Genomic DNA, 72,089 nt, shown 5'->3' with positions numbered 1-72,089 from the left:
TTTTTCATTAAATAACACAACATCTCTGTTTCGATGATCATATGTAAAAAAAAAAAAACTGAATCATCAAATGATTCACATCTCTAATCAATAAACCATCTGATATTTTAAAAAAATTATATTGAATAACATCACATCTCTGTTTCGATGATCATATGTAAAAAAAACAAATTAGTATCATCACATGATTTACATCTCTGAAGCCTGATCTATAACCATCTCATATCTCATATTACAAAAAAAAGTTTAAAATCGAATAACATCACATCTGTGATCTGTTTCGATGATCATATGTAATAAAAATAAAAAACAAATTAGTATCATCACATGATTCACGTCTCTGATCTATAACCATCTCATATTTAAAAAAAAAAATTACATTAGCATCACATCTGCTTCGATCGATGATCATATATAACAAAAAAAAAAATATAAATTTAACATCACAAATGATTCACATCTATAAATACATCTAATATAAGGCAGAGATTTGGTTTACTAACCATTTTGCTTTAAAGAAGCTGAGAAGGAGGCGTTTCCTTCGAAATGATCCAATATCAAAACGTGATGTTGATCCTTCTATTTTAGGTCTAAAACAACATAGTTTAAGTTTTAGGTTTTAATCTTTTAGGTTTTATTCTTTTAGGTTTTAGTCTTTTAGGTTTGAGGAAGATGGGGGGGCAGTGAAATCTGTGAGGGTGAGGCCGTGAGGGAGATGAGGGAGTGATGAGTCATGAAAATGTCTCATCTGAGTCTCATAACTCGGGCTAGTTAGTCTAATTCGAGCCTTTACTCTGATAATTTGCTTGTTTCTCTTTCCAGGTCTCATTTACGGAGTTCGATGCGAAAACATAGTGATAAAGACATACTTGAGGGGCATTTTGGTCATTTTAATGACAAGGGTATTCTAGTCAATATTAGTGCCCATGTGAAAGTAGAGGCCAATACGAATCCATCGGCGAAAGCGGAAGTGGAATCGGAGTCCGGACAAGAAAGATAGAGCGAGTCAAAGTTGAGTCGGAATTAGTTGACTAAAGGTCAACATGGATCTCTCGAAAGGCACATGGCGACAGATGGACGGCAGAGTGTGCGAGAGGGATGATTTCGGGATTAGTGGGACGTCGCTTGGGTTTTTTTTTTTTTTCTTCTTTGAAACAAATCTGGTACTGGGGCGCAACCAAGCTACGGTACTCCCTTGCATATCCGACAGACGTTGGGACTCCCTTGAAGATCAGACGGTTCTGGATGCTCTTCTCAGTAGGTCGCGTAACACCCTAGCTTCCATTTTAATGGATAGAGCCGACAGCTATAAAACCCATAAGGTCTGACGTCTCTTTCTATCTTCTCTCTTATTTCTCCAAATTAGATTTTAGAAAGTGATGGAGATAAAAAGGAAAGATATATTCATAGATTTCTATAGAGAGAAACATGGCTGGAAACGGAGAGAGGATTGAGTATTTTTAGAGAGACATGGAAGGAGCTCGGCTGGAGAGGATTTTTTTTAGAAATGGAAAGAAGGAGGGGTGGACGGTTTTGATTCTCGGCTATAACAACAGGGATCACTCCACGGTTATAATCTCATCTCGGTTTGGGGGTCAAGAACATCACCATCTCTAAGCTCAACCTATAGAGAAAATCAGAGAGAGAGAGAGAGAGAAACACCATTATCATCCACTTCTTTTCTTCTTCTTGTTCTGTAATTCTTTTAGTGAGAGAAAGAAACAGAGAGAGAGAGGGAAATATTTGTAGTGAGAGAAAGGAGTAATTTGTAGAGAGAGAGAGCTAAATAATCAATTGCTTTTATTTCTTCTTCATTTTTGTTTCTCTGGAGGTTTCTTTATTCATGGTTGTATAAGAGAGAGGTACTGGAAGAAGTTTAAAACAGTGGAGAGAGAGAGAGAGAGAAAACAGTGAAGAAGACGAGAAAAGAGATTGGAAAATACTTTTCCCACAGGGAAAATATTTCCGAGAAGATGAGAAAATCATTTTCCCTTAAGGCGCGTTTGGCTGCAACAGGAAACAATTTCCAGCGAGAAAAAGTTTAGTTTTCTTCCATTCTCTCTTATTCTTCATATTAATTTAATTTAATCTTATACGCCATGATTAGCTAACCATCCATCTAGGGTTTTAGGATGAAACCCATACTTGAACCTTTAGAGACATATTTTTATTTTGTTAATTCTCTTGATTGTGATTTAAAGTTGAAATTGTTTAAATTTGTAGAATTGATTTTCTTTTCATTGTTTATACTTTTAAATTTGATATATCATGCTTAGATTAGATTCTTTGATGATATATGCTTATTTGATTGATAAACAATAGTTTAGAGATTTGTTTTTCGAAATAAACAATTACATTGTTATAGATTATTGGTTTTAAACGAAAACATCTTCCGGAATTAAGATAGTTCATTATCTGAAATTCCGAGTTATAAAAAGAAAGAGAATTGATTATTTAACTATTTGTTCTAAAGATGATTTTATGTGGTAGATTCCGAAACCCCTAGACTTCTCCCCCCATTTGAGTTCATCTTTTTATTTGTTTTAATATTTTATATATTTTAATTTATTACCAAAACCTTATAAAAATCAAAAACCGAGTTACTTCCAAGTCTTAGAATAGATTTCACTAAGTCTCTGAGGAACGAACCGGACTTACCGGAATTATCACTTGACGCCCGTGCACTTGCGGGTGGTGACCTATTTAGGAAACTTTCTAGGCCCATCAGGGAGGCAGTGACTGAAGTCGGTGAGGAGAGGAGGCAGTTCTTAGGTTTAGTTTAAAGAATTGAGAGGTATTTATTGAAGGATACGATGCCTAAAGTCTGAAGGAATGGTATCCTTCCGAAGGAGTGTCCTTCGACCAAGGATGCAATGCGTGCAATTTGGCTATTAGGATCATAATGACCTTATTCGGAAGATCATTAGTCCGGTCCAATTAGGGGTCGTAATGCTTAGCTAGAAGCCAACTACGATCGTCGAATCAAGAGTTGATTCGAGGCTAACATAGACCGGATCCTACAAGGGTTACACAACAGAATAATGATTTGAACGGAGAGAATTGACTAGATGGGTAATGGCAAATAAGTGGATTGGATCCGTTATTGGTAAGTCCAGAAAGATTCGGAGAACTCCGAAAGAGATAAACATGTCCGGGCCCAAAAGGGAGGCCCGGAATGGCTTTAGGGAAGCCGGCCATGTGCTGGCCGGCCAAGGCAATAGGGCCGGCCATGTGATGGCCGGCTAGGCCCTAAGTGGGCCGGCCAAGGAAGCCCATAAAGGGCTATGTTGGCCGGCCACACTAAAGAGTCCCAATGGAGGGTATTTTGGGTGTTGCCTAATAATTAGGTTTATGGAATCATAGTTTGGGTCTAAAACCTCTTCTAGGGATTTCTATATATATCTAATTATACAACCTAAAGAGAGAGGCAATTTCAGAGGAGAAATTCCCAAGAGTCTGAGGGTTAACTGAAAGAGTTTCAGAATATACATCTCAGAGAGAGAGAGAAAAGGAGTTTTCTCAAGTATCTAGTCAAGAAGAAGGAGTTCTTCATCTCAACCTTCAAGAAGGTCCTAGCTGACTGAAAGGAGGGAGTTCAAGTCATTATTCGGTGTCTCAAGTAGAGGAGCTACACTTGGAGCTCTTATCTTCCGAATACTGATCGGAATTTAGTTCGTGGGAAAGCGATTAAGAGGTAATCTTCTTTCCAATCTAGTTCATTGGTATGTTCATGTATAGATCCTGGATATAGTGTTTAAACATATGATGTTTGAGATTCCGCTACCAACACTATTCAATTAGGTGTATGAGATACACTAGGTTATTCCCCTACAGTGGCATCACGAGCCGTTTGCATGAACTATCTTTGACTAGATGAATTAGATTCATACTTGAACAACTAGATATTAGTGTTTTAATGTTTGAATAGAGATTTAAACATAAGTTTGATGAGATCAAATTAGGGTTTTGGATGAGATTCATGACCTAGAAACACTAGAAACAAAGTTTTATGAAAAGAGTTTTCATAAACAAGTGTTAGGGTTTTGGAATTTTGATAAAAATCATCAAAACCATGAAGATTGGTTGATGAATTGATCAAAAACAGTACCTAACAGCAGCTGGAACAAAGAAAAAGAAAAGAAAAATTAGTTAGAACGACAGGATTTCCAAAAAGTTTGGAAACCCTAATGGCCGGACCGGCCAGGACGCGTCCGGGCCGGACCAGCACGTCTCGGACAGACAGTCCGAGACAGACAGGGACACGGACTGGAAATCCCAGTCCGTGAAGGACCGGGAATCCTAGTCCGAGCTGGACTAGGAGTCCGAGACTCTCGGGTCTCGGACATCCCAGAGCGTCTCGGACGCGTCTGGGAATCCCAGTCCAACACGGACTAGGAGTCCGAGACTCTCGGGTCTCGGACGTCCCAGCGCGAGGGACGCGTCTGGGACATCCCAGTCCGAGACGGAATAGGATTCCGAGACAGGAGCGTCTCGGATATCCCTGACGCGTCTGGGACGCGCTCGAGGGAACCTATTTAGCGTCTCGATCTAGGACCGAGACACTGGACGGGCGTCCGGATGCATCCAGGATGCGTCTGGAGCAACCAGAAGCATCTCGGATGCGACTGGAAGCTCCCGGACGCAACTCGGATGCGACCGGAGCATCCAGAAGCGTCTAGGACGCGTCTGGACGCGTCCAGAAGGCATCCCAGATAGGATGGCCTCTCCGTCTGTGCACAGAAGCGTCTGGGACGCGACTGTGAAGCACGGGTGCATCTCGGACCGAACATCCGAGATAGCACATGTGCTGTCCCGAGACCAGACACGTCTGGGACGCGTCTGGGACGCGACCAGGACGCATCCTAGACATCTCACCCGAGATGTCTATGGTCTGTCCTAGGACAGAAGCGTCTAGCTGGGCTAGGACGCGTCTGCCCGAGAGACATAGCACGGCAGGAAGGTGCTGTCTCTAGGACCGGACCTTGACCAGGCTGTGTCAAGAGTTGACCAGAGACCAGTCAAGGGACTTTGACCAGGGTTGACTCAGATCTTTTTGAGTGAGACTCAAGGGTTTTTTGGGCCATGATCTGAAAGGGAGTTTTTCAGACTTTTCTCCCGGTTCCGAGCATAATTTTTCCGACTTAGACCCGGGTTAGAGGAGTACCCGAACGGAGTTTTTCCTTATTTTGATTTTGGAAACAATTAAGGAAGAAACATAATGTTCTAGTTTGAGTATTGAGAATACGAAACTTTAGAAACATTAGACATAAAGATGTCACAAATTCCCACGAATAGCTATGCGATAGCAAAACCTAGAAACGAATCTAGGATACATACTTTATTTATTATGATTGTCATATTTTTGTATGTATGGATATATGTGATTGCGTAGAATAGTATACCTTTAGATAAGATTATCGTTTCTTGTTCAAAGCGCAAGGAGTTGTGCCCGAATAATACTTAGAGTATAGGGTCTTAGAATCTATTGACGAACTGAATGATGAGATCATGGTTCAAGTGGGAGTAGTCAATAGAGGTTCTTGGATAAGAATCCAATCGAACCATAGGCGAACAAGAAATAAACTTAAAAGATGGGATCTTTTAAGGGGTAATACTAAGATTTAACAAATCATTACGCAAACCCACATAAACTTTTACGTAATAAATCATGAATGGTTATGCAAGAGTTCACAGTAACGCAACTTGATAAATTACGTAATAAGTCCCAAAAGAAATTTTGAGTAAAGCCTACCCAGATTAAGACACCTGTTGAGCCCTTGTTCATCGATGGTGGGTCATGCCAAAGCAGGGTGCCATCTTTTACCTCGGGACAATACGGGTAGATCTATGAAGAAGTCTACATGTCTAAATGGTTATTCTCAAACGAGTCAGCAAAAGGGTTTTGGACTTCGAGGCTAAAGGACGATTTAATGTTTAAATCGTTAACCAAGAGTCATATGAGATATGATCAGTAAGGAGTTACTCACCCAGGAGGGTGAAGTTAAGGGCAGTGCCAAAGTACGCTTAGCTTCACAGGAATGGGATCTTGGAATTATATTATTCTAAGGGGACGACAAAAGTAGAATAATATAGGCAAATTAAGAAAATTGTCAGGATAACAAGTTTAATCACTTTCGCATTTCTTACATGTAGTTTAATTATGACAACAAACATCTTCAACCTCTACACCATACTTGAGAAATTGAACGATACCAACTTCGTTCAATGGGAGAGGAACCTGAGAAAGGTTCTAGGAAAAAGCGCAGAAATATTGGACATTCCGATCCCCGTGCTTTCAGAAACTTCTTCTGATGAAGAACGTAAGCAAGTAGACGATATTCGAAGGAAGTCAGCGCCAGTAACCGGCTTAATGCTAATGGCCATGGAAAGAAAATATATAGATATTTTCATTGAGATGGAGGCATACACCATTATTCGACGGCTAAGAGAAGTGTTTGGAACACAATGTCGAATAGAAAGATTTAGAATCACAATGGTGATACTGGGAATGCGACTGGAGAAAGGGAAACCCGTTCGTTATCATGTTTTGGAGATGATTGATCACTTCAAAGACATGGAATGGATGGGGTCTCCTATGCCAGTCGAACTGGCGGTTGACATCATCCTGAATTCATTGGATGAAAGGTTTAAGGATGTAGTAGCAAACTTTGAAGATAAGTTTGGACGGGTATCCTTCGAAAGTCTACTGGCGATTCTGGAAGTTGCTGAAAGTAGTTTCAGCACCCCTGAAACTCTAGAAGAGATTCTAGGAATTCAGGAGACTGTAAATACGGGAACGGAAGACGTTAGGAGAAGGAAGCCGTCTGGCAGGAGAATGGGCAAGAAAGCACCAAGACCCAGAACTATCCTTCCTAACAAAAGATGTCTTGTGTGCGGTAGTACATCTCATATTCGATTAAGAGATTGCCCGCGATTCTTGGAAGAACAAAACGACGGAGCTGGGAGTTCCGGTCAAGGTAAAAATTATTAAAAGTTATTCAATTAAATACACATTCCTCAAGGTATGCGATACCTAAAAGACTCTTATCATTGTGAATGACAGGAGCAAGAGGGAGCTGAGTATTTATTGAAGAGGAGATGAACCTGTCGAAAGCTGAGAAGGCAAGAGTTGCTGGAATAGCTCAAGAAGGATTATAGACTCGATAGGCGATACTTTAAAGTAGTTTTAGTATTTCTTTTTCTTTTTAGAACATTGACTCTGTAATGAGATTATGGGAGTGAATAAAATATGAGATATTTTATGATGTTCTCAAAAGAACCTATCTAACTTTTAAGTAATTTTAACGAACGATCCGACTTAGTCATTCTAAATCTTGTAAGAGTATAAGAGTTCAGTTAATCGTAGAAAACAATGTTGGACATGAAAGTCTGCGATTAGTGTGATTAGAATGGACGTAAGACTTGATTGTGGAGAAGTTTTAGAAACAAATCCAAAATCGAGAAGTGGGTCTGGATGACTAAAGAATATGATGAGATCATGAGTTCGATAGTCATCGGTCTTCCAAAACACAAAGTCTAATACGTATCTGCCAAACCACTAAAAACCTAATAGCTATAGTGAATAATTGAGTCCATCTGGATATGGATATTATTTTAGAAGGAGTTCTAAAATTATCAATTATTCTAATGTCTAAAGCGTGTTAGACATAAGTTCTTCAAGAAGAAGAACGGGGTATTCTCGCCAAACATCGGAACACAATGGGATTGTTGCTCTCGATGGTGTCTTCATTAAAAGGAGGGTCCTTCTAAGAAGACAAGTGGGAGGAAAAATCGAATGGGATTCGATAAAGAGCAACAAGAGGAAGTAAGGAGTTACTTGCCTTAAAACAAAAGAGAGTAAGAGTTACTCGGCTTTAAAACGGAAGAGAGTAAGAGTTACTCGGCTTACGTGGAAAAAGGGATGTCGACTTGAATGGTTCAAAGAGACGATCGCCTGGAAACTTCTTAAGGAGTTAAGAAGGTTGCTCAAAACCCCAAAGAATCTTTAGAAGATTCAAAAGAACTATAGCAGAAACCACTCTGAAATTGGATCGAAAATCCAAAGAGATAAGAGTAAGAATGGTTAAATCTTGTGAGACAAGAAGGTAAGTGGGAGTGAAACAAGAGTTGTTTCAGGTCCTGTATGTAGGAGACATACAAGAAAGGACAAGAAGACGAGGGTGAATTAACCATGGGCATCAAAAGTCTATGGAGATAGACCGGAGGATGATAAAGACTCGTTCAAAAGGAGTTTTGAAGAGATCTGAACAAGAAGTTCTCTTGGAGAGAAATTCTACCCAACTCCCGTGATAAACACAGGAGAGACACTTATGTTAGAAAACATAAGAACGATCATGAGATGATTGTTGTTTACCCGTACATCTAAAAAGTACTTGGAGTACGAAAAGATGTCGTCGCCCATACAAGTCAGAAGATTGAAGAAAGTCATAAAAGTAATCTTCCGAAAATAAAGATAGGAATCTTTTAGGAAGGGCTAACAGATGGGAAAGAGTTTTCCATGCTGGGAGTCGTTGCTTAACTCTACTAGATAAGAAAGTAAAATTAGAACTTGGGAAGTGCTAATTTCAGTGAGAGAAAACTGATATTATCATAACAGCTTACGAAGAGTTCGAAAGCAAGATAATAACAAAGCGAAGTGAAAAGGAAACTAAACTGTCACCTTAGAACGATCATGAGATGCTCGGGTCTAAGGAATTAGGATCCGGGAGGAGAATCCTAAGAAGACTTGTAAAATTGAGAACGTGAAGGAGTTCACGTGGGTGCTCAAATTTTACAAACTCTTGTTATCCGAAATAAACTGGGTTTATTTCGTCATCTAAATTGTGGTTTAGAATTTAGACGACAGTCCAAAAGGATGGAGTGTTCCAGTAGGTTTATTAGATACGTGATCTAATGAAAGAAACCCTACTAAGTGAACATGGAAGCACATCATCCTACTATCCCTAGTCCTGGTCATTAGTTGGACAATAATGACTTATGAAAACTAGCATGAGTGATTGACAAGATAGCGCTGTTTCTTGGGCTATGGGAATAGGAGTATTCAAAGGTCAACTTCATGGGTGTATAGTTGATACACTGGAAACCCGCCGAATGAGAGTACTTCAAGAGTTGAAGTTATAAGATGTCATAACTCTCATTTAAGCAAATTGGAGAGATTCCTCAAAACATGAGTACTCACTCAGTTTATGGAAGGAATGTCGAACTTTGGTACCGTCAAACGCCATCCGTAAAAAGTGGTTATAAAAGCGGCATACTGGGGGAGACAGGATAGACATGAAATTGAGTGGGAGTACAAGAATGGATTATGTTTTCCTGAGTAAAATCAGGATAAAGTATCTCAGGGCCACTTGATGAGAAACAACTGAAAAATGCATGGCCGTGCTCAAACGGATTAAGAGTTAATCGTTTGGATTAGAAGTTGTTCTCGGGATCAAGAGAGTCTGATAAATATGACATATCAGATGAGATACGAAAAAACATGGGAATCGATCATTGCACTTGTTCTAAGTACAAGTGGGAGACTGAAGGATATGATGCCTAAAGTCTGAAGGAATGGTATCCTTCCGAAGGAGTGTCCTTCGACCAAGGATGCAATGCGTGCAATTTGGCTATTAGGATCATAATGACCTTATTCGGAAGATCATTAGTCCGGTCCAATTAGGGGTCGTAATGCTTAGCTAGAAGCCAACTACGATCGTCGAATCAAGAGTTGATTCGAGGCTAACATAGACCGGATCCTACAAGGGTTACACAACAGAATAATGATTTGAACGGAGAGAATTGACTAGATGGGTAATGGCAAATAAGTGGATTGGATCCGTTATTGGTAAGTCCAGAAAGATTCGGAGAAGTCCGAAAGAGATAAACATGTCCGGGCCCAAAAGGGAGGCCCGGAATGGCTTTAGGGAAGCCGGCCATGTGATGGCCGGCTAGGCCCTAAGTGGGCCGGCCAAGGAAGCCCATAAAGGGCTATGTTGGCCGACCACACTAAAGAGACCCAATGGAGGGTATTTTGGGTGTTGCCTAATAATTAGGTTTATGGAATCATAGTTTGGGTCTAAAACCTCTTCTAGGGATTTCTATATATACCTAATTATACAACCTAAAGAGAGAGGCAATTTCAGAGGAGAAATTCCCAAGAGTCTGAGGGTTAACTGAAAGAGTTTCAGAATATACATCTCAGAGAGAGAGAGAAAAGGAGTTTTCTCAAGTATCTAGTCAAGAAGAAGGAGTTCTTCATCTCAACCTTCAAGAAGGTCCTAGCTGACTGAAAGGAGGGAGTTCAAGTCATTATTCGGTGTCTCAAGTAGAGGAGCTACACTTGGAGCTCTTATCTTCCGAATACTGATCTGAATTTAGTTCGTGGGAAAGCGATTAAGAGGTAATCTTCTTTCCAATCTAGTTCATTGGTATGTTCATGTATAGATCCTGGATATAGTGTTTAAACATATGATGTTTGAGATTCCGCTACCAACACTATTCAATTAGGTGTATGAGATACACTAGGTTATTCCCCTACATTTATAGGCAAGATATTATGATCCAATGGTTGTTGATGCTTAGCCGTTGAATCATAAAGTGATTAGACATTAGACGATTGGGTCGCAGGTACCGAATGGGTCACGGGTAACGGGTTGCGGGTACCGGGATGGGTTGCGGGTAACGGGTACCGGGATGGGTCGCGGGTATAGTTTGGGTACGAGCGGGATTCGGGCATGATTCGGTCGGGCGGGTTTCAGACATGATTCGGTCGGTGCGGGTCGGGGTTGAATTTCGGGTGGTCTTTATGGGTCGGTACTCGGGTAAGCCCCCCTACCCGTGCCGAGTACACCCTTGTCGGATCTAGTTCGGTCTTCGGGTTGCCTCGGATCGGGCGGTTAGGGCCGGATTTCGGATTTTCAGACCGTTTTCCCGGCCCTAGATTCATCGCTATGAAGTTTTCGAACCCTAACAGATAAATCAGAATAAGGAGACATGTAATTTAGAAACCATTTTTGTGTTTGATGAACAAAGTAGGAAAAATCAAAGCAAGTTGAAATTATGAAGAACAAGCTGCAATTGGTAACTAGATTAGTTTCATGGTTGAAGATGAGTAAGAGATTTGTATGAGTTTTAGAGAGAGAAAAGGATGCATTAAATCGATGTATTTTATTGGTTTTCTAATCTTTAGGAATGAAATCTGATTCTTTATCTCTGTAATTCTTGCATCATTGGTTGTTCATCTATTGTTAATTGTTGTTATTTCTTTGATGACAAAGAGATAGTGAGGAACTGAGAGAGAGACAGGAGGAGAGAGGTAGGAAAGGGAGGAGAGAGAGCGCGCAAAAATGTGAGAGGGTGAGAAAACCAATTTCTCATGTTTTAGATGGTAAAATATTTCAATAGATTTTCACACTTTATTTTACCTGAGAAATCAACTTTCTAACGATTTTGGTCAAACCAAACAGCGGAAATGGACTTTCTCACGAAAATAGACTTTCTCAACCTATTTTCCCACGTATCAAACAAACCCTAATTAGTGTTTGACTTTCAAAAATTACATTATTTTTCCATTGTACCCTCATTAACTTTTTTTTACGTTACAATAAAAAAGTTTAACTTACTTTTAAGTAAAGTTGTCATTAAATTTAGAGTAATGGGTATTATTGTAAAGAGCAAAAAGTTATATTCTTTATTTTTAGAAATGGGAAGCTAAAATTGGACAACCCAAAAAAAAAATTAGGTCATTCATTTTCGGATGGAAGGAGTAACTCATATAAAGGGGTAGAAGATGAAGAAACTGCATTATAATTAAGCGAGAGATGAACTGTACTTTGTCTTGTATCGATAGAGAACTCGCTTCTTCTTACATGATCCATTCTCAATTGTGACAATTCATTATTTGCAGACAGAGTTCGAACTGGTTCTCTATTATAACTCATTTTCTTTCATTATTTAACTATCTTGGTGTAAGATAATTTCACCATTTGGTACAAATTCTTCCTTGTAGATTACATCCCAACCCAACACAGTCAACTCCTAAAGAAATGTGCTTCCAACCTATAGTACTCATCATAAGAAGCAAAAAAAAAAAAAAATCGATAAGCAAAAAAGAGTAGAACTATCGTCACGACGAACTTAGAACAATTACGCGACGTACTTCAGTTTTACAGTCCTTGTTTCTTCTAGGATGTTTTACAAGTAATAGAAATAATAAATAAAATTGCTAGAGAAAACCAGGTTCTCGAAAATAAAATGTTGTAAATTTTTTTTTCATATCAATAGTTTTTTTTGGCATTTTCAGGCCTTACTAAAAGTCAAGCCTGTCAACGATTGGGTGCTCTGGAGCAGGATTTTCGATGATTGGGTGCTCTGGAGCAGGATTTTCGATGGTTTTAGTTGAACTAGACTAGACGGCAAGCTTTAGATGGTTTCAGACTTATCAGTTGAACTAGACTTGAAGGTAAGTCCAGGTACAACAACAATCTCTCTGTAGGGGAATTGTATATCATTATCCTTTTTCATTCCACCATATGAAATTGGGATGTGTTCGGCTAGGTAATGCTTCAAATTAGTTTACAAAGCACTGCCCTAACAACTCTCCCCTTTTGAACACATCACTAGGAAAAGTGACTGGTCCCTTTAGACTTCACAAAAAACTACTTTCGAAAGCTGGTGATTTTTCAAGAGTCTCATTTATACAGATAAATTTAGGTTTCTAGTTTAAACAAATAGTTTCAGAACAAATTAACAAGATTATAAAGGAAAATAATACAAGAAATCACAGCAGAAAAAACAATATTTCATCATGTTTGCAGTTTAAATTAAGAATACTAAACAAGACTAGTATATAATAAGAATCGCTTGTATGATTAATCAGTTCAGAAACGGAGTTAGGAGAGGAGAAAGGTTTGTCACTTGATGAGGCAAGGCATATTAGGTTGAACTTTGGCTTTACTCCGTGGTCGTCGAGGCATATCAGTTGTTAATGCATACATTTTCACCCCAAACAATTCTTCAGGAAACCCTTTCTGGTCCTGATAATTTTCATACAAAAAAGATGTTAAAATACTTCGACCAACTCTAGGTAACAAAAAACAGGATACCTAAGTTTAAGTAACCAAAGACTTGTCTTCGAAAAAGGGTTTTGCTAATCCTTCATGATATATATTTAACACTTGGAAAGATCTAATTTACGACAAAAGTGCAAAAGCTTTTTGTATACAGCTCATATTTCTCATCACCCCTTAGTCAATAGGTGTAACGCCCCAAGCCTTAGCAGTTGCCGATATTGTCCCCGCTTTAACCACCTCACACAGGTACGGGGTTTTGTTCTTGGCGAAGGCACCACAAGCCTACCCAAAAGGCCTCGGTACTTACTAAGCTTGAGCTTACACATATAGCCCAGTCTCTGGACACTCTTGTGAGCAATGTGGGACTATTACAATAGGATCCAAAACTTCATAACACTTGTTACTAATAGTTAAGACTACATTACAGAATGAACTGTGCGATCGAGAAAGACAAGTAATGGAGCAAGTCCAACTATAAGAAGGTCGAACCTTAGACTTCAAGAGATACAGTCCACAACTCCTGAATAGCTCCTTAAAGTATAAATCTGACCTAGTAACGCTTTTATCCTCTTTGTCCAATACAAAACCTACACATAAACGGCAGATTAATGTCCATTTCATTGTTGACTTGAAACTACTAAATGAATTTAAACGCTAGATAGAATCGCTTATGGTGAAGATGAACCAAAGAATGAAATTTCGGTTTCGATGTAAATTTCGGTCGACGTGGAATGGAAATATTTCGGTAGACGAGGAATGGAAATATTTCGGTCATTTCGACCGTAAAATTTCGAAATTTAATTCCTTGAACCAAGGAATGAAATTTCGGTTTCGATGTAAATTTCGGTCTAGGTGGAATGGAAATATTTCGGTAGACGAGGAATGGAAATATTTCGGTCATTTCGACCGTAAAATTTCGAAATTTAATTCCTTGACAAGGCATTGTTGAGAGAAACTTAGTTAAATTTCGGTAGGCATGGAAATGGAAATATTTCGATCATTTCGACCGAAATATTTCGAAATTTAATTCCTTGAGATAAACACGGAGAACACGTTCAGAATGATTAATTTCTCCCTATGTGGGCCCAATGAAAAGTATAAAAGATCGTATAAGCGAAAAAAAGTTGTACACAACATCATATATACATGAAGAGATGGAGATATATACACTGATTTAATTTCTCTCTATGTGGGCGCAAGAAAAAGTATAAAAGATCGTATAGGTCAAAAGAAAATTGTACACAATGTCATATATACATGAAGAGATGGAGATATACATACCCGATTTCGCAATGTTCTCCTTCAGGACAAAAAATCCATTCGGTTTGAGACCCGCCTACAGAGAGAAACATTCAGATTAGGAGAGAAGTCTATAAAAATACTAACCTCTAAATCTTCATCTCCAATGGTTAAACTCATTATCTGAAATTCATCAACTCCATTCAGAAACTTTAATTACTATCGTCGAGTTCATTTTGTAAGAGTTCAAGTACAATGAGATCTCATTTACCTTCGCGCGCTTGAAGAACGATACAAAATCATCATCTGTGAGATGCCCAATGCACCACTGTACCCATATAACATCATATCTTCCTTCTTCTGGAGTAAATTCCTATAAGTTCGCACACAAGGTTGCAGTTAAAAAAAACAAGACGCTGTACACATTGATGCTAGTAACGGGAATGGGAAAGAAAACCAATGACTTCCTTCTAGCCCTTTATTTTTTGTTCCTGACTATCTATATCTGAGTGAGTATTGGGATTGGTTTCAAATTTCAAGTAAAAAAACGTGTTATTGGTGGTCTCATCAGACAGCTGGTTAATATCTATATGTAACTGTGATGTATGGAGTATGGACAGCATATAAAGAAACGATTTTCATCTTCATAACTTGTATATGAGCTTGTGCTAGTGGCAGTCTTCATGGTGGTTGGTTGATTTTGTGAGTTTGTAAATATCGAGTCCTGATAAAGGAGAGCTTTGATACCTGGAGTGGCACGCAGTAAAAATTGACAGCCTTGTGATTATCTGAGACTGTACCATTCTCTGGAGACAAATTTTCACGAGCAGCTTCAAGGAAATGTGATACAGGTTCTACTAGATCAACCTAAGTTAACAGTAAATATCATATTAGACTTGCAGCAGACAGAAAAGATATAAACCAAATTCCATTACTAAATGATAAATGAGAAATAAATCATGATTGACATGATGTTGTGACCTTCTAAAGAAATAGTATATAGCATAGACTCATGGAAAACCATGGTATAACTGCATGGTGTCATATAAGATCTGAAAAGTTAGCATCTTTTCTAGATAGTTTAGGTGTCTCTTCCGGAACTACAAGTCTGAGTAATTGATTTGAAATATGTGGACCTTGGCTTGCAGAGACTCATTCAAGCATGAAAAATATATACATTTGTTATGTGCCAAACTATAGATGAATAAATCTCCACAACGTTAAACACTATAATTTAATACAAACACACGTAGCAACTCAAACGAATTGAATTGTGTCATTGCGTAAAGGGTAAAAACGCACGGAGAGTGACATAAAAGACCAGAAAAGGTTTTAATCTTCTCTTAGATATGGATTAATGATATAACTCACTATATTGATTTCAAAACGCTCCTAACCCAAGTGCTGCTCCCTTCTTGCTCCTAATCTATCATGATATAGTTCGAGCGTGGGAAACTAAATCACGAAATGTTTAATTACGTTGTAAAATATTTCAAGGTCAGAAACAGCTCCAAAATTTGAGCAATATGGCCTCAAATGTATCTGCCCAAAAAGTGATGTGATTTACTTAAGAAATGCCCGAGATGATAAAACATAAGAAAACTGACAGAACTTCCAAGCATCTTATTTCTTTCATTTTACTCTAAAAAAGTAAAAAAGATACTGTATTTCCTGTCCTCTGTCCTCAATCAGAAGTTTCAAATGGTTGTAAATTGTCTCAAGTCTTTACTATATTTTGCTTGAAATAACTAATTTGCTTGCTTTCCCAATCACTAGGAAGATAATGGACGGTCCAAAAACTTTTGCAGTATGAATTATTTGTTATTGAGAAAGGAGCAAGAGACCATCAAGGCATCAAGAACAAAGCGACAGTTTCTCTCTTCTTGTAGTTGGACAAGCCATAAAGTGCTATTCCCTTGAGAAGATTGGATTCAAGTTGAGCCCTTCCGGCCTTGCCCGGTGAAGCATTTACTCACGCACCTAATTTTATCTCTACTATTATTCTATAGATGGCTTATCAGCTAATGTTGCGCAATTTTTGTTTGTTTTACCACATGATCAAAGTTGTAATCTCGAGACACCCTACTACTTACCACCCACTCAATTCTTCCTGTTCTACCACAAACACCCTGACACGTGACCAGACAAGTAAGTGTTCACGCTTTATCGTATTCTCTAATATCAACTAAGATGAATCCGACCGCCTACAAAGGAGTAAAGCTGCAACAGTTTAAAACAACTAAAAGTAACTCAAACGAATAATCTTAAAACATAACATTAACATATATGGATATAATAAGTATAGAGAGAAAGAAACTAATCAATAGAACATAGTCCACTGGCATTTTTATTTTTATCTCTGACATGCTGTTGCACATAAATACTTCAACTGACTTCTGAAAGCTTACCTCATTAAAATGTCGAAGAAGAAGATTCTTAGTTATCCTTCCAATGCCAGAACCACAATCTACAACAGTCGAACTATTCAATAAGATTGGGTAAGGCAAATAAGGGAGAAGCGCAACCGCGGTCACATCGGCCCCCTCAAACGTAAGAGGAACAAAGCGAGAAATATGTGTTTTTGCTCTATGCTTGGACAAAGAATGCTTCGAATTGGAGAGGTAGCATTTCAAAAAGAGTCTTTAGCTATGTTAATATTACACCATTATTAAGTTATGACATTATAATTTCAGCTGTTTATCGCTAGAATCCGATATTTCTAACCCTTTCGTATAACCATCTAATTGGTCATAAAACCCTAAAATATGATCACAGTAAGAGATAGAGAGAGAGTACCTAGAGCTACAAGATGACGACTTGTAGAATCATTAATGGAGAAGCGATCAGAGAAAAGGGTTAACAGAAAAGCATCACTAGCTTTGATATCAGCATCATTAACATGCCCATATCCACCCAAAACCCCATCTACAGATGCCTCAACTCCCTGTTTTTCCATAATAACAATAAAAAACAGTTAAGTACAGAAACATAATTACATCTTTGATTTAAGTGTTTTCATTAGGGTTTTAGGGTTTATAGAAAAGACTGACTTCCCAGTATCCGACTCCTTTCTGGTACCATTCAGTCTTCTTCTGGTGATCTCCTTCTACACCGAATTCTTCTCTCCACATCTCTTCTGCGTTCTTGAACTCTCGCCCATCGGAATCTAACCCGCATACCTCCATTCTTCTCTCCTCTTTCTTCTCTCAGTTAACTCCACTTCTATGGGGGAAATTCCTTCTGTTGAGTTAGTGGTTGTTTTTCTAAGTCAGATATAAGATCTGAGTCAAACTCTGAATCGATTCATCTGAATGATTATTTTTAGGTGGATTTTAGGCGCGGGCTGAAATTAACTTCGGCTAATGAGCAAAAGACAAAACACTTTGTTTGGGCAAGTCCAATGTAGGGCTTCGGACTCTCAATTTTGGAAGCCCTTGAATTTTAGGAGCTCCTAATCTTTTCCAACTTCAACGTCAGGTTCTTAACAGAGACTCTCAAATATAAATCGTGTACGTGTGTGATGTATGTGTGCGGCTAGAGAAAGAATTGAAAAAAAATATTTCAAACAATTAAAATTCTAACACAAAATAATGATTAGAAAAGAATTTAAAAAAAATTAAATGGAGTGTGGGTTCGATTGGAAACAGAAATGGACCAACCTGGATGACCCAACTCAACGATAATATTGGGGTTGGTAGCCCGGGGAGTGGAGCTCCCAGCCCCACGACTCCTGGGTTGGAGGGTCGGGGGGGTTGGGGATCCCAAATTCAAATTTGGGAGTCCCAACTCATACGTTGGAATCACTCTTAAGAGTACCCATAGGATCTAGCTGCTGGCTAGGCACTCTTGGGTAGTACGAGCAAGTTCAATCATGAAAGGCTTAGGCCTAAAATCAACTCATTTTTATTATAATTAAAGGAAATGGTTCACTTAAAAATTTCAAAACCAAACATGAGAGTCTCAGGCCTAAGATATTTGTGCATGTGCAAGACACACATGTGGTATTTTGTGCGTGTCTGAAAACTTGTTGATCTTGTACATGTACGAAATACGTGTGTAAACGATTTTCATATTTTCATTTTGAAAAAATTAGATTTCAATTTTAATTCAAATTTTTAATGTTGAAATTCTCACTTTTTTCTAAAATAATGAGAAAAGTATAAGAGAATGAAAGAAAATGGAATAAGTGAGTGTATTATAAAAATTAGACCGTTGGATTTGGCCCAACGGTCCAATTTGACCGTTGGACTTGATTCATCGGTCAAGTTCAAATCTGCCCAGCTGAGTTGGATTTGGTCCAACTCAAATGAGACCCAAAATATGACCGTTGGAACTTTCAATGGTAATATTTGGAGGAACTCAAAAATTTCAGTCGACCCTAAACATAGTCGACTGAACTTTTTCTTTGGGTCTGAGCTTAAGCTCATCTCAGATAAAAGTGGGTTGGAGTATGGGGCTTGGGCTGAAAATTCAACCCCAAGCTAGCCCTCAGTCGACTCTTAAAGAAGAATCGACTGAGGGCTACTCCCCCATAACCGTTGGATTTGCTCCAAAGACCAAAATTGGGTTGGTAAACAGGGACCCAACCTATAATTTTCAAAAAAAAAAAAAAATTTGAATTTAAAAGAAAAAATATAGTATTGAATTTAAAAAAAAAAACTAAAAATAGCTCAGACACGTGTTTCGCACATAAACAATATCACATACGTTTTTCGTACACTCACAAAAAGCCACACACGTATTTCACGCATGCACAATCACCCACATATTCATTGTATGATCAGTGTATGTGAAACCAATAGGACTTGATTTCTCTCCCTTCTTATAACAAATTCTGAGATCAGCCATACCTTGCAAATATTGTATAATTCTCTTTGCAGCAGAGAGATGTAGCTATGTTGGACTCCCCATAAACCTGCTAATAAGACTTGCGACAAACATTACGTCCGACCTTGTCGTTGTCAAGTACATTAACCTCCCAACTATTTGCTTGTACATTATGTTGTTTATCTTTTCTCCTTCCTAAGTATTTGGTTAGTTTCATCCCTGGTTCAGTTGGAGTGCTTACCGGGTTGCAGTTTTTCATTCCAAATCATTCCATTACATCCTTGACATACTTCTTCTGTGATGCAAAAACTCTTGTTGATGATTGTTCTACTTCAATACCAAAGAAGTAGCGCATTGGGACAAAGTCTGACATATCAAATTCAATCATCATAGAGTTTTAAATTCATTATTCATAGTTATATCACTTCTCGTATAAAAGTCAGATCGTCTACATACAAACATACGATCAACATTTTTTTCCTTTCTTTTCCAGTTTTCGTACATAATGTATGTCATATGGACATTTTTAAATCATTGCTTGCTAAGATAAACAGTTATGCGACTGTACCAAGCTCGAGGTGCTTGTTTTAGTCCATATAATGCCTTTGTATACCTTCACTTCATTACCTTGTTGCACATATCCAGGTGGTTGATTAACAAACACTTTCTCTTGCAAATCTCACTGATGGTTTGTGCCCACTTCAAGCTTCTTCAGAGATCATATTATTTTTTGATAAAGTTGTGCATCTATTTAATATATTAACAGTGCTATTTACTGCTTCAAGTAAGTACTTCATTGAAACACAACAACTTGCAAACATACTTCGAACAATGCTTAAAAATGTGCCAGTTTTCTTTTCAGAAACACAATTTTGTTGAGGGGTGTAGGTTGTTGTAAGCTGCCTTTTAATTCCGTTCAACTCACAAAAGTTGAAAAATTCTTGCGAGTTGAATTCTCCGCCTCGATCCGTTCGAAGAACCAATATTTCTTTCAACTTCTTTTTCCGCAAGAGTCTTGAAGCTTTTGAAAACTGAATTTTTTTTTGATTTTTCATGTAAGAAATAAACCCATGTCTTCCTACTATAATTGTTAGTTAAAGTAAGAAAAAAAATATTGTTCTGATGGGCCTAGAAAGTTTCCTAAATAGGTCTACACCCGCAAGTGCACGGGTGTCAAGTTGTAAAATTCCGGTAAGACCGGTTCGTTCCTCAGACACTAAGTCAAATTTCAATTCTAATCTTAAAACTATTATGTCTTCAAAATAATGGTTTGATTGGTAATATTTTTTTTCAAATAATAAAAAGATAAATAGCAATTAAAAATTAAATAATACTAAAGTTGATATTCAGATAAAGGGAACCTAGGGTTTTCGAATCCGTTCTTATAATAATTCTAACAATGATTCATTATGATTTAATTAACAAGTTCGTTATATAACTCAGATTTTTGGTCCATGAATGGTCTAAAAATCCGAGAGATTTCATCATGAAAAACAAGAAAAATTATTGACAAATCATATTGATAAAATTATTTATGAAGAAGTTCATCTAAGACCCTAGATAGATAAGATCAGTTAATCATGATGAAAGATTTAAAGGTTAACTATATAAAATATGGGAGAAAAATAGAAAAAATTGAATTTCTTACTGATTTTCCAGCCAAACAGAGCCTTAGGGAAAATTATTTTCTCGTCTTCCCGGAAACGATTTCCTGGTGAGAAAATAATTTTCCTTCTCTGGTTTTTCTCTTCCTTTACTGTTTTCTCTTTCTTTCTCTTTCTAAACTTCCTTTTTCTCTCTCTAAACAAACTATGAACACTCTCTTTCTATTTATAACCGAATCAATGAAGAAAGAAGAAGAAGAAGATGATAATGGAGTTTTATAACTTTGATTAAATCTCTTTCTCTCTCTACAATTCAAGAGCTTCTCTCTCACTAACTCTTTCAATATCTCCTTCTCTCTCTCACAAAGAGAAGAATCAAAGGAAAAAGCAACAAAAACAGAAAACTCTCAAACTTTCTTTCTTTCTCTCTAGCTCGGTTATAAGCTTTAATGGCCGAGTGATGATAAAAAAATGATGGAGAAGCTAAGCTTTTCTTCTTTTGATAATGGTGTACTGTTTTTTTTGTTTTATGTCCCCAGCCGAGAGATGATCTTATAACCGTGGCGTCCTCTGTTTATATAGAGCAATTGCAATTCGAAATCTCCTCTCTCTCTAACTTTCATCTTCAGCCGAATCTTCTCTTACCATCTCTATCAATTCCAGCTCCCACTCAATCTCTTGTTTCCATATCTCACAAAGAAATTTCTTTCCAAATATCCAACTTTCTTTCTTTACAATTTTGTTTCTAAAGAATACCTCTCTACTGTATATAATTCCAAAAGCAATTTGAAGGTACCAATTTGAAGAGATAAGAAAAAATAATTGGTCCACCACACATGATTAGTACCATGCCAATATGAGTAGATTGGATAAGCTGCTACAGGGACTACCGAGAGTAGGTGTATTAGCCTTTAGATTGAATTGAATGACACGTGTGTATACCAGAGATCGTAGGATCATGCGTGGAGCACCATAATACCTTGTAGTGCATGACATTGAATCAAGAATAGAACCGGGTCCCGAAAGTGTACCATGTGCGCCCAACACTATCCCACTGACGCCCATATTGCCTCGCGTACTCCCGTCAGATCTGGACCACGTGTCATCTAGTTGACTAGGATCTTTGACTCCGAACTTTGACTTGGACTAACTCTCTCCTCCGGACTCCGGTTCAACTTCCGCTTTCGCCGATGGATTCGTATTGGATTCTACTTTCACATGAGCACTAATATTGACCAGAATACCCTTGTCATTAAAATGACCAAAATGCCCCTCAAGTATGTCTTTATCACGATGTTTTCGCATCGAACTCCGTAAATGAGACCTGAGGAAGAAAATCAAACAAATAATCAGAGTAACCGCTCGAACTGGACTAACTAACCCGAGTTAAGAGGTTCAAATGAGACATTTTCATGTCCCATCATGTTCCCATTAGACAATGGACGTATAAGTCCACAAATCTCTGAATGCATCAGCTCCAATGGTTTTTGAGTTATCCAAGCTTTTTTCTTCAGAAAGATTTCTCTGTGTTGTTTTCCCACATCACACACCTCACAGATTTGTAATGAGCAAATGATTTCTGGAAGCCATGTAACCACACTCCGTTGATATAGGGTCTTCAAATAGTTGAAGTTCAAATTACCACAACGAAAATGCTAAAGCCATGAATGGATTTTTCTTTGCATTTGCATCATATAAACTATTTGCTTTAATGGATTGACAAGCTGCATCATCTGAGTCATTTGGATCATTTAAGTTGCTTATTTCAGTAGTGTGGCATGCTTGAGCTCCTCTTTTAATGGTTTTGAAGCATAACATAAACAACCTGTTTGTAGAAATTTCAACATGAGCAATCATATTCTTGTTTACATCATATATTTGGCACACTCTATCTGGAATGGATATTTGATATCCTTTTTCTTGTAGCTGACCAATACTTAGTAACTCACTTTTCAACTCAGGAGCATAAAACAAATTAGATATACTTTCAACGTTATCAATATTTGTTCAGATTTGCATAGTACCTTTTCCCGTAACAACAACTTCTGAGTTGTCTCCAAAGATTACGATGGTGAAAATCTTCATCCAAATCAAAGAATGAAGATTTACATCCTCTGATATGATTGCTAGATTCTTCTCCTTTTTCTTTATTTCTTGGCAGCTTTTTATAACATTTTAAACGATCATTTCCAAAACTATGAGGGGTGAACATCGGTTGGATAACCGATTTTTTGGGGGGTTATCCATAGACCGAACCGCAGGTTTCGGTTATTGCAAAATTTTGTATATATAGCCGAACCACATGCTGTATTTATATATATAATTTTGTATTTTCGACTTATAAACCTGCTGCAATTATATATTTGGAACAGACTGAAAACTTGTTTTAGTCACAAACCATTAAGTCTAAAATCTAACGTAGGTTCTTAACATTCGAGGAAGATAAAGAAATGATAAACTAGAGTCAAATTAACAAAAAAAATTCAAAACGTAGATTTTTCACTTCCTCAAAGTCCTTTCCTTCTTCGTACTACGAACGTTCCTTCCATTCTCCACGTCATTTACGTCCTCTTCCACATGCATTAAATTACAATATAAACAAACACAAAAGACATTAAATTCCAATTCAAATATGACAAGTGAAAATTAAAGCTCAAATACGAAAATAAAGGACGAGATTGCAATATTAATATGACTAAGTACCAAAAAAACACAAATTCGTAAAACAAATGAGAAGATTATGAAGTTGTCTGATTATATTGACATCAATTCATAGCTCATCATCAAAATCCAAATCAACCATATTACCCAAGACACCTGCAACCCAAATAATATCAACAATTTAGAGGATAACGTAGCTAAAAGAAAGACAATTACAAACACAAATAACTATTATAATATCAAATATCACATTACCAAACTCAAAGCTCCTCAATCTTATCCATGAAAGCATGAATATCAATCCCTGAACCAACTCGTATCCAATTCTGTGTGCAAATCAATGTTTTTACTGTTCTAGGTGACAAACCAGTTTGAAATGGATCGAGGATTCTTCCACCCGTGGTAAACGCTTATTCAGAAGTAACGGTAGAGACCGAAATAGCTAAAACATCTCTTACAATACATGGTAAAAGTTTAAATTTTGTATAATTGATCTTCCACCAAGCTAAGATATCAAATCGATACTCAGATCGACTCTCACATCTTTCCATCAAATACTTCTCAATTTCAGTTTTGTATTCTACACTATCACTTTTCTTAACACGCTTCTCAAATCTAACTACAAGTGTGTTTCAATATCAACCTCTTTACCATCATTTTATTTTCAACTTGATGTATCGTTTCACTCATACCCTCATTGGTAGCAAGGTAAAGTACCTTATATTGATCATACAATTCTTCTAAAGTTCTCTTTACCTTTGATGTTAAAGCACTACTTTTCTCATCACCACAGAGCACTTCCAAATGATATTGTAGACCTGTTTCCTTTTGTCGTGGATCAAGTAATGTGGCAAGAAAAAAAACCAGGTTAATCTTACCATATTCACCCCAGTATTTGTTATACTTCTCTCTCATATTCTTTGCCACTGACCTAAAAAATTGATCTTTATGTTCTGACCACAATATTAGTTGAGTATGAATCATGCATGATTGCCAAACAAATAAATCAGATTTCACATATAAAGATCTAGAAAATTTCAAAGTTGCATGATAAAAAACTTTCAAGAATTAAAATAAAAGCACGAGATATTTCCCAATCCTCTACTGTAGGAATCACTTTCTTCTCACATTCACCGAACTCACAGAAAAACATGTTATCTTGACTCTATAGTCACTTAAAAGCTCTCTAAAATGGGTCTGCACTCTCCAACATTAAATAAGTAGAGTTCCATCTAGTAGCAACATCTAAACACACGTTTTTCTTTGCAGTTATTTTCTTTCTTTCAACCTATGTTGTCAAAGGCGCGCTTAAGCGCGCCTGAGACGACCAAGGCGCAAGGTATTTGAAGCCATCGACTCGCTTCAAATACTCTTCCCCTGGTTTCCCCTAGTATTTACTAAGCGCGTTTAGTCGATCGACTAGGGGAGTATTTAAGTCGATTGGAGGCGACCTGGCTGCCTTCAGATTTTTTTTTTATTGGGTTGAAGCCCAAAAATTAGGCCCAAACCCAACTTCCTATTGCCTGGTCGACCAAAATAGGAAAATCTAGGGTTCTGAAGTTCAAACCAGTTTGAACATTGAACTGTCGAAGACGACTCTCTCTCTCTATCCACCATTATTGAAGACGATTTTCTCTCTCTCTATGCACCATTATTGAAGACGATTTTGGAAGTAAAGCACAAAAAGGTGCCATCTCTCACTCTTCTATTTGTTTTTTTCTTTTTCTTCTTCATTATAACGACTGCAGCAATGCTCTTTCTCTGTTTTCTTCTTCTTCAGTTCTACTTCAACGATTTTCTCTCACTAATTTTTCTATTTTCTTCTTCTTCTTCTTCTAAGATTTTCTCGCTCTAAAGCTTCTTCTTCAACTAAAGCTTCTCGTATTATAACTCTATTTTTTCTGATTTATAACTTTGTTTTCTCTCTCTCTAATAGTAACTATAACTCTGTCTTCTCTCTCTAACAATAAATTTTCTGTTTTTATGCTATTGAATTGATGTTATTAGAATATAAAATTTATGTTACTATTTTTTTATCAACTTCAACTAAAGCTTCTTGTATTATAACTATGTTTTCTCTCTTTAACAGTAACTACAACTCTGTTTTCTCTCTCTAACAGTAACTACAACTCTGTTTTATCTCTCTATCTGTAAAGTTTATGTTTTGATGTTATTGGATTGATGGTAATAGAAAATTTATGTAGCTGTTTTTTATTAGCTTCAACTAAAGCTTCTTGTATTTTAACTTTGTTTTAAGCTAATGTCGTCCACTTCTTCGACTCCTCGAGTGAAACCGTCGAGTGATTCGGGTTGGGATTACGGGCAACCTGTGAATGGAGATAAAAATAAGGTAAAATGTGACTTATATGGTGTGGTTTCTAATGGTGGAATTAATAGACAAAAACAACATTTAACCGGTGGGTATAGAGATGTTAGAGTATGTGCGAAGCTTCCTAAAGACGTACAAGATTTGATAAAAAATTATATAGCCGAATCAAAGAAAAAGAGAGAGGAAAAGAGTCTTATGAGAAAAACTTCAATTCAAGGGATTAATATATTTAGTCCATCTTGTAATCAAGGGTTTGAAGATGTGGAATTCATGGGAAGTGGAAGTGGCACACCAACATCCCGAATGCCACTTGGAGAGAAGGTAAAGGGACGGATAGATACCGCATTCCCACCTGACTTCTCAATGTTGGTACAACAACAAATTGATGCGAAAGATCCTCATAGGAAGATAGCGCAAGATAATGTTCATGATTATATAGTTAGCTTCTTTTATGATAATGGGATTGCTTTTAATGTGATAAAAAACACTAGTTTTGCCATGATGCTTGTAGCTGTTGGACAATATAGACCGAAGTTGAAGATTCCTACATATCATCAGTTGAGGGTTCCGTTGTTGGTTAGAGCAGTCAAATCTACTAAGAGATGGATAGATTCATTCAAAGATGAGTGGGTTAAGTTTGGGTGTTCTATCATGACAGATTGGTGGACATATGGAAGGGGTCGAACACTCATTAACTTTCTTGTGAATTGTCCAAAAGGAACTATTTTTCTGAGGAGTCTTGATGGTTCCGAACATGTCAAGGATGCAAAACTAATCTTCAAATTATTGAAAGAAGTCATTAAAGAAGTAGGCCCTAAGCATGTTGTTCAAGTAAGAACCTTACTTGATTAATTTTCAATTATTATCATTTTGCAAATCCTTCTTCCTTATGTTTTCTTTTTTGTCGTACTTGATTTTGTAGGTTTGCACTGATAATGCATCAAATTACAAGCTTGCAGGTAGATGGTTAATGGAAGATGAGAACTACAACTTCTATTGGACTCCATGTGCAGCACACTGTGTGAATCTTATGTGCCAAGATATTTCCAACATTCCAAGGGTGAGTGGATCGTGAGAGATGGCAAGACTATTGTTGTATACATGTATAACCACGGTCAGGTGTTGCACATGATGAGAAAGTTTTGTAATAATCGGGATTTGGTGAGGCCTACAATTATTAGATTTGCTACTAGTTACTTGTCGATGGAAAGTATTTTCAATCAAACATCAGGGTTTAGAACGATGATGATTTCCGAAGCTTGGACAAATAGCAAATGGGTCAAATCAGTTGATGGAAAGAAAGTTACAAAGATTTTGAAACGGTCAGGCTTTTGGAACAACTTGCATTTTTGTTTACATATCATTGGACCATTTGTGGATGTGATTAGGTTAGTTGATAAGGAGGAAAAACCTTACATGTGCTACATCTATCTTGCAATGAATCAATGCAAGAAGAAGTTGAATGCTCATTATCTCGAGAAAAAGGATGAGTTGATCACTTAAGTGATTAAGATTTTTGAGAATAGGTGGGCTGATCAACTCCACCAACCTTTACATGCAGCAGGCTTTTACCTCAATCCTCGCATTTACTATGATCCATCACTGAAAAAACCCATGGAAAGAAATGGAGAAATAAAAAGAGGGTTGATGAATTGTATTGATACTATTATAGCGGATGATGCTATTCGTTCTCTCGTTATTGATCAACTTGCAGATTACCGGAACGAAACTGGATTAATAAGCTCGCCTGCAGCAAAAGTGAGGAGAAACACACAGTCACCAGGTATATTTAACTTTGTTGCAGTTGGAATTTATAGTTAAATTGGTTTCAATTGGAATTTATAGTTAACTTGATTTCAATTTATTCTTCTACAAATTCAGTTCAGTGGTAGCTCCAATGGGATTCTAATACTTTCGAGCTTCAAAATGTTGGCACGAGAGCGCTTGGTTTGACTTTTTCCGCGTCTCCATGCAAAAGGAACTGGAGTGCATTTAACAATGTAAGTGAAATTCGATTGTAAATTTATAACTTCAAATTTATAACTAGTCAGTCACAATGTTTTCTTTTATGTGTAATAGTTGCATACAAAGAAACGTTCCAAGTTAGATCATCAAAAGTTGAATGATCTTGTGTTAGTCCAGTACAACAACGAATTGAAAGATCGATACTTAGATCGTACTTGCCTTTCTGGAAGAGATGAAGACCCAATCATTTTGAAAAGTGCCCAGCTCGATGAGTGGATTGCTCATTTTGATGCGATTGATGATCGTGTAAGTCATACCGACCTAACATATGGTCTTGTTGATGAGGTTGAAGGAGATGATGATGATCATTTTGGTCCAAGTACAGGCACGAGGACTTAGAAGAGAAGAAGGGCACAAAGCTAAACCCACAGTTGGAGGAGTGGATCGAAGCTTCGACTTGTTGATGAGGATTCTGAAACAGATGAAGACGTAAATTTTAGTCAAGATCAAGAAGTTGCTCAAGAAGGAGATAACAACAACGATGAAGATGAAGATGAAGATCAAGTATCAAAAGATGATGAAGATATTTACTTCTAGATTTATTAAGTTTTTCTTAGAATTTAAACTTAGTCAAAACTCAAAACTTAACTTGAACTTTGTTTGATTTTGTTTAGTTAGCTTAGTTGTTTGATTGTGTCATGTTATGTGTGAATGTGGATGCTTTATTTCACTTTGGTTTGCTTTAAACGAATCAATTTGGATGAGTATTTAAGGAAGAAAAATTGCAGGAGTACTTAAGTATATGCAGGTTGGCAGGTTCTGCCTGCACCTCAAGCGCTCGCTTAGGCGCGCTTAGGCGAGTCGACAACGTTGTTGCCTCGCCTCTCGCTTAATACAACATAGCTTTCAACACATTTTTTAAACTTGTGTGATCTCACAGGATAAGCCTTAACATATCGTACCACATTTCCAATTTTGTCAATTGGTGGCCCATACACCTTGAGTGCAGTAGTAACAACAAGGTTTAATATATGGCCACAACATCTCATGTGCATACAGAGACCCCCATTATCAACCCTTTTCAATTGTTTACTATTTTTGACAAATGTGCCACAAACACATCACTAGAACTAGCATTATCAACTGTAACTGTAAACACTTTGTCAATTCCCCATCTAAGTAGACAATATTCTATTGCCTTACCAATCATATCTCCCCTATGGCTTAAAACTTGGCAAAAGGATTATCTAATGATATTTCCATTCACTATCAATGAAATGAGCAGTAAGACACATATAATTCAGATTTTGAACAGAATTCCATGTATATGTAGTGAGACACACTCTTTGACCAGTTGATCCTAGGAATGTCTTTAAAATATTCATCTACTCGAATACATAGAAATAAGACATCACATGCAACTGTCACACGAGTGGGACATTAAACCACACTCAAGAACTTGACTATACTCCTTAAATCCTTCAACTTCAACAATACTAAATGGAAATTCGTCTTTCACAAACATTCTGGCTAATGCTCCACGACAAGCCGCTACGTTGAAAGTTGTGGTACTTAGTTTCCCTCCTTCACCCTTAACTTTTTCGAGAGACAAACTTTTTTGATTTGTGTCTCTACCGGGATACTTCTTACACTTGTATGGTATGTGACCACTCAAATTAGATGTTCCATTTTTTTGAGTCACATGTATAGTCTTTGCCACAATATTTGCATTTAGCTTCATCTCCTACTTTCGTAAAGTGATCCCAAGCACTAGAAGAAAGTCTCACAGGTTTTTTCTTACCAGAAGGGGTAGTTCCTTGACTTTGAGTCGTAGTTGCTGCAGATGGAGTTGTCCCTCTAATTCCATCGGTTTGCTCCATAGGTGTTGGAGGATCAAGAGTGAGATCCGTAGGCTGTGCTGATGATGGAGGTGCAAATCCCATAGGAGTCATCTGAAAATAAAGAAGAAATTAAGTCTCAAAGAGAAGAATAACTTAAAATTTAATCAAAGATAAATATTGAATGAGAAAGATGAATTAGCGTAACTGATGTAGACGAGGAAGTGCTGACCATATTAACAAGTTTGAGTGACAACTGTTTAACACCACATTAAATTTGAAAGAAATATAATAGGAAAATATTAAATAATATGCAATAGAACTCAGGAAAAGAAACAAGTTTAACACCACATTAAAGGAATAAAGATTTCACAAAAAGTTCATCTTCAATAACTCTGAATGTGGATGATTTTTTAGACTCAACTCTCCACTGGCAAGTTCTAACATACATTTTAATACTTTGTTAAGTTACTTATCAAGATTATGAGGTTAAATTCATCACAACATTAAATTATCCCTATTTAAATTGAGTCTAAACACAATATTATCTCCTCTAACAAGATTTACGGAAACTTTATCAAGATTATGCACTAACTCCATACTCTCTTCCTCTTCACAGGAAGTTCTACTTACCCATTAACACCAAAGAACAATCTTAGAAACATAAACACCAAAGAACAATCTCATCAAGATTATAAGGTTAACTTCATACTCCCTTCCTCTTCACAAGAATTTTATCAAGATTATAAAGCTAAAAACATTAACACCAAAGAACAATCTTAAACCCCATTACTAGGAATACTAACAAAGACAAAAAATATTATATAAAAAGTACATAATATATCAAAGAATTGTTATAAAAATGCTTAAAACTATATAATCAAAATGCTTCCCAATTAGGAATAATAATCCAAATGCTAAAGTTGTTTATATCTTAGAATCCAGACATAAATACTGAACTAATATGAACTAGCAGTATGTAAATTAATGGGTTATTTCTCAAATGGCCCCCAATTTTGTGACTAGCTTCCTGCCTAGCCCCCTACTTTAGCAAAAATACCCATATGGCTCCCTTTTTAGTTACCGTTATAACACCGTTATCTAGTCATCACCTTTTCTCCTCTATCTCATCATCTCTCTCTGCCACCTGGAAAATAACCCTAAATTAATTGATTCAAACTCATAAATTAGTTGAGTAAAAAAAAATCTAGGTTAAGAACCTGAAAATGACTCTAAACTTGCAAAGTAGAGACAGGGAGAGGACCCAGAGGTAATGAGATGAAATGTCTTCACCAGCCGACAACCATGGTCGTCCGTCACCATGACTCCGTGAGTACTACAAAGGAACGGTCGAATAAGAGATGAGAAGTTTGGTTCTCGTTGGTGAAAATCGTGTGAGCGGGTGGGGGGCAAATGGTAATGGGAGGGAGAGCTTTTGCCTTTTGGGTTTGTTTTTTATTTTGTTTTGATATGTGAATATTTTGATGCACTAACTCAATTATTAAATCTCAGCCATCCATCACTCCCATCATATATATTTATATATATAATATTTAAAAGTGATATTTAATGATTTGGTTCGGTTGCTTTGGTTATCCGTCAAAGACATCCATAAATCAATCTGAAGCACTCATTTTCAAACTTTTAATAGCCGAGCCAATCCGCAGCAACATTGGATCGGGTCTCGAACCACCCAACCGTTTGGTTTGGATTGGAATGGTCTGTTCGGATACTAAATGTACACCCCTAATGATTATGACATCAGAAAAATTGAACATTAAATTTATCTTACCTTGACGCATGAGCTGATTTTCCAATTTGAATTTTGGTTTTCTGACCCTCGACCTTTGCCATGTGAATATGAATTCTGGTAGTTTCTGCTACGTCATCTTCGATGATGTATGCCACCTCAACCTCTCTCTGACCCTTTTAAGGTAAAGGATCCACCATTAATCAAAGCTTTCAAAGCTTGTTCTTTACTCAATGCAAATGTCATTCTCTGCTCATGTACTGAGAAATAGCTTTGTAGTTCATCAAGATAAAGTTAATTAATATCGCTTGACTATTCAATGGAGCAAACAACATAAACGAACTTTGGAGTCATGAATTAGAAGTTTTTTTTAATCACAACAACAGTATCAAGTTTGCTAGCATCAATTTGCTATTGTCAATGTTTGAAAAAATAATCATTAACAAACTCACCTTGGTTCATTTGAAGTGTACGTCTCAAACTCTTTGCGAGGAGTTTGAAGTTGTTGCCTTTTAATTCTTGTTGTGCCTTGATACTTTTTGTCATAGAGTCCCAAAACTGTATAGAGACATCTATTTGAAGAATAATCTCGAGTATTGAATGATCAATTGCTTCAAATAAGTAGTTATTTGCTTTAACATTAGTTCTTCGTATGTTCTTCTTTGAGCTGATGTTGGCATTTCTCCTACAAGATTTCCTTCAATATCATTTTCAATGAGATTCCAGTATCCTTTGGATCTCAAGAAAGTCTCTATTAGCATGCTTCAATGATCATAATGACCATCGAAGCGAAGGATTGAAGGTTGCACAAAGTTCTTGTCTGTTGCCATCTACCCTTGTTGAACACTTACTGCTGCAAATAGTAAGAGTTGTTGCTTTTATGTTTACCCTTTATTCTCCAGGTCTTCAGATGAAGGCTTGAGTACCACTTTGTTGAATAAAAATCAAAGTAAACCTTTTATCTTATAACTTTTTTCCGCTCTTCCGTGTTTGATAAGATAATTAATGTATTAAAAAGCTCAATCTCAGTTGAGGGTGAACGAGTGATTTCTGAATCTTTTGAGATTACGGGTGAAGGATGTTTATTGATGTGGCGTGAAGATGCCACATTTAGGTCACTTAACTTTGATGAGTTAGTTCTTTTCGAGTTTTATTTCTAATTATTTATGTGTTTTCATTGCTAGGTAGTTTATTTGGGGTTTGGCGTGTAATTCGGAATAAAGAGAGCGAATTATCACATTTTCATCTTATGCGGCAAAAGGGAAGAAAATAGCACCAGGGGTATTTTGGTCATTTTGGCAAGATCAGAAGTCGAACAACAAGTGAGTTCAATGACGAGCCCGACGGTGAAAACAGAAGTCGATTCGGAGTTCGGACGGAAAAGTTGTGAATGAAAGAAGTCGAGGTTCGGTCTTGAAACAAGGATTCTATGAAGGCACTCCCTTGCTTTAGAAAGAAGCCCAACCCAAGAGCCCAAAGAGGAAGAGAACAATAGAGATTCTATGGGTACCCTTTTTGGTCCAAGTCAAGAGTCTTTAATGATGGACAAAGTCAAGGGTTTGAAGTAGTCTAAAGACTTAGTCAACTTGACTAAGTCTAGGGTTTTTATTCAAGTTAAACACTATTCATCATCTTCTTCACCAAGCAACAACTAGGAAGGAAGGGAGAGAAAAAGAGGCAAAAAGTTTATTTAGGGTTTGGTTCTTACAAGTTTGAGAGAGGGAAAAAGAGCTAAGAGGAAGGAGTAGCGGGCCTTAGCTTGGCCGGCCAAGCTAGGCCGGCACTACAAGGGCACGGGAAAGGGCAGCCATGGAAGCTCTCGCGGGAGCTGTTAGCAGCTCGGGTTCTGCTCGGCCGGAATAGCACGGACAGCATGGGACACGACAGCTCGCATCTGCAACACGGGAGCTTCTCGCGGACGCGTACAGCAGCAATGGAGGACGAGACCGGAAGCTTCCACTGGATGCGGCTGCTGCAGCTAGGGCCGGCACTCTGGGACGCATCTGCAGCATGGCTGTCTTCACGGGACGCGGCTGCAGGTCGGACATGCTCGGGACAGAAGCTACCGGCTCGGATCTAAGCTATTTTGGCCGGAAACTTCATACTTTGGCCGGAACTTGTTTTGTCGGATTTCTAGGGTTCCGGCAACCTTCTTGATCCGAAACCATGGGGCTTTTACTTCTCACGTCCTTGGCTAACTTCTCCTTGTGTTTGATTTGGTTTTTGGTTGAAATGTCTTAGAGAGATAAAGCTTGGTGAAGCTTTAATGGTGGTGGGTTCTAAATGAAGAAGATGAGTCTGGTTGCTAAGGGGAGATCTGATTTTTGCTCGGGGAGATCCATTATGCACTGTTAAGGGGAAATCCAGAAATTTGCTAAGGGGAGATCGGCTGAACCTTAACTACTCAAATTTTCGGACGAACCTAGCCTCGAACCACATCGAAAAAGGGGGATTTCTCATCATCTTCTTTTCATTTATTACTTATCACCATGTTAGCTAAATCAAGTGTGTCGTTAATGAGATGAAATGTGATGAATTTGTGATTATCTATGTGATGATTTAATGTTTTGATAATAAATTGATGTTCTCTTATTTTGATTACTTGTTTCAATCGTTTTTCATGTGTCTTATCAAGTACTTCGCATAGTTAATCGATTAGGCAAAGTGATCGATATCGATCGTAGTCTAGATCCAAATTTCATGTGTCTTGTCATGCACTTCACATAGTTAGGCGGCTAGACGACATTTTCGATGATTCGGTTTTAATTGTTTGGGAAGTTTGTTTGACTAAGTATTATCTCCGGACATACGTAGTGCTTATGAACATCCACCGTAGGAATCGAGACTAGGTTTGTATCAATATATTCGATTGGACCGTAAATAGTTGTAGGTTCACCACAACGGATTCCCGGACCTCGACACTTCTCTCACTTATTTGTTGCCTCCCTACTCTTGTTCCTTCAACTCCTTTCTCGAATCTCTCTCGCCCTCTCACATTGATATTTTAGTTTGTTTTACTTCCTTTATTCTCTTAGTGCTTATTCGTTTAAAAACCTTTCATTATCTTCATTTACTTTCGCTTTTGTCTAAGTAGGCCTTTGATATCTGAACCGACGAATAAGACCATTCGATATTCAAACTACATTCCTATCCTTGGATCGATCCCGGCTTTGCCGGATTACTATTTGATACCTCCGCTTGGGTGTGCAACCTTTTCGGGTGCATCATTAAAGACTACTTCAAACCCTTACTGGTGCAAATAGTAAGAGTTGTTGCCATCTACCCTTGTTGCCATCTACCCTTGTTGCCATCTACCCTTGTTGCCATCTACCCTTGTTGAACACTTACTGCTGCAAATAGTAAGAGTTGTTGCTTTTATGTTTACCCTTTATTTATTTTCTCCAGGTCTTCAGATGAAGGCTTGAGTACCACTTTGTTGAATAAAAATCAAAGTAAACCTTTTATCTTATAACTTTTTTCCGCTCTTCCGTGTTTGATAAGATAATTAATGTATTAAAAAGCTCAATCTCAGTCGAGGGTGAACGAGTGATTTCTGAATCTTTTGAGATTACGGGTGAAGGATGTTTATTACAAGAAAAAACATTAGTTCTGTTTCTATATAATAAATACTTTTGACAGAACCGTACAAAGTAGTTGCTTGCTAGGGTACTGATGAGAATAAGAATTTCTTCCTAACACGGATACTGGGAAAATCTTAACTATTCGAATTCGATGAAGCTAACACGTATCTAGTTAAGCTATGTGTATATACTTATCATGAAGGTAGATTGTCAATGACTGTTGAGTTACTTAGTGGGAGAGTGACTTGCCTACCTAGGGGTATTTCTCGAGAGAATGTTAATATCTTGGTTAGTGTTGGTACGAGATAACACTAGCTAAGGTATTATAGAGTTCTCTGGGTAAATCTCTGTCGATTTAGAGTTAACCATGGATGGGCAGTTAAGTCTGTTATTGTATGCTAGTTTTAGGATTGATATATATTTATATGTGTGCATGTTTTACTTATAAAAAAGGTTTTAGGATTGATATATATTTTAGAATCCTCTACCAACTTAACTCGTGTCAGTGAGTTACTGACCCCCTACCATAGTATGATCGTCTACAATGGCAAGATTAGCAGATGGATTGGGAGGATGTGGCACGTTGCCACTTTGGTTTTATTTCTTTGTTTACTTTGGCTTCACTTTAGTTTCATAATTATACTTTTATATATAGAGAACCCAATAATGTATATATGTACAACATAGGTTGTATATGGATGGTTGGATCTGTACAGGATGAGTTAACAGAGTTTTAGTGGTGCAACTTGAAATTAGAGTTGTGAGTTGTGTAATTAAGTTGGTTTTAGCTTCCGCTTCGTAACTTGTATGTGTGTATGCGAATGTATGGTTTGCATGACGGGTTAAGTAGGTTTGGTCGGTTTGATTTACAAAGGAGACTCTGCGAGATTTGAGTCTCGTCTATGAATAGCCTGGACGTGTTTGTGTCTATATATGGGGGATGTGGCGCACATGTTGAAGATCTAGAACTCCTGATTGCAAATTCCTTAATTTAGAAACCTAAGCAATCGACTAAAACTCCACTCTTTAGGTTAGCTAGAATTTAATTCAAGACTCTTCTTGATCATTCTTTAGTAGTGAAAATCAAAACTCTCTGAAAGATTAGATAGCTTATGGGAATAATCTCTTTTCCATCTTCTGCCAGAGTAGTTAGAGAGACAATTATGAGATTTTCCACACTTTTTCCGATTAAATCTTTTGTAGAGACTTCTAAAGTAAAAACTCAAATCAAATTAGGATCTCTTATAACAACCAAAATAAGAACTCATCTACAATTAGATAAGATTTATTAGAATCTGATTCTGATTGGATTCGTAAATGAAGAATCATTCCTGTTATGAAATCCCACAAGGGGTGCAGTCAGGAGAGTCCCACTAGCTTGCAACTCTAGGCTAACCAGCCAAGCACTTGGCCTGGGACTTAGGCCCGACCTAATGCTCGGCTCGGGCAATGCACCTGACCTTTCCCTTTGGCCCTGGTGATTGGCCCGACCATAAGCCATCATGGGAATCCTTTGGCAGATCTAGTCCGTGTTTTGTGCCCCATTCCCACTAATCATATCTTCTAATCAAGTCGACACTCTCTATGTAACCCTTTGGAAGACTCGGTCATCGAGCCGCATATCGTAGTTGGTTTCAAGCTAAAAATTAGGATCCCTAAGACCACTGAATTTGTCGATCTTCATCATTTGTCATGTCCAATCAATTGATTGCGTTGTTACCTTGATCTGAAGACATCTCCTTCATAAACTACCCATGAAAGAGCAACAATGGAAACCCCACATAAAATAGTTTATGGCATGAAACTTGTTCTCTATTGAGAATAGGTCGACCTAACTTTCGAGTAAGATCTTCTATCCTGAGAAAAATGAAGAACACATTAAGAAACACCTAGATCTCATAGATGAGGTACTTGACAAAGCTAAGCTCAGAAATCTCACTTGAAACTCTCAAAACACTTGCCTCTCTTTCTCCAATTAATACATGATTTGAAATGACAATATCCATGAGACTGATCTAACTCTAGGTGAATGCAACCCTATATCAAAGACAAAGCTCTGAAAAATCTTAATCCTACCACGACCACGTAACTGATGAACAATATAGTGTCGTACAAGAAGGTTGTGGTTTTGTAGATAGTTATTTAACGGCTATTATGCCAACATACTAGTACAAGTCTAAAATACTTAGATATAACCAACTGTAATAGGATAATGTTGTCATCGGTATAATGCTATCGATAGTAGTTACATATACCAACTGGTAAGAGAACACAACTAACTTGTTTAGGAGATCAAATAACAAAAATTCTTTTATTTTCAATTAATTTTTGTTTGATTAATATAAGGTGCATATTCTTTTATTTTGAATTTATTTTTACAAATTTTTAACTAGTTCTAACTTGTTTAGAAGATTGAACAATATAATTTTTTTGTTTTGATTTTAGCTTACCTAGGATGTAAACATATCTACTAAGTTTGATTAGGTCTTGCTCCCCTTAGAGCATCTCCAATGGGACATTCAAACTCTAATACTTACAGTGCCACTTAGGATTTATAGAGCTTTTGTTAAAAAATCTTCTCCAATGAGACACTCTGCTAGACACTCTATGATGATGTGGAGCACTTATTAATAGAGACTCTCAAGAGAGACACTTTAATATTAGAGTGTCTTCTCGAGACTCTCTAAGTGTCACTTTAGAATTCTAACCAATAAAAACCTTTGTTTTTCAGCTACTTTTTATCTATTGAATTGAAGAGTGACATGTGTTTTAAGGTGTCGTTTGACAAAAAAAAGTAGAAGAACTTTCGCTTTTTGTTGAAGTACTTTTACTTTAAAAATTAAAAAAATTATCAAAAGTAAGTTGGGAAATCGGTTAGTTCTAAGTAAAAAAGTCAAGAAGTTAGTTTGGCTACATGATTTACTTTTCTACTTTTCCTTTTGCATAAAGATAATTTATTTTTAAGTTTCCGTAAAGGATTTCATGATGACTATTGTGGCAAAGGTGGTTGAAGTGGTGATGGAAATAAAATGTTGGTGGTTAAGGTGTGGTGGATGTGGAAATATGGTGGTGGTTGTGTTGGTATGGTGGTAATGGTGATGAAAATATGGTGGTGGAAATATGACGATGCTGGTGATGGAGGTATGATGATGGTGGTGGAAGTATGGTGGTGGTGGTGGTGGAGGTGTGGCGGGGGAGATGGAAGTATGGTGGTGGTGTTTGATGGTGGTGGAAGTGTGGTGGCGGTGGAGAAATGCAGGGCCGACCCTGACTATTTGGTGGCCCGAAGCGGACACAACAAATGTGGCCCTCTAACTTACACATATGATAAATCAAGTGGAGCCACAGCTGGGCTAGCCTAGACTGCAACCTGCTTCTGCCGACCTATGTTTTTTTAAAATGTATTCAATTTATATATAAAATCTGGTAGAAAATATTCTGCCTATGTCAAGGGTTCGAGTCCCTCCAGACACTTTTAAATTTTCTCTCCAACTGCTTCTCTTTCAAATGATTTTTTTTTTTAAGTACTTCTCTTTCAAATGATTTTTTTTTAAGTACTTCTCTTTCAAATGATGGTTTTAGTTTTTGTTCAAACCACAACTAACACTGACTTTGTAAGAAAAGTTTTTCGAATTCAAATTTAAGTACCAAAATAGACATAGAGTTGATTTTACAAAAAAAAAAAACAATACCTCTATATTCATTTAAGTAGAATCTGACGATAGGTTTTGAGTCAGTGATTCAAATACTTCTTTCCTAGATTTTGAGTTGCATAGACATTCAAGAATTATGATACTAGTTGTGATGTAGATTGTTGCGGAAGCGTAAAAGTAATGGAATCCACCATTGTTAATAAACTAAACTAACGAAATAAAACTGATAAAATAACGATAAACAATAAACTTGATTAATAATAAACTTGGTTGATAATATTCTCTGATCTGGTTAACAAAGACAGACTAAACTTCTCTTATATAGAGATTGTACTTTCCTAGATAGACTCAAATAAGGAAATAAGATAACTACTAATAATACTTTCCTTGATTGCTAAGACTCATAATTATGGAAACCCTAAATACTTAATTATAGAAACTACGCTAATGTAGCTTCTTGACCGTGAGGCCCACTATCACCATGGCCGTGAGGCCCAATAGGAAGATGGTCTCCATCAAGTTGAATAGGAGAGATCATAACTCTCAAGAGTATCACATAAATACATAGCTTAGGTACCCTATGAGCAACAAAAGCCTTGTATAGGTTCTTCGGTTTCTCAATAAAACAAAATATGATAACAATGGTTGGAATGTGGTATGAGAAAACTAAGATTTAAATTATCAAATTGTAATTTTATCACAAAAATAGATAGATTCGTTACAAAAGTCCATTTTTTAGTTAATAAATACCATTTAAGGACATAGAATTAATCACAATGGACTAAAATTAGTTAAGAAATCAACTATTAGATTGAAATTTATTCTCTTGCCCTCTAAACATAAAGAAATATTTTTCTTTTACCTAAATTACATATATGGAAATATCTTTTCTTATATCCATCCAAAATATGATAACAATTACATATTTGTATGTATTTAAATAGATTTAAAGAAAATTGGAGACTTGAAGAAGGAATGAACACAGAGAGACGGGAAGTGGAGTGGTGGAGAAGGAATGAAGAGAAAGAAAGACGTGGCATAGCTGAGAGAGAGAGGGACAAGAGAGAGAATAGGGAGCAAGTCTTTGTAATGTAATAAGGGTGGGCCCACATGTTGAGTAAAAAGTGAGGGAGGAAAAAGGGTGCAGTTGCACACGGTAGCTTTTGTTAGAAAATGGGTCATTATTGAGACAAATAACACTTAAGAAATTTTATAGACGCCCCAACGAATTGTGGCCCCCAAAATTTGATGGCCCGAAGCGAGGCTTTGTTCGTTTTGAGTCAGAAAGGGCCCTAGAGATATGGTGATGGTAATGGTGTAGTGGTGGTGGTGGAAGTGCGGTGGTGATGGTGGTGGAGATATGGCGATGGTAATGGTGTAGTGATGGTGGTGGAGGTGCGGTGGCAGTAGTGGAGGTGCAGTGGCAGTGGTGGTGGTGGAGGTGTGACAGCGGTGGTGGTGGTGCAAATTTGTATTGTGGTGGAGCGAAAGTAGACAAACGAAAAAGTAATCAAGTAACATTCGTGTATGCGTTGGACATAAGTAACTTAATTTTGAAGTCAAAAGCAAAAAATTTGAACTTCAAATAAAAGTCAGTAAAGTCAAAACTTTTTACATTAACAAACTAACTTTTAACTTAAATAAGTAAAAAAAATTACTTATTTTTGTGTTGCCAAACGACACGTAAGTAGAGGGATTTGAGATCTCCATTGGAGTCTAAGGTGTCGTTTGGCAAACAAAAGTAAAAGAACTTTTACTTCTAGCAGAAGTACTTTTGCTTTAATAAAGTTAAAAAATATAAAAAGTATGTTTGACAAAATTATTACTTATAAGCTAAAAAGTTAGTTTGGCAACGTTATTTACTTCTCTACTTTTTATTTTTCTTTCCCCGACCCATAGAGATAATTCATTTAAGTTTACTCATCCGATTTTATGATGACTATTATGCCAAAGGTGGTGGTGTGGTAATAATGGTGGTGGAGGTGGAAATATGGCGGTGGTGGTGTTAATATGGTGCTAGTGGTCATGAGGATATGGTGGTGGAAATATGAGATGGTGGTAGTGATGGAGGTATGATGGTGGTGATGGTGGTGGAAGTATGGTGGCGGTGGTGGAGGGGTATGGTATTGGTGGTTGAGGTGTGGCGGTGGAGATGAAAGTATGGTGGTGTTTGAGGTATTGTGGTGGTGGTTGTGGCGTTTGAGGTGTTGTGGTGGTTATGGTGTGGTTGTGGTGGAAATGAGGTGGTGGATGTGTGGTGGTGGTGGAGTTGTGGTAGTGGAGATTTGGTGGTGGAAGCTTGGTGATGGTAGTAATGGTGGTGAAGGCTTAGTGGTGGTGGTGGTTGAGGTGTGATGGTGGTGGTGGTGGTGGAGAGATGGTGATGGGTGTGGTGGTGGTGGAAGCTTAGTGATGATGGTTGTGGAGGTACAGTGGTGGTATTTGAGGTGTTGTGGTGGTTATGATGTGGTGGTTGTGTGGTGGAGTGGTGGAGGTGTGGGGTGGTGGTGGATGTGCGCCAACGGTGGTGGTTGAGGTATGGTGGTAGTGGTGCTAATTAGTGTGGTTGAGCGGAGGTAGACAACAAAAAAGTAGTCAAGTAATATTTGTGTATGTGTTGGACATAAGTAACTTAACTTTGAAGTCAAAAGCAAAAATTTTGAACTTCAAGAGGAAGTCAAATTTTAACTTAAATAAAGTCAGAAGGTTTCACGTTACCAAACTAACTTTTTTACTTTTCTACTTAAATAAGCAAAAAAATAACTTATTTTAGTATTGCCAAACGACACCTAACAAAATTTAAAACGTCTCTGTATTGACATTTAGGAAAAAAGAATCTCTATTGACACTTGACAACACCTTAGGTGCTGTTTGTTTTTTTATTTTTGTCTGAATCTGAATTGGCTGAATCTGAATTGGCTGAATTGAATTTGCTGAATCTGAATTGGCTGAATTAGTTTGTTAGTTAGATGTTTGTTTTCTAAATCTGAATTATAAGGTCTGAATTAAAAAATTGACACTTATACCCCTATGTGATGTGTATGATAAAAAAACCTAATTTTTAATCCTCAAACACCTCTCTTCTCCAATATAGAGAACCTCAAACCCTAATAAACCCCTCTCTTCTTCTCTCTGCAATTTTTCTCTCTCTCTCTCTAATGGAATATGTTGTGGGAGTCCCTCACGTTCTCTCTCTCTCTCTAATGGAAGATTCACTCTTCTCTCTCTCAGTCGCTCTCGTTCTCTCTCAGTCGCTTTCTTTCTCTCTAAGTCGCCCTCTTTCTCAGTCCATATCTCTCTCAAACGAAAAAGGGAAACCCTCGCCAGATCCGGCGAGGGTTCTAACCCTCCAGATTTGACGAGGGTTCCAACCTTATAGATCTGATGAGGATTCCAACCTTGTAGATCTGACGAGGGTTATAATCTTGTAGATCCGACGAGGGTTCGTGGTTGTGTATTGTTGGTGGTGCTCGTGGCTGTGTATTGTTGGTGGCGCTCGTGGGTGTGAACTGTTGGTGGCGCTCGTGGGTGTGAACTGTTGGTGGTGGTGCTCGTGGTTGTGAACTGTCGGTGGTGGTGCTCGTGGTTGTGAACTGTTGGTGGTGGTGCGCGTGGTTGTGTATTGTTGGTGGTGGTGCTATCTACTTTCGGTGGTGGTCATGGTTTGTGTGTTGTTGGTGGTGGTGGTTGTGTTTAGTCGGTGGTGGTGGTCGTGTTTAGTGGTGGTGGTCATGGTTTGTGTGTTGTTGGTGGTGGTGGTTGTGTTTGGTGGTGGTGGTGGTGGTGGTTGTGTTTTGTCGATGGTGGTGGTGGTGGTGGTGGTTGTGTTTTGTCGATGGTGGTGGTGGAGGTTGTGTTTTGTCGATGGTGGTGGTGGTCTGGTGGGGCTGAAATATGTGGTGGGGCTGAAATATGTGGTGGGGCTGAAATATTTAGCAATAAGAAAGATATTAATTTGTGGGGGCATAAGAGTCATTCGGCACATTTCAGATAGTGAGGCATTATTTCAGACTTGTTTTGAAGTCTGAAAATTGTGGACTATTTTTCAGCCTATTCAGACATTAACTAAATTCAGCTAACTTTTCAGATTTTCATTAATTAAAAAACAAACGTCTAAAATCTGAATTAAGACCCAATTCAGATTTCAGATCTGAAAAAATAAAAAAACAAACAGCACCTAAGACTTTTAAAGTGTTTGTTAGAGTATCCGGTTGAAGATGCTCTTAGCATAACCTTAGACTACTCGGTCATATATGGACCAACAAAAGCAAAACATTGGGTAGTATTTTCGTGGGGAAATTTGGCCAAAACTCCCTAAAAACTTTGGCCTTTGGTTAAAAAGGATTGGACAATTTTTTATGGACTTCAGCTCCCTGTGGCATTTTTGTAAATTATCTAATATAGGGAAAAGACAAAACTGACCTTATTGCAAACTAGTTTGCAAACCAATTTGCAAAGTAGTGCAAACTAGTTTGCAAGGCAAACCAGATTGCAAACTAGTGCAAACCAGTTTGCAAATCAGTTTGCAAAGCTTTGCAAGGCAAACCAGATTGCAAACCAGTTTGCAAATCAGTTTGCAAATCAGTTTGCAAAGCTCTGCAAGGCAAACCAGATTGCAAACCAATTTGCAAAGTAGTGCAAACCAGTTTGCAAATCAGTTTGCAAACTAGTTTGCAAAGCTTCGCAAAATCAAACCCTAACAAAATAAGTAACTAAGAAGTAAGATTATATAAAATGTGAGGGTTTTTGGAAAATCTGAGGGTGTTTCTAAAATTTTCCTTTATACAAAGGTCAATTCAGGTATACAAAATTAAGGGATTTTTAGAATTGTCCTTCAAGCCTATTTCCAAACTTTTCATGGTGCCTAGAAGGAAAAAAAAGATAACTTGTCTTTTTGACAAAAAAAAACAAAAAATTGGGTCTCCAGCCCAATTTCCTGATTTTCGTGACTACCTCCCTAATTGAAAACCTCTTTCTTTAACCATGGAGATGTTTGCATGACTACACGTAACAAGAAAACTAGAATTTGTCAACGGTCACTTCAACACCGTCCGATCTATAATAATTTAAAATCTAATGGCATTGACCATAAACATTGACTTTATCTTCAAACTTCTCCTACCTGTTCTTCTTTCAACTAGTTTGACACTTTGACCAGTAAGTAACATAGTCTATTAAAACCACTCTCTGTTCTTTCCCCCCTCTCTCTAATTCATTTTAACACGTTTTAGACTTTATCTATCTCTAACTAATCCTCTCTTTCTCTCTCTCGATATAAACTCCTTACCTTCCACAACTCCAGAGAAAAAAACCCTTGTTCTCATTTACTCAATTCTCTCTCTTGATCATTTCTAAGACATTGAATTGATCAATTTCAATTCTGATTTCTGCATAAACAATGGGATTGGATAATTGGGTATCACTTAGTCCTCTGAGAAGAGCTGTAAAGAAGGTAAGATTTCTATTAAACTTCAATATAAATCGATTTGGATTAGCTTCGATAATGGGTTCAAAAAGCCAGCAGCGTCGATTAAGTTTTAATAATCGATCTGGGTTACTCGAATTCATCGGAGATAATGAACATGGGGGTGATCAAGAATCGAAACCGTCGAGAAGAAGGGAAATTCAAAGAACAATTAGTCATCAATCATCAGTATCAGAAGAAGATGTTGACAAGAAAGCAGATATGTTTATTAGTAATTTTTATAGACAACTTCAAATGGAAAGACAAGTTTCATTAGAGCTTAGATATTGTAGAGGAGATAGCTTGGATAGTAATCGTTCCTATTGAAATGGAAAACTATATGGACTAATAAAATTCAATTTTGAAGAATTTCATGAGAAATATTGAATCTTTTTTTTTTTTCTTTCATGAAGCTAATTGACAAAAGGGTTATTCATAAATTAAGCCCTTATAATGGAGGCTTATGTTTTTGGGGCCTCCATGGAATTGAGTTAAATTTCTTCATTTCTTTTTACTCTCTCTCTCTCTCTTTGTCTCTCTGTTTGTTGATGTTTGTTTTTTTTATTCATTAATGTAAATCTTAAGCTTTGATTGAAACCACAAAATATGTGCATATGGATGTAGGAAGTTGATGTTTATGGTTTCTTTGCTCTCTGGATTAATTGTTCTCTTTTGGTGACTGCATGCATAAATAATATAGTTATATGTATCTGGTTAAGAGAATCTGTAATGCAAGACTCAATTTGAAAAACTTTAAAGTGCAATCGAGAATTTTTAGAACTTAAAAAAGGAACTATGTTCAGTGCGAAACTCAATAAATCGGGCATTAAGATGATGTAGCATTTAAGTTTAAGATATCTCTAAGACCAAATTTAATATTTGAGATGTTTTCTTTTTAAATCTCAATTGTCTACAACATTTTTCTATCTTAAAAGGAAAACTAGTAGAAACTACTATCTGAGTACTAAATTTTAAGTTTTTAGAGTATTGCATTGGAGATAATTCATGTTTGGACCAGATTACGAGAAACTTTCCAAATAGACATGATAAAACAACCAAGATCTTTGAAGTCATATGGATTTGGATTTTGGATCCATTTCTTCTTGGCAATCTTTTAATTATGAGTTTTTTTATGTTTTACTAAGAGAAATTGCAAAGAAGAAAGAGACTCACTGAGGAAGAGGATGAGATCAAGAAGACAGAAAGAAAAAAGAAAAATATTAGGAGTGCATCAAAATAAAAATCACAACCGCCACATCAACTAGGTAACTTCTTTTGTTAAAAATCCTTTGTGATTCTGGCACTTCCGAAATAAAAATTATATCTTCTTGATAAAAATAATAAAAAGGTGGCAAAACAAAAGCTCCGGACAATGTTAAGGTTCAAAGGTTGAGTTGGTCGCATCTAAAGGGGTCAAACAAAAATTAACCCTAAAGTTTTAGGTGGATGAAGAACTTCAAAAATGCTTACCCCAGATAACATATGACATCACCCAACCAAATTCAAAGTCTCTATTAAGGTGAAGCTCAACCATGTCATGTTTCTACTTTTTTTGTTGAAATATGTCATGTTTCTACTTACTATCACTAATGTCTGCTATAATAATTGTTTTTCGGTGACATAAGTGGTTAGGTTTATTTTATTTTATTTTTTTGAGTCTTTTTTCTACAGCCGCTAGTAACCTAGATTTAAAACCATGTATTGCATATGTAGTTTCAGTGATATGTACTGTCCTAATCAATCTAAACCGTCGTCACTTCGATAATAAAACAACAATGTTACTTGACCGAGTAAAAAGTGACCTCCAATATCGGAACAAGACTAGTTTTGCACATGGCATCATGATGTCTTCAGGAACTTTCTTTTTTTGCCTTACCATTTGTTTTTTGTTAATGGAAATACGGAGTAGTATTTTCTTGTCATTTATGCTTCACAAAAATAGGATTATCTTTTTACCATTTTAAACACAAGGCAGTAGGTAGGGCTTTATACTCAATGTGATGGCTTGCACGCAACATGATTTCAGTCTCAAAGATAAAAGAAATATCATGTAGGATTAAGATATTGCAAGCCACAATTAAATTTAAGGAATACCTGTGCAAGTGGTGTCAAAGTATGTTGGATACTTGTGAAGTTGGTGGGTTCAAAACTCTCGGGTATGGGCCTTTTGCCATGGCTCAAAGTCTAGCAAATTAAAACAAGAGAAATTTGGTTAAAATTCTATATAAATTTTTTGTTTTGGTGAAAAAGATCACTCATTTTTTTTGTCATCAGCTCTCTACGTACTTTCGTAATTTATACAAATTTCAAGAGATTTGCAAGAATTTGTAAGTGGTTGCGACAACTTTCAAGAGGGTAGCAACAACATGCAAAAAGATTGCAAAAAATATTAAGTTTTTAATCAAACAAAATACAAATATGTGAGTTTTAAACAAACAAAGTATAAATTTTAGGTTTTTAACCAAACAAAATATAACTTGTCTCTCTGACATTAAAAATTATAAAATTGGATCCTCTGCTCAATTTCCTGTTAAAATAAATGACCATTAGCTATGGCGAGTAAGTGACACACACACTGACACACATATGTATATATAGGTTAGTTCCGTTTTGGGTCCAATTCGTGACCGACTCATCGTATGATCCCTATAAGTGTCCGACAGTTTGATTTGACTCTCAATGACCAATTTTTTTCGAAAAAACCCTTGGGGGCTAAAATGGAATTATTTCCCAAAAAATGTTAAAAGCATAAAAGCCACATCACCTCTTCTTTTTCTTCTACTTCACCCTATCTCTCCTCCATCACATCTCATCCTCTCTACCTAAGCTTTCTTCTTCGGCAAAAGGTCGATGTCCGGAATAAAAATTCTGGTTGCCCAACTTGATCTAAAAATAAAAATTCCTTCTTTCTTATTGTCTCCCTTCTCTCTCTAAAACCTCCGGCGAAGGGCACCCCTTCGCCGGAGGCCTGCTTCAACAGACTATCGATTCGTCAACAACCAATGTTACCAGGTGTCTTATGACGATCTCTTCAAAATGTGGTGGGGCAGACTTTCTCTTTTGAGAGAATTTTCGTGGGGTACTCTAGAATCTCCGGGTTCCGATTTTAAGCAATGACATGACTTCCATGAAGCTATGTATTTGTTTTTCCATTTGCTTCTGGTGTGGTTTGAACAATTTCAAATTTTAAAGTGGTTGTCTTATTTAAGATTGTGTTGTGGCGGCTGCTCTCGAATTGACAAATCTATTTGGAGGCCGTTAGTTCTGGGAAGATTGATGTAGCGGCTTTTATTACAGCTGTGAAAGTTACATGCTCTCCAATTGACAAGTTATATTTTCTTGTATTTAACTCGATGTTGTAGCTTTTCTTCTCATTCTGTAAACTTTGATCTATAAATAATACGATGTTTATAGATTAGAAAAAAGAACCTAAGGTAGAAACCCTCTATAATTGCATCATAAGTATTTTTCAAGGTAAACTCACCCTTGTCATTAGCAAGCCAAATCCTGGTATCACCAGCTGTCTCACCAAAACTCACCTCGTGAAGCCTCCTAGCAATAGGACCCAAGTTTATAGACTGCTAAAAAAGAAACTACCCACTGACCACCAAACAAACAAACACTCACTGAAGATTCAAAGTTAAGCTTCTCGTCATACTTAAGGTGAGTAGAGAAGAAAGAGGCCAAAACCCCCAGAGGATGCCAAAGATCCTCCCAAAAACTTGTATTCTTGCCATTACCAATCAGAACATATCAAAACTTAACTCAATGCTGCCTATTTTGCAAGATTATGCGCCACCACCAATAAACATCACTAGGAACAGGTAAAAGCCAGAAACATTTACCTTTAATAAGGTGCACCTTGACCCAACTAACCCAGAGAGTGACTTTGTCTATGAAGAGGTCCCAAATATGCCTAGCAAGCAATGTTTAAAATAGATAAGTTTCTCAAGATGAGACCCTCCCTCTTTAAAACAGTGACAGATGATAAACAAGCTAACAGAGGCTCCTTTAGTATACATATCTGGCCCGTCCTATAGAAACCTCATGAAGATTCTATCGAGTTCAACAATAACTCTCAGAGGCATCACAAAGACACTGAACCAAAACATCACTATTCCATTTTAAAAAAACTCTAATTTGGGTCATGCTACCCGCACAAGACAGGAATCTCATCTTCCAAGACTTGATCCTGTTTAAAACTCTATCAAACTCACAATGCTGGCAGAGCAGCACATTCAAATCCAAGGCAATGCTTAATGGCAACAAGCTCTTTCAAGCCCGCAACAAATATAGAGCTCATACCCATATTAACTTTAAGGCCAGCTCGAGAAAAGAAGGTAGCTAATACATCAAATAGGGGGGCCCTAGCTGAATCAAGATCTCCTTTCATAAAGACTAAGAGATCATCTGCAAAGCTTAAGTGAGTAATCAAGGGGTCCTTACGTCTAGGGTGAAGTTGAAACCTACAACTAGGGTTTGTTGTTGCCTTCTCCTAGCATAATCTCCATTACGAGCCATCTTCTTTGTTGTAGATTGATTGTCGGGAAGAACCTTCTTCTCGCTGCTCCGGTGTGTCCGGTCGCCTGAAACCTTACTTTTGGAAAAGCTGTCAGAGCTTCTCTGTCTTCATCTTTTAGCGCAACTCTAGTACCAACAATATAGTGGAGACTCTAAGATGATGTTAACGTATTTGGTGGAGGGAGAATTTGATCAAAAGTGTACGGCTCGTTTGTTACACTTGGGGCAAAAAAGTAAGCATTGCAAGATATCCCCGAAAAATGCTCCCCGTTTGTTACACTTGGGGCAAAAAAGTAAGCATTGCAAGATATCCACGAAAAATGCTCCCCGTGCCTTTTGATCTCTCATCAATATTAGTCAAAGATCCCGATAATTATGAGTGAAACAACACTACTGTTTCAAATTTCAAACCATCATATGCATGAACAAGTTGAGAAAAATTAAGAAAAACCAATCACCAATGGAGAAATTGATGTTCATGAACAAGTTCAAGAACATCATAACCTAAATATCATTCATTAATAATGGAGAAATTGATGAACAAGAAACAACATTTGATGATCAAGAATATTCAATCTGTTCAACAAAGTCACAAAAAGTTTTCATCTTCAGTCTTCAACAAAGACAATTGTAATGCTGATATTTCTCATTTCGTGCTAATTAAATATGAGATTCTTGGATAAATTACACCATCAAATTATCATCTGAAATTAGTAATTCAGAAACATACCGTACTGTATTAGTTTTGAGAAATTTAGTTTGATCAATCAGTGAATGGTGGTAACCCCCATTCACTTGGGTTGAAGTCCAATAAGGAACTTAGAACTTGATCTGCAGCGTCATGGAAAGAACTATCCAACCTTGGATCCGGTACCATCACCACATGCCTGCACATTGAGAAGTCTAGCCTAGTAAGAAGATGTATTATATAATCTATGGAACATGGACACTGATACGGTTACTGGTACCCAACAAGAGTATCTAATCCCCAAAGCCACAAAAGCATACTAAAGAGAAGTATCCATATTCGATGTTACATAGATTAGAACACAAAATACTGTAATGTATTTCCTGAGATCATTCAAGTAGGAATTTGTTCATCAGCTTCTTATCTGATGAATCATGGATAATCACTTTAGTGCTTTAGGAAAAAAAAAAAAGCAAAGTAGAAATGGATGATCACGACCCACGGACAAACTGAAAATCATTTTCTTTATGATATCCAATAATTGAATCAGGGATTCCGACTGTATGCATGATTAGCTTAGAAGATTAAACTTGTTAACGGGCAAAAGTGTAAGAAGGTCGTTGAAGAGAAAGCTTCTACACTTACCTCCAAATCACCTTGACGTATTATTGTTTTTCACACATGTTCCTCGTGTCTTAACATATAAATCTATTGAAAGCGCAATGACTAAAGGACTATGGATTTTTGAGGTGAACAAAATAATAATTAGGATTTGAGGCTCGACCTATGTTTCGTCTTATCAAGGAAAAACCCATATTGATGCTTAAATTTTTTTTTTGCAACAGTTGACTGTAGAACCCATTGAACTGCTAATCTTATACAACGCTCTAGTATGTACTGATTTTCAGTTTGGTATTATGATTTACCTTCAACCTAGGTTAGTTATTTCACCTAACTGATACAAACATTTAGTTTAACTTTGTACTGGGATTTGGAAGATCTTGAACAAAACTCTTTCAGTACAAGTAGATATACAATATAATTTTATACATTACCAAAAGATTGAAAGAAAAGCCCAAAAAAGCTAACTCGATGATTGAGTCAAAAGTACTCAAACCCGTAATTCCCATAACCTTCCTTAAGCACTACAGTGCAAATATATATTCTCCTTATTTCACTAGAGTCAATATACGTTTAATAAATTTAATTCACAAAATTTAGTTCTAGGAGTATAACGAGCTAGTCAATCAAAAAAGGTTCCCAATGACATCAAAGTTCAAAATAAATAAGAGTAAGAGAGCGATTGAGCTCTTAGTACTTACATTTCAGCATTCTTTGCAGCACCAACTCCTGATGGTGCATCTTCAAACACAAGAATATTACTCGGATCAACTGGGCTACCCTAAAGAACCATAAAAATTTGATGTAATTGGTTAATAATTTAACAAACCAATTATGTTCTAAAAGAAATATAAAAATGAACTCAATAAAAGAACTCCAATATAAGCACTTGAGTCATTTTGCAGTAGTTTAGTACCTCAAATCTTCTTGCTGCTGCTTGAAATATGTCGGGAGATGGCTTTCCTTGTTTAACTTCAGGATCATCACCACGAACTACATGATGCATCTTTGAGAAAATTTCACCATAATTTTGTGTTTTCAATTGAAAGTGCCTTGTGTGAGAACTGCAAAATGAAGATTTACATAAGCATCTTTCCTCGAACATTATTCATCTATGACTCATTTTTAATAATGAGCATGCAGATTTTTTTTCATGAACGGAAAAGTCTTAATCTGATACTACCACGGGAAGGCAAATCATTGAACTTAGATTCTAGAAACATGTACAGGAAACGATGAGAGAGAAAGAAAATTACCCTGTTGCAACACACATAGGTACTCCAGTTGCATGAAAATGATTGATTAGACGACTAACTCCTGCACCAAAAAGAAAAAAAAAACCTAAATTATATGAAGATGTGATGCAACCCACTGCTACATCATGTGACCCATAATGGTCACCCTAATTATGATAAGAATATTATATGGTTACCAACCAAGAGATACTGAATAGATTATTTTGCATAAAGATTCTAAGTTCCAAAGGTAGCAAGTTTCTTACATCAAAAAAGGCTATTAAGTGTTTAAGTGAAAATACGAGACCTAGCCATAAGGGTTGTCCGAACCCTATATACAGGGATGATTATGTTCTCTTTTCATCGTCAAATGGTATATAATCAAAGCCTGATTGCACTTTTATCGTCTCTTTAATTCGATTTGATTGCTTTCTGATTAGTTATTTTTGCCATTTCTAGTTCTTATTCATAGTCTAAGTTTGTAACTGCATTGTTTTGATTCTTTTGAATCAACATGTCTATGTCCAAATTTTGATTCAAGATCAAAGGAAGTGAGATTCGAATAACCGGATAGTTAAGTCATCTATCCATGTGTTATTAGACACTTGAACTAGCTACGTTTGGAAATTAATGTGGCGTGCAATTAAGGCTCTTTCATATTCGATTTCTGCAGCAACAAAATCAACAGTGTGGGCATAAGAAATCAATCACCTCCTTGTCACATGGTACATACAATGGTTAATTAGCATACCATTAAAACGCAGGAAGTGCAAACATGTGATTCTTCACTTCCATATACTAATTTTATTACTAGAATAATAAGACTCTTCTCAATGAATCCCCGAACAAATTATAATTCTTCACACGAGCCGATATTTAAATGGCTTGCAGTTTGAAGTCCTAAATACCCAACTAAGCAAACAAATAATGCCTAGCCACTCATACCCACTTAAATATGTCATATACAATGTGACTCCTCTGTCTTAAGATTTCAAGGCTTTAGAAAGTATGATTACCCAAAGTATAGTAGATGAAACGAAAATCATAAATCTATTGAAAATCCTAAACAAGAAAGAATTTGACTTTAGTTTTCCTAAATGATCAATAATTTAGATAAAATCATAAGAACCCACAAAAAAAAACTACCCAAACAACACAATTAGATTTCAGTGGAATAATTTATTAGAGATTAGAAAAATGTAAAGGTTAAGAAGTTAGACCTGGCATGAGTTCAGAAGTAGGAAATAAACTTCTAAGCATTTCCTCTCTCCTCTCAAGAAACTGTTCAGCTGTAAGTTTATCACTTATTCCAGTCTCTTCAACAAAAACTCTAGCAGCTTCAATAGCTTTCTTACCCATCATTTTAGCTTTTAAAGACCAATCAAAAGTTTTTCCATAATCAGCCAAGATGATTTCTTGAACTTCAGTGTAAAATTTCTCTGTATCTGTATACAAAAAGGGATTTTTTTATTTTTATTTTTAATAATCTCAACAAAAATAATTCCCAGAAAGAATTGATAATGAAAACTGCCCTCAAGATGTTTGAGAAAATTACCCAGTAAGAGACCGTCCATGTCGAAGATGATGTGAGTTATGGATCCTCTTTGTTTAGTCGAGATCTCACCGGAAGGGTTCCCCATTGTTGAGAGCTGATAGTTCACAGAGATCTTACTCTTTGTTTTAGAGAAGGAAAGGCTTGTTTTACAGAGAGAAACAGGACTATGTTGTAGTAGTTGTGATTGGTTTCTCCAAAGATGATTTTGGAATCGGATCCCAAACATCCGTTCTTTTCTCTTTTCCCCTTTATCTTTCTGTTGGCGCTGCTAAAAGCATCTGCAGAAAGGGTTATTAGTGGGCGGGACTATTAACAGACGGCCCAAGAACCAAAAGTCTCTACGTGCCGCCTGAGGAGAGAACCAATCACCCGGTCCTGAACGATGTTGATGAATTTATAATATATCTCTGATGCCCATCTGATACCCAATAAAATTGCTTTAGCTTCGCTTTTTCACTTGTTCGTGCTTTAAGGTTAGCTGTTTTAGCTGCAATGAAGTTAACACGATGATCATGGATTATAAAACTTGTACCTATAATCTCTGTATAATTCTTGAATGATGCATTTGTGTTTAGTTTTATGTAAGGATAAGCAGGCGGTGTCCATTTAGTGCTCTTCCGAGTAGGCTCGATAGTATTTTGGGTACTTATGATTTTCGGGAAGGCCAATATTTGGTTGATGACCTGCTCAGGTTTAATAATAGGCATTGAAAGCAACGATCACATCACGCTTTCCAAATAAACCATAATATTGTTGCATAGTGAGTCACATACTTGTGATTTTGATTGTTATTAAGCTCTTTCCATGAATGATTAAGTCCACAAGGGATAAGATGTTAGTAGAGATAATGTGAAATAAAGCCAAATATTTTTAGAGAAAGAGCAATGTAAGAGAACATGTTCAATAGTTTCAGTGCATATACAAGAAGGGCAGTCATATTGATTGCCTATGTACTATTCGTTGGCGCACTGGAAGGGCTCCACTGCAACATTTCCAGAGGAAAAGTGATATGCGTGGAACATTTTTGATATGGCAGATGAAATTCCAATATATATTAGTAAAGTTAATAGAATTTGTACCCTGGTAAGGTGATGATACATAGAACTGACTGAGTAACAACTTGAATTCGTAAGCGACCATCGAATAATATCTTGACCTTCAGCGTCAATGGATTTAATAATATTGCAGATATTCTGGTTGAAAGTATTATGAAGCACTTACCATTCCAATGGTTATTTTGAACGAATTAGGAGACCCTGGTAAGTGTGGAATTGTTAGGATTGTGTATCGGAGGGGGGATATATGGGATCCAGTAATCAGTCCATATGTTGATCGAATTGACATTGAGAACCTCCAAATGGTCAAAGGGGAAATACTATCTAATTGTTTACAAATATACTTCTAACTCAAAGAGTTAGCTTGTCTGGCAGCAGGGTAAGAGGATTTATGGAAGTACTTTGCTTTGAGAAATTTAGCCCAAATAGCATAGGGTTCTGTTTGCAGGCGCCAAACCAATTTACCTAGGAACACTTGATTATCAATATAAAGATTTCTGATGCCTAAACTTCCCTTTTTTCTAGGAAGGCCTATATATGACCAGGCTTTGGTGCATATACCTTTGGTTTTTGGTTTTTCCCACCAAAACGACTTTTGAGTAGTCGAGATGCACTTGCATCTATCTTTTAGGGATGGCAAAGCATTACATTTGGTATGGGGGAACAACTGTTGTAATTGCCGAGACAACTACTATGCGGTCAACTTGAGACAAAAAATTATTCGGCCCCTCGGGAGAGTTTTGTTGAATTTGATCAATAAGAGAGTTGAACACCAGAGTTTTATTAGCACCGATGAATAATTGGGTCCTTAGATATTTGCTGACGGAGAGGCCTGTATAACTTTTAGATTACGAATAATGATCCTTTTAAATTGAGAGTGTGAATTCTTAGACAAAAAGATGTTAGATTTAGTGCAATTAATCATTTGCCGGAAGACTTGCAGAAGATGTCGATGTAGGGAATTACACGTCTCTAAGACTACCCTAATCATCTAACTAGTGTTAGTAACGGAATCTCAAACATCTGATGTTTAACACCAAGTTATCCAGGATCAAATACATGAACTAACAATGAACTAGAAGTGGGATAAACTCCCTTCTTTCAGTCAGCTAGGACCTTCTTGAAGGTAGAGATGAAGAACTCCTTCTTCTAGATTTGATAGATAGAATGAGAACTTTTTCTCTAAAATCCTCTCTCTTCAATAGTTGTGTGAAGAGAGTGATTTTCTTCTTGAGAAAATTCCACACCTTTTTGAACTCTAAACTGGTCCTTCTATAGACATTCCCTTAGTAGAGTCCCACCCAAATACGGAATCCTAAAAGTCCCTCAGAAAAGATAAGCACACGTTAGAGTTTAATCTAACTAGGATTCCTAATTAGGACTAAACCCTAATTAAGGATTCCCTTTAGTATGGCCGGCCACAACAACCCCTTATGGGATTGTCTTGGCCGGCCCACACCCCTTTTTACGGCGGGCCAGGGCTCCCCCCTTAAGGGATTCTCTTGTTGGCCTAAAAAGTGGCTTTTGCTCTTTTCCCGGGCTTCTCTTTCGTGCCCGATTCCTTTCTATCTTTTAAGCACTATTAAACTGGATCATATCCATCTATATTCTAGTTCCCATCAGTCTGTTCTCATTGTTCAAGTTACCATTCTTATGTGTAACCCATTGTAGGATCCAATCTATGTTAGCCCTGGATAACCAAAGTGATCCGACAATCATAAGCGGCTTCTAGCTAAGCATTACGACTCCTAATTAAGTCGGATTGATTGATCTTCCAATAAGGTCATCATTATCCCATGTGCCAAATCGTACGCATCGCCATCTTGGTCGAAGGACATTCCTTCGAAAGGATATACCTTCAGACCTCAAGGATATATATCCTTCAGTCTCCCACTTGTACTTAGAACAAGTGCAATGCTCGATTCCAATGTCTTTCATATCTCATCTGATACGTCATACTTATCAGACTTTCTTGATCGGGAGGAGAAACTGTCAAATCAAATGATTAACTCTAAATTCATTTGCGCACGACCATGCATTTCCAGTTGTCACTCCTCAAGTGGCCCAGAGATACTTTATCCTAACTTCCGCTAGGAAGACATATTCCATTCTTGTACTCCTACTCAGCTTCATGTCTATCCTGTTTCACCCGACCTCCATTTTTATAACCTCTTTTTACGGTGCGGTGTTTGACGGGACCAAGGCTCGACATTCCTTACATAAGATGAGCAAGTACTCATATTTTTAGGAATCTCTCCAATTTGCTAAATGAGAGTTATGACGTTCACATCTTCAACTCTTGAAGTACTCTCACTTGGTGGGTTTTCAGTGTATCTTATACACCCATGAAGTTGACTTGAATACCCTTATTCCTGTAGCCCAAGAAACAGTGTATCTCACTAGGGATACTATAATGGAATGCTTCCATGTTCACTTAGCAGGGTTTCTTTCATTAGATCACGTATCTAATAAACCTACCTGGAACTTTCCATTATTTTGGACTGTCGTCGAAATTCTAAACCACAATTTAGATGACGAAATAAACTAATTAATTTTGGATAACAAGAGTTTGTAAAAGTGAGTTCCCCGCGTAAACTCCTTTACGTGCCCATTTTACAAATCTCTTAGGGCAGTCTCTCATGACCCTAACTCCTTAAATTCGTACATCTCCCATGTTCGATCTAAGGTGACAGTTTAGTTTGTCAATTTAGTCCACTTATCGTTTTCGCTTTGCTTATTATTATCATGCTGAAGAATGCCTTCATTAGCTTTTATGATACTATCAGTTTTCATAAAATGAAAGTAACACTTCCTAAGTCCTAATTGTACTTTCTTTACTAGTAGAGTTTGCAACGACTCCCAATGTGAAAGACTTCTTTTCACCTGGTTGTCCTTCCTAAAAAATTCCTATCTTTATATTCGGAAGATTGCTTTTTATGACTTTCTTAAAAATTTTACTTTCAGAGGCTTTCTCCTAGATTCTCTTAGTATCTTAGGAATCTCTCTATTATTTATGGGTGACAACATCAAAATATTTCTGTATTTCTAGATGTGGGGGTAAACATCGATCATCTTCATAATCGATCTCATGTCTCGTGACATAAGCGTTTCCCTCATGTGTGGTTTTGCTCATCAGAACTTCCAAATTCTAAGTTCTTGCTTAGCACTGATCTATGAGAGATGGGTAGAATTTCTCTCTAAGAGTATTTCCAGTTAGATTTCTTCAAAACTTCTTTTGAACAAGTCTTATCATATGTTAATCTATCATTCTATAGATTTTGATGCCCATTTAGTTTTATTTACCCCCGTCTTGTGTCCTATTGAGTCAGTTCTTTAATTGTTTCTCAATTCTAGTATGTCTCACATACATGACGTAAAACTAACTTGTTTCACTCCCACTTACCCTCTTGTCGAACAAGATTCTAACTATTCTTTTCAAAAAATCAACCCTTGAATTTCTTTAAGAATGTTAGATACCAACTCTTACTTTTGATCCTTTTGACCCTCAGCTAATTTTCAGAGTCTGCTTCTGCTATAATTTTGTGGGTCTTCTGAAGTGTCACTGGGGTTTTTGAACAATATCGTAATGTCCCCTTAACTCTTCTAAGAAGTTTACTTGGCAAGTTTCTCGTACTCCCATTTGTTGTTCTTTTGTTGCTCAATTCGAATCAAATTCGAATATTTCTCCCACTTGTCTTCTTGAATCACTCCTTTCAAGTAAGACACCATCGAGAGAAACAATTCAATTTTGTTGTTTTTCACTATTCAACATCCAAAATTCATGATTTTGATACCCGTTTTTCAATATCTATAATCCATTTGATCCGTTTTCGAAAACCCTTTTCAAAAACATCAAAATCTAATGATTCTATGCATTGAAACTCTTTCAAATACGTGTTTGATTACGTTTAAATCTAATTCAAACTAATCATAAATATGTCCGAATCCCAATTCAAACAAATATATTTATCAATTTCTAGTTCGTTCTAGCCAAAGATAGTTTCACGCAAACGGCTCGTGATGCCACTGTAGGGAATTACACGACTCATGATCCCACGAACCTTTTCAATCGCGTGTGAAGATCAAAGAGCTTCAAGTGTAGCTCCTCTACTTGAGACACCGAATGAATAGCTTGAACTCCCTTCTTTCAGTCAGCTAGGACCTTCTTGAAGGTAGAGATGAAGAACTCCTTCTTCTAGATTTGGTAGATAGAATGGGAACTTTTCTCTAAAATCCTCTCTCTCCAATAGTTGTGTGAAGAGAGTGATTTTCTTCTTGAGAAAATTCCACACCTTTTTTGAACTCCGAACTGGTCCTTATACAGGCATTACCTAAGTAGAGTCCCACTGAAATAAGGAATCCTAAAAGTCCCTCAGAAAAGATAAACACAAGTTAGAGTTTAATCTAACTTGGATTCCCAAATTAGGACTAAACCCTAATTAAGTTTTCCCTTTAGTGTGGCCGGCCACAACAACCCCTAATGGGCTTGTCTTGGCCGGCCCACACCTCTTTTTATAACCGGCCAGGGCTCTCCCCTTAAGGAATTCCTTTGTTGGCCTATAAAGTGGGTTTTGCTCTTTTCTCGGGCTTCTCTTTCGAGCCCGATTCTTTTCAATCTTTTTACCACTATTAGAGTAGATCATATCCATCTATATGCTAGTTCTCATCAGTCTGTTCTCACTGTTCAAGTTACCATTCTTATGTGTAACCCGTTGTAAGATCCGATCTATGTTAGTCGCGGATAACCAAAGTGATCTGACAATCGTAAGCGAGTTCTAGCTAAGCATTACGACTCCTAATTAAACCAGATTGATTGACCTTCCAATAAGGTCATCATTATCCTATGAGCTAAATCGTACGCATTGCCATCTTGGTCGAAGGACATTCCTTCGGAAGGATATACCTTCAGTACTCAAGGATATATATCCTTCAGTCGAGAATGTTTTTAAGATTATGAATGTTATCAAGAGAGTTTCTGCCAAAAATAATGCAATCATCAAAAAAAGAAAATATTTGATAACTAGATCATTATGAGGAAATGGAAATCCTATGAAGGATGTTTCTCTCTGGGAGGCCTCTACGAGTCTACTAAGACCTTTTATTGCTAGAGAAAATAGAAAAGGTGAGAACGGGTCTCCTTGACGAATGCCTCGTCTAGGGTAGAAGTAGGATCCCGGTCATCCATTAATGATCACTGCCACAGGAGAAGTGGAAATGCAAGCCCCGTTTATCTTAACCCAATGATTATAAAATCCTAGCTTAGTCATAATGTCAGCAAGGAAGGACCATTCAATTCGGTCAAAAGCTTTAGGCATGTCCAACGTGAGCCAAAATAACTTTTAGCTCCTTTGAGCTTTTTGAACGTATGAATAATTTCCTATCCAATGATAATGTTGTCTGCAATTTGATGACCTGAAATGTAAGCTGCTTGGAAGGGGGATATGATGGTTGTCGAAGTGGATTTCAATCTATCTGCCAGAATTTTGGTGATAATTGTGTATGTAGTGTTTAATAAACTGATCGATCTATAATCTACAGGAGTTTGGGGGGTTTGGGTTTTATCCAGTAAGCAAATATTAGTATGATTGATGTTGGGCTGTAACGTTGCGGACTCAAAAAAGGTATTAACCATTTCAACAATATCTCTATGAACCGTATCCCAATTTTTCTGAAATAAGAAGGGTGGATAGCCATTAGAACCCATAGCCGCTTCGTATTTTAGGCCCATGATGGCTATAATGATCTCTTCCCTAGACGGGATATCTAAAACATGACTATTCTAGGTATCAGAAACTTTTGGTTCAAATAGGTTAAGGATTTGTTCTGAGGTGAGGGTATTGCTAGAGGTGACCATATGCAGAAGTTGGTTGGTGAAGACTTGAGATATTTCTTTCTCATGAGAGATCTAATCCCTATTACTGTCCTTAATGGAGTGAACCCTATTACGACAGTTCCTGTTAATAGTTAATGAATGGAAATACTTGGTATTTTTATCGCCTAGAGTAACAAAGAAAAATTTTCTAGACTTCTCTTTCCGAATATTTTCTTGATGACGATAAATATTTTCTAATTGATTACATAGAGAAATATAGGTTGAACGGTTAGTAGTAACGTTCATCTGTTTGATAATAAAGTTTCTTGTTATCGATGTTCCAGAAAACTGTTTTATTCAAAATGGAGAGTTTTTGTAGTCAGCTTGGTGAGTTTGGTTTGAATCGGTAGGGCACTTCTCTCGCTATAGGATTGCGACTAGTTATTTTCAATAAAATTTGTGACAATCATGATGGGACAATCATGTCCGAATGACTTGAAGGGTTTGGGAGAGTTACTTACCACTCTTGTTAAGGATAGATGAATTGAGAGGTGATCGAAGCCAACCCCTTCTAAAGGTGAGAGAATGGAGTCCGTAAATAGGATCAACCATTCCTTGTTTACTAGGGCACAGTCCAATCACTCTTGGATGAGGTAATGATTAAATTGTTTATTAGTCCAAGTGAAAGGTGTGCCCGAGTGACCAATATCAGTGAGTTCCATTAAATTGATATATTTTATAAGTTTTGGCAGTATTGAACAGAATTCCTTCCTTACCACCTGTCTTTTCATTGGGGTGTAATATTGAGTTAAGATCCCCCATTATAGCCCAAGGAGAAGAGGTTTGTTTGTTTAAGGTCTCTAACTATTTCCACAAATTAAGTTTATTTTTGTGACGAAGGCATCCATAGAAGCCACTAAACATAATTTTGCTGTTATTGTTATTAATATAGCAACTTGTGTGTATTATGTTTTTGTCTAAATAAAGGACTTAGATCAATATTCCTCTTCCAATAGATAACTAGGCCACCTGCTCTGTTGGTTGGCTCCACTATAAAAGAGTTATACTCTTTGGTAAGGTTTATGAGTTTCTTAAGGGAGATATTATTGCATTTAGTCTTTGAAAGAAATACTACATCTGGTTCTTTTTGATGGATTATTCTGAACGAAAGTAATGTCCTTGTAAGTGTGTGAGTGATTATGCATACTAAAAGAAAAGAAAGGTCAGAAGGGCTGGAACCAATAAAACTTATGAGGAGTAGTTTCCAAAGTTGGCAAAAAGAATTCAGACAACAAAAACGTAGAAGAAAGTGAAAGAAGATTAGATTAAACAACACACTAAGCAGAAAATAATAAGGACAAGATATGCACCAAGACACCAAAGTAGAAGAAAATATAAGTAACTAAAGATAAAACCAACACTTTGATATGCCAATTAAGAACAAGGGTCTGAAGATATACCAGCTAAGTACGAAAAGAGAACAAAAAAGATAAAACGACTGAGAAGATAGAGAACAAAAGAAAATTTATTGAATAATAACGAGAAATCAGTCCACACATGATTTTACCACATGGAATTAATCATAGAAACTAACTAGCATATACCCACAGATCAAAACTAGTGTGTGATCCAACTAAGACCAATAGCTCACTGGAATGGGTTTTAGCCAGTTGGATCTGAACAGGGAGTAAACCCTGTTTTCTATTTGATTACAAAGACATTAAAAGAAAAATTTGAATGAGTATAACGCAATATTATAAACTATTAAGGATGCTTTGTTATTGCATTTCGAGTAAGCTTAGAGTATTAACAGTGATTAAACATGACAGACTAACTAGTTCGCGACTTAAGGCCCACCTAGATAGAATGACTTGTCTGTGTGCCTTTAAAAATGATGTACATGTAAGGTATCAGACTTAATAGTGTGTGTACAGGAATAAGAAGCCCAAGACCTTTCCACACCCGACAGACTTTTGGTCTGTGTCCCTCGGTCTTTATCAATTGTTGGCTTTCAGACTGATCAATTCGTGATTTATGTTTCCTTGCTTTTTTTTGTCTTCTTGTACCTTTAACTTTCTCCATGAAATAGGTAATTATGACATCACTTATTCCTCCTACTGCGAGTGAAAAGATTCGTAAGGAACAACGGAGAATAGATGATGATAGGCCAAAACGAAGAGCCTCTTGTTTCGACATTATCTTTAGACCTTCTGTTGAAAGTGTCTTAAATATGGATCAATATTTAACCAGGTTCGTGGTCCACGAAACCGCTTTCAGGACATTGTTTAAACAAATCGAGGTCAGGTATCATTTCATCAAAGATGTTATGGAAGACGGAAAGATCAGAGTGAAGAAGATACCGCAAAACAAATACCGCTGATTTGTTAACCAAGGCAGTAACTACTTTCAAGTTTAAGCATCGCTTAGACTTGCTTGGAATCTACAAATGTTATAATCCCATGAAGGGCAAGCCCTTATAGGGCAATAACGACGATGCTGAAAGGTGTTGGTTTTTTTTGGAAGACTAGTATATTCAAGTTAACGTGGAGAGTTGTTGAATGTGTCTTGAAATATGGGTCGATCCTAACCCCGTTTGCGAGACGAGAAAGCGTTTTCAGGGCAATGTTTAATTTGTGGACCCGTTTAGATAGAAGCGACTGTTCTTCATGGATCGTCTGCGAGGCAGGGCCTTTGTTTAGGGCGGTTATTAATGTAATGGGTATCCATGTATATCTCGAAATTAGAAAGAGGGGGTGAGGCGGTGGGATTAGGGTTTTCAGTGAGCTATATAAATTGAAACTCAAGAGTTATCTTTGTAAATTGTTCTTCATTCATACTGAAAATGATTGCGCCATTGTTCGTTGTGGAGTGGGTCTAATAAAGTGAACCACAAAATCTCTTGTGTTCTGTGTGATTTTTTATTTTCTTTAATAGTTTCCCTGGCTGCTTGTTCTTTGTCACAACACTTTCCTACTGGAATAGAGAGGACCTACAGGGGTGAGGTTAAGAAGAAAATTTTACATGATCAGTCAATTTGTATAACCACCTCGGTAACACAAACAGAAGGACCCAGAGAACGTCTTCTGATGCAAATGGGTCGGATCCTTGTTATGGATGCCCATCTGATCGTAGTTTGTTGACATGTTTCAAGAAAGATGTTGCTTTGATATAAAACAAACCAGTAAGCTTATTTACGAATTTTAGTACATATAAGCCGCTTATGTTAATCGTTAATCTAAAACAGTTTTTCTTTTATTGCCACGAGAGTCGCATTCTGAAATTAATGACACAATCATGCCTTTGCGCTACTTGTGGATTCTCTTTTCAACCCATACATATATGAAGCGAAAAAATATGGTTTCTAGGATTTGAAAGAGAGTGTCATGGTGGTCAAGAAAGAATTAAGAGAACCGGATTAACCCGCATTGTCAAATATTCGTTGTTAAGTTAAATTGGTTTCTAATTATGGCATTTACAGAGATGGTACGGGGACACTAATACTTTTCACATGCCTTTTGGAGAGATGATGAACACTTTAAAAGATGTTCATCACATATGTGGTCTTCAATTTGAAGGCCGTCTAATTGTTGTGCCTTAGAAAGAAGATGAAAATGAAGACACAATGCGAGTCAACAATACTTTATACATACCCGATAATGAAGTCAAAGATCATATGGGTAAATCTATATGTGTTCATCTTAAATGGTTGAGGAAACAATATTGTGGGTTGAAAGACGTTGTGTGAAGGATGTTTGGCTTGCGTCCAAGGATACCTCTTATAACTTTTTGGTTGCACTCTTTTTGTCGAGAAGAGAACAACCATTTTTGTCGAGAAGAGAACAACCAAGATTCCAATTATTTATCTCCATTATACGAAGAACTAAAACAAGATCCCAGCCTACCCGTGGGAGACTACGTTGTTTGCCTATCTTTATAGGCAACTTGAATTGCCTCGATGGGAGGAAACTAATTGGCAGACCACCTTACCCTATTTTAGGTAATTTTTGAGCATTTTCTCAATATTTTATGAACTACAGGGATATTCGATTTTGGCTCCAAATTTGTGACTAACTAACTACTTTGGCCCCCGTAAGTGTCTGGCAGTTCGATTCGACCCGTAAGTGCAAAAAAAATTTCAAACTTTCCCAAAAATACCTTTAGAGACCAAAATAGAATTTATTCTAAAAAAATATTCAAACAACAATTTCCCCCTCATCTCTCCTTCTCTCCTCCATTTCATTACTTCTAACCCATCTTTTCGGGCAAAAGTTCTTCTTCTTCATCATTGTCATTCTTCTTCTTCTTCTTCTTCTTCTTCTTCTTCTTCTTCTTCTTCTTCTTCTTCTTCTTCTTCTTCTTCTTCTTCATCATTGTCATTCTTCTCTTATATTCTCTCTCTGCTCTTGGCGGCGAAGGGGAAGAACGCCCCTTCACCCCCGATTTGTCCAACCAGACGAAAATACCCTCCTAGTTCATGGCCAGCTTCCCGCGTAGCCCCCTAATTTATCGAAAATACCCAGATGACCCCCTTTTGCCGTTACCCTCCATTGACCATTAAAGTCAGATTCTTTCCTCCAAGCTTAACTCTCTTTTAATTCTCTAACATATTTTCTCTCTTTAAAAACTTTTTCTCTCTCTCATCATCTTCGGATTTCTCAAAAAATAAAAAATTTTAGAGAGAGAAAAAGATGTCATCTTTATCATCTCTTCTCTAGGTTTAGGGCTGGACATTTCTTAGAGACTTGTAAAGGAGGAAGAGATGATAAAGATGAAATCCAAACATTTTAAAGAGAGAAAAAAACGTCAAAATTGAATAGATTAATTAAATTAGGCCTAGTGGGAAGAAGAGATGAAATCCAAACATTTCTTACAGATTTGTAAGGGATTAAAGTTTAAGAAAGAAAATTTGAAGCAAGTTCATGAAGTTCGTCACTGAGATTTGGATCTTTTGTTGCTGAACTTATAAATGATTTGATTATTTCATTGTTGGATATGATTAGATCACCCATTTGAATATTGTTCTTGTTCAGATGATATCGATGATGGAAGCACCAGAGATGCCATGATGTCGATTTGGGAACTTTGATCTTGATCTGAAATTGGAAGTATGGATTCTTTGTTTGGTTTTTCCTTTTTTGGGTTTAATTAGATTTTTCTCCTTCCTGGTAACTAATTATGAAAACATGAAGGTGGCAAGAAAATGGAATCTATGGAATCAACTAGAGAGAGAAAGTGGTCTTTCTCGACTTACTGTTAAAGTGTTAGATGATGTTGATGTTTTTATGGTTGAAGTGTTAATATGGTGGTGATGATGTTTTTGATTGTTGAAGTGTTAGATGATGATGATGATGTGTTTAGAGAGAGAAGTGTTAGATGATGATGATGTTGTTTTATGATGCCGATGTTTGTGATGATGATGATGATGTTTTTAGAGAGAGAAGTGTTAGATGATGATGATGTATTTGATGGTTGAAGTGTTAGATGATGATGATTTTTTTATGGTTAAATTGTTAGATGAAGATGTTTTTAGGGATAAAAAGTTTCTAGAGAGAGAGAAAACGAGAGTTGGATATGTCAAGAGAATAAGAGAAGGGTAACTTTGGAAGAGAATGAAAAAAAGTTAATGGTTATTGGACGGTAACAGCAAAAAAGGGGTCATCTTGGTATTTTCGATAAACTAGGGGATCATTTGGAAAATAACCCTTCTATCTTTAACAATTTCAAGTATTTTTCATTGCCTCGTTGGATGCATATGTAGACCATTGTAATGCAATAGGAGGTATATATAGTCTTTCGAGTTTAATACACACAAACTATCCAGCACTGACAAATCATATGCATATCATTTCATAACTATTCGAAGATAGAACCATTAAATAAGGGTACGAAACTTGTTTAACCTTCTTAAGCCAAAAGAATCAATATGCAATTGTAGCGAGTTGCAAAAACCATACTAATACACGGGTGACTCTAAAATGACCATTCCCTTTCAACAATCGGCTTGAAGTAGTTCGCGCCAAATAATGTCCTATATCGTACTTGAATGATCCAAAAATGTCCACGTAGAATTAAGCCCGAAGCTAAAGTTCTTATATGACCTTTGTAGGAATCTCTTTCCAAACTTCTTCTATGGAAAATCCAAGTCCTTTAACAACTACATGAAACCCATAGTGACCATCACCTGACACATCTTTAATGGCTTTTAAGAACATATACATAACTGACAGTAGTTGACATTCGAACATGTCGCCACTCTCTCTGGGAACTCTACGTAGTGCTCGAGATGAAGGAACATGATAATCAATACACTTGGCATATTTGAAAGCAGATGAGTTCCGCTTCGTTAATTTTGCGGTTTATTCAGCTTTTTTGCCCTCTTTTTATGTTTGGGAGTCCCTTTAGTCTTGTTTGTTGCAACGGATCCCAGAAGTTAGACATGGTCCGACAAACAATATGGCTTAACTTTTTAATTCTTGCCGACCTCTGTCTCCAATTTAAGTCTCAATGAACTTTATTGGTTGCCATGTCACTTCACAATCTGATTTAAAAATATAACTACTTCTGTTTCAACAAGAAGTTCCAAATTCTTAACAAAAAAAAAAAAAAAACAAGAAGTTCCAAATATAGTCTCCAATTTAGGATGAATTTTTTAATAAAAACTCTAAATGTGGCACAACAAAAAGAAAAGTTAGATATTGGGTCTCCCATGGGAGATGCCAAACAAATAACTGTAGTTACTTTTATCATAGGAAGACTTCAGCATTATCAATTGGTTTCCCTCCAAGATATATTCACAAACATATAGGAAACTTGTAGATTGACAACCAAAACCAACCTCTCCCAATTTGATTATAACCAAGCAAATCTCTCCTCCAACCAAACAAAACAAGAAACAGTTACCTTTCCAATGCAAACCAAATTTAGAATTAGATTTCTCTCCTCCTCCTCCTCTCTCTCTCTCTCTCTCTCTCTCTCTCTCCAATGTTTTCTTTTATAAAAACCAATCACATATCTTCTAGTCTCATTGAGGAGGTTCATCAAATGGCAAAGATGAACTCCCAATCTTTAGCAAAAACCTCTTCATCTCTCATTATCTTTCTCTCATTTTTCATTCTTTTCTCTTCAACATCAGCTTTTAACATCACTAAACTACTCAAATTCTATGACCCAGATTACAGTACCTTTAATGACTACCTAACACAAACCCATCTAGCGGGCGAAATCAATCGTAGACAAACGATAACCGTCCTCGCCGTCCAGAATTCAGCCATGTCTGAACTCTCAGGAAAACCACAAAATGTGATAAAAGATATCATGAGTCTTCATGTAGTTCTTGATTATTATGATGTTGCAAAATTAGATAAAATCTCAAAAAAGACAACCATTTTAACAACTTTGTTTCAATCTACTGGGATTGCTAATAATCAACAAGGGTTTTTGAATGTTTCAATACATTCTGGTGGCACAATTTCATTTGGATCTGCTGTTAAGGGTTCTCAATTAAATGCTAATCTTGTTAAAGAAGTAGCAACTCAACCTTATAATATTTCAGTTTTACAAGTTAGTTCTTTGATTATTCCAACTGGTATTGAGAATTCACCACCAGCTCCTCCACAAAAAGCACCTCCAGTGGCACCAACCCATGCACCTTCTGTGGCACCTAAACCATCAAAATCTAGGGCACCAGTTGCATCTCCACCTAAAAAGGGTAAAAAGGGATCTGCACCTGAACCATCATCAGATGCACCAACAGCAGATTCTCCAACTGATGATTCACTAGCAAGTTCTCCTCCTTCACCAGTTCCGGCAGCCGATTCCCCTGTTGCTGATGGTCCGGCTTCATCCGATGCTGATGCAGCTCCTGCACCAAAGAAATCATCTGGTATGAAGATGAAGTTTGGTTTATTTTTTGGTGTATCAATGGTGGTTCTTTCTTCATGGGTTGCTTTATAACAAGTAGTTATTTGAATTGTGTTGAAGAAGAAAAAGATGAAGAAAAAAGAGAATGTAGGTTTACATATGAAGGGATGCATAAATACTTGTATGTCACTGTATACAACACAAGAATACAAAGATGCCATGTGATCGTTCTTGATATAAAATTGAAATGAGGATTTAACTTATGTTGTACCATATGTTCATTTTACTAAAGAAATTTTATCTCTACTTGTTTAAGCTTTCAACAAGTTATTTTCCATCATTAAGCTATCGGGCTTCGTGCTTAGTTTGGCCTGGCAGTTCCACAATCAGACTAGCAAGACTTTTTTTCGATGGCCTGGATATCGTTGTAGCAGTTCCATCGCTAAGCTATCAAGGCTTTGCTTATGCCCGACGAAGTGGGGCTTCTCCGTGCCTAATCATGGTCCAATAGTTTCATCATTAGACTAATAGGGCTTTGCTCGTGCCTGGTGAAGCGAGACTTTTGAATATGGGGTCTGCGCAGCGGAGATTACTTTGTGTCTGGCAGAGCAATGCTTTTTAATTGGTGCATGGCAATGCAGGGCTTCTAAATTCCATGACTAGCAGATCTAGCAGGGCTATTAAGTTCTGTGTCTGGCTGAGCAGGGTTTTCAAATTCTGTGTGTGACAGAGCATGGCTTTTAAATTTAAAGTCTTATAATCTCGATATATATCAGATGTTACATAAGTATTGTTTATTCAAAATTCCTTATCACAATAAATCAACTGTACAGAAGGAATTAAAAAGGTAAGCATACCTTAAAGGGCCTCTACCGAAATTTATGGCAAAGACTTTCTTAAGATGCTTTGCATTCCTTGGTTAAGGCAAGACATATCCACCTGCGTCTTCCAAGACGAATGTTGCGGGGAACACTATCTTTCCTGTCAATTTTAGGGAATAGTTTGATTGTGGAGGGATTCTGCACAAACCTTGACGTTCACCAGGTGTACAATATCCTCTATATCAAATGTTATCTCATTCATGTGGGATTTGTGTTGCTTTACTACCATGCTCTAGTGTGCACATTTTTTTTGATCAACCGATCTCTGACCTATTTTATGAGGTCCAGGTGATCAATGATCATTTCTTCAGTTTTCTTTTAGTTGAAGTATTTGACACTGGAAATCCCTTGGCAGGACAGATTCCATTTTGTAGATCATTTTACAAGTAGTCTGCTCTATTGCTCTTTCAGGTGTAGTTTTGTACACTGAAAGGACACAGGGGAGCTCATGTGGCAAATTCTTGTTATTTACTTCACATATAGTTTTTAAATATTGAGCGAAGGTTAATTCATGTTCAGTGGCAGCATGATGAGATACGCTCACATATATTGTCTATACCGTTCCGCCAAGAAGTTTCGTATTTTATCACTGTTGAATTGGATTCCTTGAGCTAAGACTATAGTCTTTAAGACTCTAAATCTTTATTCTTGAAGGAGATGTCCTTCGATGAAGATGACAATGCACTCAATCTTTTGATAGTACAAATGATGAATAAGATCATCAAGTCCGGTTGTTTTATGGATCGTAATGTTTAACCAAAACTCAACTACGATCGACGAGTCACTCGTATGATTCGCGGCTAACTACGACAACTTCCTAAAACGTGTTACACCAAAGAGTCTCGACTCGATTGGAAGATATGACTAGAGGGAAGGTTAAAAGGCCTGGAATAGGTCCAGTTAAATATGCTTAAAAGGGTTTGGCTAAGAGTCGGACAAAGATAACAAAGGACGGGTAAAGTAGTGAAGGAGATGTCCTTCGATTAAGATCACAATGCGCTCAATTTGTCGGATAAGACAAATGGTGAAGGAGATCATCAGTCCGGTCATTTTAGGTATAGTAATGTTTAGCTAGAAGTCAATTACGATCGATGAATCACTCAGATGATTAACGATTAACTTCGACCGGATCCTGCAATGGGTTACACCAAAGAGTGTCCAGTTGATCGGAAGATATGACGAGAGGGATTCAGCATATAGAGTATGGATTAAATCCATAAATATGCCCAAAAGGGCCCGGCTAAATGGACCGGACAAAGATAGCATGGACAGGCCAAAAGGCGGCCTAGCTTAAGGCCCGACCCATGGATGGGGCCGACCAGGCCAAGTCCATTAAGGGGCTGATCTAGACGACCACATTAAAGGGGAAATCCCAGATGGGATAAACTCCTCGTCTAGGAATTCCACTCACAATTAGATTCAGAGTCTTTCTGTTTCTGTGGTCTTTATGGAAACCTAATTTGATTAGGATTCTGACTCGAGGAGTCTTTATACAATGACCTCAGTAGAACATATACAAGTATGGGTTTTTCTCAAGAGGATTTCTATCTTTGCCTCATTAAGCTAAGAGAGAGAAAAAAAAATCACAAATATCCATCTAGTTCAAAGAAGGAGTTATTCACCTAAATGCTCAATAAGTTCTAGCTGACTTCAAAGGCGGCAGATCAAGTCGATTTCTCGGGTGTCTCAAGTAGAGGAGCTACAAATCGGTGCTCTTGATCTTCGGGATCAAGGCGATCAATTTTGTCTGTGGAAAATAGATTCAGGTATATCTCTAACGTGAACTGGTTCATTGCCAGATTATGTATAAGATCCTGGGAACCTAATGTTAGATGTATAGAAGTTTGAAGTCCCACTTAGAACTTTAGGAGACTCGATAACCCTACAAGTAGTCGGGTCAGAAGCTAGAACGATGGTTGGGCATATGGCCCGGACCCGGCTAAGGCCGACTCTATGTGGCCCGACCCGTGACGCCCCGTGTCCAAAAAAGACACGACCACGCCCCGGCAATTCACATACGAGACAAAAATCTAGCAGAGTCTCCTCTGTAAATCGAACGGTCGCACTTGTAAAACCTGTCATACAAACCATACATTCGCATAAACAAGAATAAACTATTAAGCGGAAGCTAAACAAACTCAACATTACTTCGGGTCGAAACCCGTACCACAAAAAAAAACTATAAAAGCCTCATAAACATCGATACAACTTATAACAAGTCTAAGTGTTATAAATATATATATTCGAGTTCGGTTTTGCAATAACTACATAACTTTAACATAACGGAAAGCCAAATAACGAAAACTAAAGCAAACGACGCAACCCTGCTAGCCTCGTCAGACAAGATCACCGGCTGGAATACATACTCCACCTCGAGGCTACGACAAAGCACCTGCACACTAACAACTGGTAGGGGGTCAGAATACTCACCGACACGAGTTATTCTGGTAGAAGACCAATCCAAAATCCATCACGTTTTCAAAAGTTCATTTAATAAGTTCTAAACATCATGACAAAACGATTTATCAAACTAGTTACTATATATACTATATATAAAACGTTTTTTCCTTAATCTAGCAAGCAATAACAGTGATTAGCTGCCCATCCATGGTGCGCTCCCAATTAAGAGGAGAGTTCCTCAGGAGAGCCTAAAATGCGTTAGATAGTACCAACCCATTTAGGCACTAGCTAATGCACTAACGTCTCCTCGAGAAAGAGACTTACCCCTAGCCGGTAAGCCCCTCTCCCACTAAGGGACTCCGCCATCATTGAAGAGTTTACCTCATGATACATATATACCTTAAGTATCTAAATACGTTTTTGATCACCGAGTTCGAATAAGTGAGCCGTCCCCCAATTACCATGGAAGGACTTGAACCTCATTCTCTTCGGTACCCTGCCATGCATCTAATGCAATCTTTCAAAATCAGTTTCATTCTTATATCAAAACCACATTCTCATATTCGATTCAAATCAAATTCATTCGTATATCAAACTAATATTCTCATTGGATTCATTATCTTATCAAACACGGAAGTGGAACAACCAAGAGTCATATCGCCACAAAGCAGAGGGATTCCCAATCAATGTCACCTCCCAGGCGAGCGGTCAGGTGTACGGCCCAGAGCCTCGAGCTGGAGGCACGAGCACCAATGGCCAGCAAGTGAAGCACTCTACTCCCACCGGTCTCATGACTAGTGTCGCACCACCTCACCAGTCTCACACGGGTCACACCCCATGTCCACATGTCATCCAAACCTCAATGGCTACGTGCCCGTAGGTTGACATAATCCGCAGTCGGGTACATACAAGAAAATCCGAAGTAGTTCGCAATCACAGTAAAAACAGTTCGAAAGCATTTCCCATATTGCAGTAAAATCATTCAACCATATTTCAGTTCATCACATAAATCGAGTTTCATGCTACCTAAACTCTAGTTATAATGGTGCATATATAACTATCTAATTTAGCATATTCATTATCTATAAAACCATGTTGGATCAAGGATTCAGAACCCCTACCTCTGCATAACAAAAGACCTCCCGCCTACTAGACGACCTTATTCCTCCTCATTCGCATACTCTGGGATAAGGAAGAATAACCAAAATCGAATAGAAACATTAGGTTCTTATACTAAGAACCTTCGTACAATAAAGACAATAATTAAGAGAAAAATATGAAAACTTAAAACATAAAAAAAATTTGTAACGCTGGAAGACTTCGAATAATCGAATTGATCTCTAACTTCATAGCCATGTCCATTGGATACTTGAAATGCATACAAACCGACCAACCGTTTTCCGATAAACTCTATTTTTCATTTTAGAGTCTTCATAAGCTGACAAATCATATATTGAATTCCATACTATAAATCTAT

At 37.2% G+C, this 72,089-nt stretch overlaps 3 protein-coding genes and 1 pseudogene across 5 annotated transcripts; 2 read left to right on the top strand and 2 right to left on the bottom strand.

The window, feature by feature from the left end:
* Positions 1 to 12,679: 12,679 nt before the first annotated feature.
* On the bottom strand, positions 12,680 to 17,687 carry LOC147556487 (alpha amino-terminal protein methyltransferase). 2 transcript variants are annotated; one of them, XR_015235411.1, is made up of 8 exons: positions 17,363 to 17,687; positions 17,109 to 17,256; positions 16,721 to 16,779; positions 15,060 to 15,179; positions 14,584 to 14,685; positions 14,355 to 14,495; positions 13,563 to 13,660; positions 12,680 to 13,037 (listed from the first exon to the last, which is right to left on the bottom strand). XR_015235411.1 is itself a non-coding variant. In XM_086664475.1 (8 exons), the coding sequence occupies exons 1-8, from the start codon at positions 17,495 to 17,497 to the stop codon at positions 12,915 to 12,917; spliced, it is 840 nt and encodes a 279-aa protein (XP_086520601.1). In that variant the 5' UTR covers positions 17,498 to 17,687; the 3' UTR covers positions 12,680 to 12,914. The 2 variants fall into 2 exon arrangements, 1 of the variants encoding a protein (XP_086520601.1); XM_086664475.1 differs by having other exon boundaries at positions 14,355 to 14,409.
* A 26,160-nt stretch (positions 17,688 to 43,847) lies between these two features.
* Positions 43,848 to 44,379, top strand: LOC147556486 (uncharacterized). Its single transcript, XM_086663803.1, has one exon. The coding sequence runs from the start codon at positions 43,919 to 43,921 to the stop codon at positions 44,309 to 44,311; it is 393 nt and encodes a 130-aa protein (XP_086519929.1). The 5' UTR covers positions 43,848 to 43,918; the 3' UTR covers positions 44,312 to 44,379.
* Positions 44,380 to 49,042: 4,663 nt separating this feature from the next.
* LOC147556485 ((DL)-glycerol-3-phosphatase 2-like) lies at positions 49,043 to 53,095 on the bottom strand. Its single transcript, XM_086664473.1, has 6 exons — positions 52,605 to 53,095; positions 52,270 to 52,494; positions 51,071 to 51,131; positions 50,731 to 50,878; positions 50,516 to 50,595; positions 49,043 to 49,392 (listed from the first exon to the last, which is right to left on the bottom strand). Exons 1-6 carry the CDS (start codon positions 52,828 to 52,830, stop codon positions 49,269 to 49,271), a joined length of 864 nt encoding a protein of 287 aa, XP_086520599.1. The 5' UTR covers positions 52,831 to 53,095; the 3' UTR covers positions 49,043 to 49,268.
* A 13,385-nt stretch (positions 53,096 to 66,480) lies between these two features.
* Positions 66,481 to 67,604, top strand: LOC147556484 (fasciclin-like arabinogalactan protein 14 pseudogene; annotated as a pseudogene). Its single transcript, XR_015235410.1, has one exon. The product of XR_015235410.1 is annotated as a fasciclin-like arabinogalactan protein 14 pseudogene (transcript).
* Positions 67,605 to 72,089: the final 4,485 nt, after the last annotated feature.

The sequence above is a fragment of the Eschscholzia californica genome, unplaced genomic scaffold (assembly GCF_041429995.1).
Source record: "Eschscholzia californica isolate CP2 unplaced genomic scaffold, dmEscCali1.0.p SCAF_2, whole genome shotgun sequence".
In the NCBI taxonomy this organism is placed as follows: domain Eukaryota; kingdom Viridiplantae; phylum Streptophyta; class Magnoliopsida; order Ranunculales; family Papaveraceae; genus Eschscholzia; species Eschscholzia californica.
Note: the sequence above shows the minus strand (reverse complement) of the source record. Positions and strands in the feature narration are given on the sequence as shown.

Excerpts from the sequence above, each read along its gene's own strand:
- LOC147556487 (XM_086664475.1), bottom strand. The coding sequence starts at position 17,497 with ATGGAGGTATGCGGGTTAGATTCCGATGGGCGAGAGTTCAAGAACGCA. Across the intron at positions 14,686-15,059 it reads TTTACTGCGTGCCACTCCAG|GAATTTACTCCAGAAGAAGG; the intron begins GTATCAAAGCTC and ends GCGAACTTATAG. Across the intron at positions 14,410-14,583 it reads CGTTCTTCAAGCGCGCGAAG|GCGGGTCTCAAACCGAATGG; the intron begins GTAAATGAGATC and ends TTCTCTCTGTAG.
- LOC147556486 (XM_086663803.1), top strand. The coding sequence starts at position 43,919 with ATGGGATTGGATAATTGGGTATCACTTAGTCCTCTGAGAAGAGCTGTA.
- LOC147556485 (XM_086664473.1), bottom strand. The coding sequence starts at position 52,830 with ATGTTTGGGATCCGATTCCAAAATCATCTTTGGAGAAACCAATCACAA. Across the intron at positions 50,879-51,070 it reads CCTATGTGTGTTGCAACAGG|TTCTCACACAAGGCACTTTC; the intron begins GTAATTTTCTTT and ends TTCATTTTGCAG. Across the intron at positions 49,393-50,515 it reads GCTGCAAAGAATGCTGAAAT|GCATGTGGTGATGGTACCGG; the intron begins GTAAGTACTAAG and ends CTCAATGTGCAG.